Below are 62,117 nucleotides of genomic sequence, written 5' to 3' on the forward strand. Positions count from 1 at the left end.
CGGCCAGTCCCGTGGCATATGGAGGTTCCAGGCTAGGGGTCGAATCAGAACTGCAGCCACTGGCCAGGGCCACAGCAACTCGGGATCCGAGCCACGTCCTCAACCTACACCACAGCTCCCGGCAATGCCGGATCCTTAACCCACTGAGCAAGGCCAGGGATCAAACCCGCACCCTCATGGTTCCTAGTCGGAATCGTTAACCACTGCACCACGACGGGAACTCCCTGTTATCTTGTTAATAATCACTCAACTATGAGTTCCTGCTGTGGCACAGTGGGTTAAGGATCCAGCATTGTCTCTGTGGCAGCACAAGTTCCACCCCCAACCTGGCACAGTGAATTAAGGATCAAGCATTGCTGCAGCGGTGGCACAGGTTGCAGTTGCAGCTCAGAGTCAATCCCTGGCCCAGGAAGTTCCATGTGCTGCGGGTGTGGCCAAAAAAAAAAAAAAAAAATCACTCAACTAGATGAAATGAAGGGTACAAATAGAAACCCATAAAAAGCAAAATGTCAACGAATGCCAAACATGTGATATCGGCAGCAAATGCTATGAGAGATCAGGAGAGGGAGATAAACCGAAGGTAATTTCAAGTGTGGTGAGAAAAGAAGTCAATGCCAAAAGGGATAGGAAAAATATTCAAAAATATGAGGTTTCCTATTCACTTCTACTGCTCAGGAGTTACTGACAATACTGGGCCTTGGTTTACATGGGACTCGTGACTGATCTGAAGACAGTCTAGTGGCCTCATTTTCCACGTTTCCCTTACTTAAAAGGAGACACGTTAGGAAAGTATGCAAAAGGCCTACATCCATATTTTTATAAACCTGCATTTTCCTCGGCTCAGACATCTTGGGTAAACTGAGAAAGTTACAGACCTGTCGGTATGTAAGTAAACCAGTGAATAAAAGCAGAAAATGTAATGACTGCTGTGTTCCCAAATACGTGCCTTTTGAGGTCTCCCAGGCACGGACTTTGCCGCATCATCAGCAGATTCATGGAATTAGTTCAGACGTCACTGACCCAAAACCCACAGCAGAAAACAAGTGCAAATGTTTCCTCTTCAAAGAACCCTAAGCTCCATTCCTTAAACTAAATTACTTCAAAAAACAGACAAAAAAAAAAAAAATCTCAGGTTTACCTACAAGACAGTCAAGTGACAGGAAAGTCTCTTGAACTCCCCAGGAGAAAAGGTTTTTGCACAAGGTTTTCGAGCAGAGGCAGTGTACCCCAAGGATTCAGAGCCTGGGCTCTGAAGCCACATTGCCAGGCTGAGCGCCTGGCTCTCCCACTCTCTAGCTCCACTGATGTTGGCTAAGTCACTGAATTGCTCTGGGCCTCAGTTTCCTCGTCTGTGAAATGGGGTTAATGGTAACTACCTCGGGAGTTGTTGAGAAGAGAAATAGAGCTGTTTCCGGCAACAGCACTTAGAAAAGTGCTGTAGTTTATGGCTTTTACCTCTAGCCTAATAATAACAGTAGTTGTTGTCACTATTGTTATTAATATTATTTAGCACTTGTGGAATGCTTACAATGTGGCAGGCTTTGGGCTAAATGTTTGTTCACGTATTAACTTCAGGTAACTCACACAGCAGCCCTAATGAAGGAGCTCCTGTTATCGCTGCTTTTTCCCCCTATTTTAAGCTTTCTTTTCCTTTTTATTATTGATTTGTAGGAGTTCTAATTCTGGATCCAAAGTCTTTGCCAGAGATATTTATTGAGAATATTTTTTCCCCGTCTGAGGCTTTCCTTTTTATTTCTTCACTGTCTTTTGACAAGCAGAAAATTTTAATTCTGATAAAGTCCAATTTATCAAATTGTTTCCTTTTAAAGTTAGCCCTTTAGGGATCTCATGAAAGAAAAAGAGGGATCTCTTTGCCTGCCCCAAGGTTATGAAGACATTCTCTGATTTTTTTTTTTGTTTCTTCTAGAAGCTTTATCGTTTGAGCTTTCACATTTAGGTCCATGATCCATCGTGAATTATTTTGGGGTGTGAACGCAGCCATATGGGAGAGACGCGAAGGACCCGGTATGCGGGAAGGCCTGGGGAGCTCCCAGGCCCTCTCCCAGTGCACCACTTGCCCCATCTCTCCGTGTGTTCACCTTCCAGAAGATGCTCCTCCTTCTTTACAAATGAGAAAACTGAAACTCACAGAGAATGAGGAATTGGCTCCAAGTCCCACAGCTAGCAAGGAGAGACGCAGCCTTCAAGCCCAGGGCTAGGATGACTCAAAAGCATCAACTTTCATCACTGTTGATACTGCCTCCCAAGTCAGCAACTTAAAAATACACAGCATAGGGAGTTCTCTTGCGGCGCAGGGGGTTAAGGATCTTGGGTTATCATTGCAGCAGCTTGGGTTGCTGCTGGGGTGCAGGTTCAATCCCTGGCCTGGGAACTTCCACATGCCATGGGCATGGCCAAAAAATATCCACAACACAACACAGATCCTCTTTGTTGTGGTTGTTCATTCATTCGGTCATTCACTGAGAGCTTACGGTGTACCAGGCACTGTGCCTGGTGCCAGGCATCTAGATGTGATGGGACAGATGTGAACGAGGCAGACCAGAAGGGAACTGTCTTCATGAAGCCACCATGCTGATAAGGGAGACAGACAAGCAAACAAAAATAAATCCATCATGTAATAATCAGACGGTGGTCAGGGCCCTAAAGAAAACAAGCAAGAGTCAGAGGATAGAGAAGGTTAGGGTTGAGGCGGGAGGCTACTTTAGGTAGAGGAGTCAGGGAGTATCTCTCTGAGAAGGTGAGATAAATTCAGGGAGGGGTGATCTAGACAGGGTCTGGGGAAGGAAGGCAAACAGCGTGAACTTGAAGTGCACATGTCTTGAGGCCAGACAAGAGTGACCAACACCAATGATCTCAAACCTGGCCACATGCTAGAATGACCTGGGGAGCTCGTTAGAAACACACAGGCCTCCAGCCCCCAAAGATTCTGACTCAATTGGTTGGGAAGCAGTGAAGTAGTGCCTGGGCTTTTTCAAAAGTTTCCCCATATGTTTAGAGTACAGCCAGGGTTGGGACTGGTTGATCTGAGTGAGGCAGCCTTCAAGAGTGAGGACAGAAGTGGGGTGAAGAGGGTGGAAGTAAGGAGTTCCTGTCATGGCACAGCAGAAACGAATCTGACTAGGAACCAAGAGGTTGCAGGTTCGATCCCTGGCCTTGCTCAGTGGGTTAAGGATCCAGCATTGCCATGAGCTATGGTGTAGGTCGCAGATACGGCTCGGATCCTGCATTGCTGTGGCTGTGGTATAGGCCAGCAGCTATAGCTCCTATTCGCCCCCTAGCCTGGAAACCTCCATATGCCGAAGGTAGGGCCCTAAAAAGCAAAAAAGAGAAAGAAAAAGAAAAAAAAAAAAGAGGGTAAAAGTGAGCCAGCCACCCTCAAAGCTTCTTAGGATGAGAAGTGACCACGGGCTGGTGGATGACTAGGGCACGGGGTTTCTGGAGATGGCCTGTCCTTCAGAGCTGGTGCAGAAGGTTCAGGAAACAGCCATGACCTGGGAGTGGCCAGGAGGAACACAGCAGACACCCACCCCGTCATCAGTCCCTGCAGCACTTGAGGGGTGTCTCCATGTCCCCAGGATCATTCAGAGCAAAAAAGTGAGGGACACATTCAGAGGAGAGGCTGAGGACACAGGGGAGGGCTTGGGGGTCAGGAGACTGGGAGATAAAGTTAATTAAGGGGGTGTACAAAGGTGTGTGGGGAAAGGGGCCTGGGAGTCTTCCACTGAGGTAACGAATCACAAGGGAAGGCTTGATGGACCTGTACGAAGGCCTTTCAGGGGAAGATGGATAATCCATTCAAATTTGAGCCCCTCTTTTGCATTTTCTTTAGACTTTTAGGCAGTGTATCAGTTTCCCACAGCTGCTGTAACAAGTTGCTACAAACTTGGTGGCTTAAAACAACAGGAATTGATTTTCTCATAGTTCTGGAGGCTGCAAGTCTGAAATCAAGTTGTGGGTAGGGCCATGCTCCCTCTGAAGGCCCTGGAGGAGAATCCTTCTTGCCTCTTCCTAGCTTCTGATGGTCCCCAGCGATGGTGGGCATTCCTTGGCTTGCAGCTGCATCACTCTAATTGCTGACCCCATCTTTATACGGCTGTCTTTCCTCTGTGTGTGTCAGACTCCCTCTACATCTAAGGATTCCAGTCATTGGATTAGGACCCACTCTAATCCAAAATGACCTCATCCTAACTTAATGACAACTATGAAGACTCTGCTTCCAAACAAGGTCACATTCACAGGTACTGAGGTCTAGGATTTCAACATATCTTATGGAGGGAGGAGAGGGACACCATTCAACCCACAACAGGCAATTAATGGAGGTGATGGGACAGCCGGGAAGAGTGTTCTTATCGAAAGAACACAGGCTCCTTGGGCCTCTATTAAATCTGCTGCTCACCTCTCACTGCAGAAGAGCTCCAGCTATAGGCCTTCTTTATAGACCTCAGTATCCAGGCAGGGGGAAAGGCAGCCTCACGAGGCACACACACAGCTCTGTGAACCATTCTCAAGCCTGCCTGAGTGAGAAAACAAAGCTGAATCAGGGAAAATCCATCTTCATAGTGGATAAACATAGTGGATAAACACAAACTGTGTTCATGGCGGGTGAGCGTATCTTTGAATACACATAGAGCACATATTGGATGAGAAGCTACAAACTGACAAGATAATGAAAGCCTCAAAGCTTTCCTGCTATCTCACCATTAGCAACAAGGAGTGAAGGAGAGGTAAAAGCAAAGAAAATAACCCGTGCTGTGGGAAGAACCCAAGTTTAGTTGGAAAAGTAAGGTACTCCATCAGTCCATTATCAAGGGCTAAGTGCCTATTATTGTAACATTAACACAAGAAAAATAAAATGCACAGCATTGTCCTGCGAAGAACGTGTCTATCCACCAGCTGGGGAGATGAAGAAACTAGAGCCACATATTAAAGACAACGTATAGGGAGTTCCCATCGTGGCTCAGTGGTTAACGCATCCAACGAGGAACCATGAGGTTTTGGGTTCAATCCCTGCCCTTGCTCAGTGGGTTAAGGATCCGGCATTGATATGAGCTGCGGTGTAGGTCGCAGACGTGGATGGAATCTGGCACTGCTGTGCCTGTGGCGTAGGCAGGCGGCTACAGCTCCGATTAGACCCCTAGCCTGGGAGGCTCCATATGCCACAAGTGCAGCCCCAGAAAAGACAATAAATAAATAAATAAATAAATAAATAAATAAATAAATAAATAAAGACAACGTATAGTTAACTGTTAAATTGTATGGTGTGGATAGACTCACTAATACAGAAATTCCAAAATAGGAGAGATGAATGACTCCAAGATCCCTTGAATGGGGCTTCCTGGAGTTGGGCAAGTATTTCTTTGGAGGCCGTTCTGTGTACCCCAGATACCAGCAAGACCTTAAGCACTCAACCCTCACTCCATGAGACTATCAATATCTCTGTTTCACAAACAGAGAAACCAAGGTTCATTGACAAAAAGTGACTTGCCCAAGGTCAGAGAGCTTGTAAGTTTCCAAGTAAGTTGAACCTGGGTCTTTTATCCTCAAGTCCATGATTTTTCTACAATGTACTGCAGAACGACTAGGGTTTGAATAGGTAAGGAAAAAAAGAGGAGCGTGTTTGATGTGTGGGAAATAGGATTAATATTTTATTATTACATTTAGCTAATTGGCTCCTGAGAGCCGGCCTCTATCCCCAGATGAGAAGCTGCTGTCAATCCTCCAGCTCTTAAAATATCTGGGTCAGTGAAAAGAGGATCACAAGGTCTCCTTGTGCTTATTTTTAAGTTAAAAATATAACCTTTTAAAAAAAAAGAAGAGGATAAAAATGAAAAATATATATATATATCAGAAATGGTACAAGCTCAAGTCAAAAGGGAACTATTCAATAGGAACAGCCAGGTTATTTTCCCTTGGAAGCTGCAGGGAAGGGTCCCTGGTGGGTCACAGTGGTTCCCGGCTCCATCAGAACTGAGAAGGGTGGCCTGGAATCGACATCAGGAAGTGGCCCTGAGACTTGAGTAGCAACTGACACCAGGAGACCATATGTATAGGTGCCACTTTCCCACACCTGCCCCCCAAAAGGCCCGGCCCTTGATCCTTTCTTCAGAGAAGAAAGGGAGAAAGAAATTCGGTGGACCTGTTCCAGCTTCTACCACTGGCTTTTGCACTTTCAGAACAAAAGGAAGAGAAGGAGACGCTTTTAAGCCATTGCCCTCTGTTACATCAAAGTGGCATCAATTGACATGTGAATGCTGTCCTTTTGAGAAGGATATTCTGAGGGCTGCTTTGTGTTTTTTGAGGCAAATCAACAGTAATATAAACCCCCTGCACAGCTGTCCCATCAACTCAAAGATACCGGGAATGAGGAAGCTCTAAGTGCCAGAAACTATGTCTCCTGGGACCTCAGAGTGAGAGATTTCTGCAAAGCATCCCACTGCATCATGCGTCAAAAGCAGCACATGAGAACAGGCAGTTTCCCTTAGGTCCTGTGACAAGATGGGCACTTGCCAGCCCTGGGTCCCATGCAGGGGGAAAAGTATCAGAAATAGGTCTTGAGTCTAAGGAGTTTTTATCCTGGTTATGTCTCTAGCCCAGAGTCCTGGTCATAGCAAATGTTCATTAATTGCTGAACACCATTGAAGGTTAAGACTATAGGAGTTCCCTGGTGGCCTAGTGGTTAAGGACTCAATGCTGTCACTGCTGTGGCTCAGGTTACTGTTATGGCTCAGGTTCAAGTCCTGGCCCAGGGAACTTCTGCATGCTATAGGCATGGCCAAATAATAACAACAACAACAACAACAATAATAAATTTTAAAAACTCTATATACGATGTAACAAGACAACCCTGCAATTCCCTGGCTACCTGAAGGCTGAATTGTGTGCTATAAGAGCAAGATCAATACAAGCTGCTTTCACTGAGCAAACGAGACCTCACCTGAGCTCAGAATGGACACAATTGGCACGAAAAGGGAATGACAGATTCTTGGAGTGAAGAGCTTTGTTTCTTCAAGCACTGTGTGTGTGTCACAACCACAGCAGTGAGCAAAGCACACCCTGGTCCCCGCTTTCGCTGATCATTTTCCTTAGAGGGTACTGGTGGATCGTGACAAAAGCTGACATTGATTTATGGGTTGTGATGTGCCAGGCCCTATGCTAAGTGCTTCACAAGTGTGATCTCACGTGCTCCTCACTGCAATTCAAGGATAAGGGTGATCCTATTATCACCACTTTATGGATTGGCGAGTGAGCCCACTCAGCTAATTAGTGTGTGAAGCCAAAATTCAAATCCAGGGCTGCCTGGCCCATGAGCCATTCCCTTTCCACTATATCTCGTGGAAATGGGGTTAGGGAGGATGGTGGGGTGCTTGGAAGCCTGGTGAAGCAGTCCATATTTGCTACCGAGGAAATAAGTTATTTGTTATTAGTTTTGTCTTCCTACCTGCTCTGCCCAAGTCAGATTCCCATCAGACATACACGAAATCCAGGCGACCCTCTGGGCAAGACACACTCTCTTCCTCCAAATCTCCATCAGATTTCCTGCCTAACGAACTGCACTGGCCGTCTTGAAAGGAAATTTCAGAGTCCTATTTTTTCTTTTTTTTTCTCCCTTAAATCCTTAACCTATGAGAAGTCATAAGAAACCAGTCCCTGTTGTTTTTATCGTCTAGCCCCTATGTTGGCCCTTTTAGGCTTTCCTAAGATTAATAAGTACACTCGAAGTTACCCAGAGACTAGAACTGTAGTTTTTTAGATGCCATGTACCACAGCAAAACATCTAAAGGAGAAGACAGATGCTTGCAAATTTCTCCTTAGCTTTACCTCTCCATCTTCACAGGGAGGGAAAGGGGATGAGGGAAGAGGTACCTGCACTCTCTCTCCATCTCCCAAGAGGATGAGGGACTCTTCCCTCCCCTCAGTCCCCGAGGAGCCAGGATCAGGAAGGGTCAGGTGAAGGTCAACCCACTTGGAGGACACAGAACTGGAAATGCTACAATAAAAGTGGAAATTCTTAGGCTCATGAAGATAAGGTCTGCTTACCAATTACAAAGCCCTTCCAGAAACAGGCCTTCATTTGAATCTCTCACAACAGTTAGGCAGATTTTAATGTTGATATTAAAACATTAAATCTTTTTTTTTTTTTTTTTACAGGTAAGCAAACTGAGTATAACAAAAGGAGTCCCTAATGTCGGAGAGGAAGGACTTGCAGCCACGCCCTCTGAGCTCAAATCCTCTCCTCTGTCCTCTCTGGCACCTCCATCCACTCAGGAATCCTGATTTGGACACAGAAGCCAGATAGGGACAGCAAAGGCTAATGCTCCATCTCCATGGTGTCATCCTCCAAGATTAGGGAGATTTACCCAAACAGTTGTAATTTTGCTTTGCACAGGATTCTGTCCTCCAACAATATATCTTGCTCTTGTGACAGCTGGTTTGGTCCTAGCCAACTTTCAGAGTAGTAAGTTTCATATGCTTACTATTCCAGTGGAAAGAAATGCTATTTTTACTTTGCCCTAAAACTATTTCCTTAAAGTGATAAAGTTGTCCCTAGTTCTTGTGCTCTGGGATTTAATAAGTTCATATTTTTATCCTATGATTTTTATTAAATTTCAATCATATTCCCCTCTCAGCCCAGGTCTTTCCAGAATGAAAAGCCCTAATTCTTTTATCATCCCTCACAAAGACCACTCCTGACCCTCTGGATCAATCCAGGTGTCCTTCCCAAGACCTTGTCTGCCTCTGTACATTCTTTGACGTGTATCAGATCATCAGGCCCCCACCACTTTATCCCTTATTTTCTATAAAAGAGCACAATGGCTTCAGCTAAAATCAAATGCAGAAATAATTGAGAGACACTTTTAAAAATCAAGCCATTCTTTTTCCTCAAGTCAGTCCAGCATCTGCTGAAAAAAATATACCTTCTGCTTCAACTCTGAAATGAATCTGACCACACTGCTACCAGCCTACCTTGTAATCTAGTTTGAAAATGACAATTTGCAAAATATTTTCACATACATTATCTCACTTGGCCCTCACGCAAATCATACGTGGTAGAAATTTTTTTTAAAAAAAAACATATCATTATCCTCATTTTTCAGGAGAAAAAAGTAACTTGATGGGTCTAGACCCCTGATCAAAAAGTTGGAAGTGGAGCCCCAGTCACTGGACTTCTTGAGAGAGAATGGTGTTTTATCCAACGTGCAAAATAGCCTTCCTTATAAACATGTGTGATTTACATTAAGCACCAAACTATCTCTAAGTCTACTTCAGTGGCCACAACACAGTCACCAAATATTTTATAGTTCTATTGAATGAAAAGTTGTTTAAGACTAGTCTAAACCCTCCTCCCTGCACTCTAATGCTCTCCAGAAGCCATCTAAAGCCACACCACAGGCGTCGTTGTCGCCTCCATGCAAATGACCCCCAAAGCTACATCTCTGGACCACACCTCCCCTCTGAGCACCAGAAAGGGATAAAACAGCACCGACATCTCTTGGCTGTCTCAGTATGTATAAAACTTCCTCTTCTGCCCCGATCATACCCCCTTCCCCGCCAAAACCCCATTCTCTTCTGATGGTGATGCTAACATCTCTGGATGTTCCCCCTCCTCTCACACACCTAATCCAGGAACCTATGAGTCATCTCGGCATTTCTCCCTCCCTCCCCTTAACCCTCCTCCTGCATCCAGTCCACCACCAAGTCCTTTCACCTCTACCTCCTGCATAGCTCTGTTTCTCTCCTTTCCCATCGTCAGCATCTTAATCCAAGATACAATCATCTCTCATTTGGACTTTCACAGATTCTCCAGTCCTTCCTCCCCATGATAGATGATGCCGTTCTGGTCATGCTGCCCCTATCCCACCCCTCTTAGAACACCTGAAGAGCATCCATTGCTCACAGGGTAATGGCAAAGCTCCAGGAACTGGCCCATCAGCCCTGCCGAACCTGGTCCCGCCTCCAGCCTCATCTCACAACACCTGCCTTCATTTCTCAGGCTCCAGCCCCACGAGTCTTGGCTCAGCCCCTCTTACTCACCATGCTTTCATTTGCCGCAGGGTCCTAGCATATTCATCCTTGTCTTCCTTGATTATTTAAGTTCGTAGAATTAGATTCCAAGAAGCCTTCAACTTCATAGAGAGGTTTCACAGGTCTTTCTTCGGGAAATCCTATCTTGATCTCCCTGAGGCATATTCTCTACCAGGCTTTACACAGCACTGCTTGGGCATGGTTTTAATTAATATCTGTCTCCCTCACCAGATTTGCAAACTTTTCTCACCACCAAATTCCCCATGCTGTGCTGATCTTGGAACACAGAAGCACAACAATAAATGTTTGGTAAATAAATGAATAAGCCCACTAATAAGAAAATGGTTATATCTGGAGTTCCCGTCGTGGCGCAGTGGTTAACGAATCCGACTAGGAACCATGAGGTTGCAGGTTCGATCCCTGCCCTTGCTCAGTGGGTTAACGATCCGGCGCTACCGTGAGCTGTGGTGTAGGTTGCAGACGCGGCTCGGATCCCGCGTTGCTGTGACTCTGGCGTAGGCAGGTGGCTACAGCTCCGATTTGACCCCTAGCCTGGGAACCTCCATATGCCGCGGGAGCAGCCCAAGAAATAGCAACATCAACAACAACAACAAAAAAGACAAAAGACAAAAAAAATAAATAAAATAGAAAATGGTTATATCTGATGTACACGTTCACTGTGGAATACTAAGCAGTTGTTTAAAAGAAAGAAATACATCCTATATGTTCGAATATGGAATGATGTCCATGACATATTATTAAGAATAGTACATCACACTGCTGTATAGCACAGGGAACTATATCTAGCCACTTATGATGGAACATGATGGAGGAGAATGTGAGAAAAAGAATGTGTATATATATACATACACTGAAAGCCAACTATAATGGAAAAAATCATTTTTAAAAATAAACAAATAATAGTACATTACAGAACAGTATGCAAACTATGATCAGTTGTTTTTCAAACCCTTATGTTTTTGTTTTAAAAGAACACCCCCTGTGTACACACACGTGTGTGTTTTAAATGGTCTGCAATATACCTGAAACTAATATAATATTGCAAGTCGACCAAACTTCTATTAAATAAATAAATAAGAATAAAAAGGTCTGCAAGACTAACATCAAACTGCTTACAGCAGTTTCCTTGGAGAACGGGAATGAGACAGGATAGAGAAAAATAGGACAGCAACTTCTACTCAGAAACCTCGAGCTGGCTTGGCTTTTTTCAATGACCTGTGGTATTGTTGTAATTCTTTTAATAATACCATTTTTAAAATAATGATGCAAGTCACTAAAGTTCAGGAAACTGGTTATTCCTACTGGCAGCACAAAAGAAAAAAGTAACCATTTGGGGTATGATGCCCTAACAGTGATAAAGTTCCAGACATCAGCATCTTTCCAGCTCAGACCTTCCATCTAGCCACGAGCTGTGATAGTGAGGTGACACTGAAGAGAACAATTAGACAGGCCAGCCTGTGTTGGTTTAATGGGGTCTTCCCTCACAAGACCTGTATAAAACAATATATATTTTGAAATGTATTACTTCACTTGTACACTCTTTAATTCACGTATACAATCCTGGACGGGAAAATAAGAGAAAAAAACAATCATGTGAATTTTTCCCATTAAAAAAATTTTTGTTACTTAAATATGATTATGTGCAGATCCCTTGATTTTCCTTCACTTTCCCAAAGAACCCTTATTTTGTTGTCTTTACCACAACTCCCACAGAAAAGACAGCGGTCCACGGCCAAGGGATTGCAGAGGAAGGAGCAGGGACCAATATACTGGTGATGTGCCGGCAGGATTGTTGGCACGAAACCTCACTTCGGATGTCGAGAGAAGTGTGTGCAGGTGGGCAGGTCCACAGTTAGCAAAAGAAGAGGTAGCTGTGTGGGAGTGATTTCTCCAGCAGCCAGCCTACAAGGGAGAGCTGGGGAAAGTCTGTGAATATAGAATAAACGCTGTCACTTGGAGCTGCACTGAGTCTTTTTTCAGACTAAATAATGGCTCAGATGGTGGAACAACCAAACGATGACTAAAATGTGAGTCAAAGGCTTTCAAATCAAATCATTCCAGTGAAGCCGGAACACAAGCAAGCAGGTCATGAGGGGTTCTAACCAATACTTGGGAAACCTGAAAAAACTCACTGTCCTTAATGACTGCCTCTTTCCATCGAAGTCATTTTGACGTTAGTGAGCTGGGGACAAGCGACCCTTATGACTCAGGACACCTACTGATCCGCTCAGGAAGGTGGGAAAGGTAGCTCCTGGGGAGGGGGGTTGTGCACTTTTCTCAGTCCTGATTTGTCTTTCTTCTCTCCTGGGGTCTAGCCAGCATGTCTTCCATTATCCCAAAGGGTGGCAGGAAATTCTAAAATTAGCCTCGGAGTTGGTATCTTGCTATTTTTGAAAACCAGCTTTCATTTAAAAACAAAAATAGCTCACATTGAGGAGAGGTAAGGCGCTGGCTTCAGCCGCACGTGTACTAAAAGCGAAGGACACAGAGATTAGCCCCACCCCTTTGCAAGGATGACACGCAAATTCATGGAGCATTCCATATTTTTGATAGATAGATACATAAGACTATACATAAAATAAACAACAAGGGTTTGCTGTATAGCACCGGGAACCATATTCAATATCTTGTAATAACCTATAATGGAAAAGAATCTAGGAGTTCCCGTCGTGGCGCAGTGGTTAATGAATCAGACTAGGAACCATGAGGTTGTGGGTTTGATCCCTGGCCTTGCTCAGTGGCTTGAGGATCTGGCATTGCCGTGAGCTGTGGTGTAGGTTGCAGACATGGCTTAGATCCCACGTTGCTGTTGCTGTGGCTCTGGCGTAGGCTGGTGGCTACAGCTCCGATTTGACCCCTAGCCTGGGAACCTCCATATGCCGCAGGAAGCGGCCCTAGGAAAAAAGGCAAAAAGACAGGAAAAAAAAAAATCTGGGAGTTCCCGTCGTGGCGCAGTGGTTAACGAATCCGACTAGGAACCATGAGGTTGCGGGTTCGGTCCCTGCCCTTGCTCAGTGGGTTAACGATCCGGCGTTGCCGTGAGCTGTGGTGTAGGTTGCAGACGCGGCTCGGATCCCGCGTTGCTGTGGCTCTGGCATAGGCCAGCGGCTACAGCTCTGATTCAACCCCTAGCCTGGGAACCTCCATATGCCGCGGGAGCGGCCCAAGAAATAGCAACAGCAACAACAACAAAAAGACAAAAAAGACAAAAAAAAAATCTGAAGCTATATACCTGAGACTACCACAATAATGTAAGCCAACTATAGTTTAAGAAATTAAAATTTGTATTTAAACAAAAGTATCAAAGGCACAAAACGAAAAAAGAAGTACATCGGGGGCACAGAAGGTGAAGAGAGGCTTATCATTAAACGGGACCTGCCGCCCCCAGAAGGCTAAAATGTGCAGCCAAATCTGGAAGAGGCTGCAGCCCACACTCAGGCCCCCATGGAAACACCACACGGGCCCACGTGGGTGGTTTCCCTGATTCCGTCTCTCTCCCCCTTCCTTCTGCTAATTTCCCGATTTTAAATTCTTTCCCTAAATGTTCACTTTCTATTGTGCAATTCAATTTTTCCAAAAGCTTTCCGGTGTGGAAACCCTGAGAACATGGGTGTTTTTGAATAGCCTGGGTACTTCTCGGAGAACAAAGCCTCTTACCGTGTTTGCTGGAACAGGACCTCAATCAAGGACAAGTTGGAGTCCCCTGGTGTCTCAGAGGGTGAAGGATCCGGCCTTGTCACCACCGTGGCTCTGGGTATAGCTGTGGCATGGGTTTGATCGCTGGCCCAGGAACTTCGACATGCTGAGGGTGCGGTCAAACCAAAACCAAAAGCAAAAAAGAACAAGTGGAAGTCCCCCCACCCCTGGGGTATCAGGCGTGTGTTTTTATCCTCACTCTACCCCCCCTCTTCTGAGGAATCCCCACTCATGCAGCGGGAGGGCTAGGGAACACCGTTTATAACCAAGCAGAGGGAAGAACCTCTCCTCACAGACCAGGACTCGAGCAGAGACTGGGGACTTCGTCGGGCTAAGCGAGGTACTCTCCTCCCACTCTCTGTTCTCTTCGCGGAATGAATTCACTTAGATGGGAGGGTAATATATTCTTTTATTTTTGTATTTTTTAGATCAGTAAAATATACATAACATGAAATTTACCATTTTAACCATTTTCCAAGTGATTGGGTCCACGGCGTTCAGCACATTAACAGTGTCATGCCACTGTCACCACCATCCATGTCGAGAAATTTTTCATCTTCCTGAGGGGGAGCTTTGGACCCATAACTCCCCATTTCCTCCTCTCCCCAGGTGCTGGCAACCACAAGTCTACTTTCTGTTTCTATGACTTTAACGATCACAGGTGCTTATACAATATTTGTCCTTTAGTGACTGACCAGCTTAGCACACTTGGCATAATGTCCTCAAGGTCCATCCATGTTGTAGGAGGTGTCAAAATTTCCTTCTGTTTTAAGGCTGAATGATATTCCAGCGTATGTATACAGCAATTTTGTTTTTGTTTATCCATTTGTCTGTGATGAACATTTGCTTCCAGGGTAATATATTTTTAACTTGATCCCATAATCTAAGACTTGCAATGATTCAAATTCAGCTCAGTTCCATGGAAACTCACTGCGCTAGGTGAGTGGTACAGGTGTGTGGTACAGGTGAATCAGACCTGCTTTCAAGGAACTTAAGTAACCTTGGGAAAGGAGGAGAGGAAGAAATAACAGTGACCAGCACATGCTAACCACCTACCCCAAGGCAGGTGCCTTGCCCCACCACAGCTTGTATTGCTCACATGAACCTTGTGAGCTGGAGATTGTAATACCCACTTTACAGGGAGCGAAACAAAAGCTTGGAGACCTTCAGTAACCACCTCCAAAGTGCTGAGACTGGGATTCAAACCCACCTCTGGGATTTAGACTCCTATGTTCACGGCACTAGACATGCTGCTCCTGCTGGTGCAAGGCAGAGTGTGACACATCCTGGGGGAGAAGCTACAGGAAGGGAAGAGGGGAAGAGAAGAGATGACCACCCTCCAGAGGGGAAAAGCTCAAGGCCGAAGTAGGTCTTGGAGGTGAGGAAGGCTTATGTCTAACAGAGGTAAGAGCATAGAGGAAACTGCTTGAGCAAAGTGGGGGAGGCGAGAAATCTGAAAGTACTGAGGGAGCAGTGGAGCTGTCCAACACAAGGCTGGAAAGCAGACAGGGGCAAAATCCTGGTCATCATGAAGTGCCAGCTCGAGGAGTCTGAAAGCCACCCTGTAGACGATGGTGAGCCATTTAGGGTTCAGAGACAATACCGTCATGGCTGTGCTTTGGGAAGGTTGCCATGGCAGTATTTAGTAACAAGGAAGGAGGAAGGTAGTTTAAAGGTAGGAAAGTCAGTTAGGGGGTGACTGGAATTAGCATATGTGACATCATTAGACTGGAAAAGAGGCTATGGAGGCGAGAGATGGGGATGACAGAACCTGACCACTGATGCATTACAAACAGGCTTGCCTGGGACACCTGTTTCCCTGGTGCAGTTCCTAAGAGCATCCTTTCACTCACAAATGGGTCCAAGTTTGGACAAGCAAGTATATGATCACACTAATTGTGAGGAATCAGAAAACAGAATCAAAGGTTAATTGAAAAGATTTTGAAACTGGATTAATAAGGAAGGTGGTAAGACCTTTCGAAACATAAGGGAAATCAGGTTTTTTGGAAGGAGGATGAGTTTTGGATTTAGACATGCTGAGTTTGTAAGGGTTCATTTAAGGGAGAGAAGCACCTTGCCCGTGGAGGTGCGATTTATGACATGAAGGAAGGCATCATTGACCTAAAAAAAATAAAAATTAAAAAAAATATGGTCAGACTTGCACATGTGTATATTTCAACCAACCATTTGTTGCTGGTTCAATTCTTAACTAACGTATTAAGATGTGTCTTCAATAAAATGTATATAGCTAACTATGCAATATTAACGAAATAACTGATCACCCCAAAACTCAAAAGTAAACAATAAGAATAACCTAACTTCAACTTTGCTCTGTCTAAACTACAATTTTTAATGTTGTCAGATAAATGACAGCAGGTAAAAAGTCCTCAGGCCTGCCCATACTTTATTGTAATATTTCTGTGTATTGTAATATTTCTGTGTGTTCTAGCTTTTGAAAGAATAGAGCCACACTGCCAGAAGAATCAATAATTTAGTTATAATTTTTACCTTTTATTAAAATTGCCCTTCTTCTGCATAACTGAAATTGCAATCTATCTCAAATCCTTTTCCAGAAGTACAAGGTTATAAAACATAAATTAAAAAGCAGCCACAGTTAATCAAGACAGTATGATACTGGTGTAAGAATAAACAAACAGATCAATGAAACAGATTAGAGAGCCCAAAAACAGACCCACCCAGACAGAGTCAACTGGTCTTTGACAAAAGAGAGAAGGTAATTCAATGGAAAAAGGATACTCTTTTTAAGAAATGATTCTAGAACAACTGGACATCCACATACAAAGAAAAAATAGAATCAAGACACTGTCCTTAATATCTTTCACAAGTAACTCAAAATAGATCTTGTACATAAATGTAAAAGGCAAGACTACAAAACTTCCAGAAGAAAACAGGATGAAATCTAAGGCACCTTGGGTTTGGCAATGAGTTTTTCAGATGCAACACCAAAGCACAATCCACGAAAGAAAAAATTAGCAAACTGGATATCATTAAAATTAAAAGCTTCTGTTCTGAAAAAGACACTGAAAAGAAAACATATATAAGCCACAACCTGGGAGAAAAGTATTTGTAAAATACATATCTGGTAAAGAACTTGTATCTAAAATATGCAAAGAATTCTTAAAATTCAACAATAAGAAAACAAGTAGCTTCATTTGAGAATGTGCAAAAGCTCTGAGCAGACACTTTACTAAAAGAGATACACAGATGGCAAATAAGCATATGAAAAGATGCTCATCAATATCATATGTCACCAGAGAATTGCAAATTAAAACAACAGTGAGATACTACCACACACCTATTGGAATGGCTAAAATCCAGACCCTAACACCACCAAATGCTGATGAGGACGTGGAGCAATGGGAATTCTGATTTATTGCTGGTGGGAATGCAAAATCATACCACCACTTTGGAAGGCAGTTTGGCAGTTTCTTATAAAACTAAACACAATTGTACCATATGATCCAGCAATCATGTTCCTAAGTATTTACCCAAATTAGTTGAAAACTTACATCTACACAAAAACCTACACAAGAGTGTTTATAGCAGCTGTGTTCATATTGGCCAAAACCTGGGAGCAACCAAGATGTCCTTCTGTAGGTGAATGCAGTACATCCACACAATTTATTCAATGATAAAAAAAGAAACGAGTTATCACACCATGAAAAGACATAGAGGAAACTTATAAGATACAAGATCAACTTACAAAAATTACTGCTATTTCTCTATATCAGAATTAATCAGCTGGGAAATATAACAGAAATAAAATATCGTTCTCAAAGGCAACAAAAAGAGTAAAGTACTTGTAATTAATGTAATTCAGAATAATCCACCAGACTTTAAAGAGAAAAGCCTTAAACTCTATTCAAAAACATGGGAGTTCCTGTGGTGGCTCAGTGGTAATGAACCTGACTAGTATCCATAAGGATGTGGGTTCGAACCCTGGCTTTGCTCAGTGGGTTAAGGATCTGGTGTTGCCATGAGTTGTGGTGTAGGTCACAGATGTGCCTCAGATCTGGTGTTGCTGTGTTGTGGCATAGGCCAGCAGCTACAGCTCCAATTCAACCCCAAGTCTGAAAACTTCCTTATGCCAGCGGTACAGCCCTAAAAAGATGATCATTAATCAATCAATAAAAATTTTTTAAAATTAAAACATGAAAGATCTGAATAAATAGCAATATATCCCCATTCACAAATGAAACAACTTAAAATTGTAAAAAATGCCAATATTTCCCCAAATTAATCTCTAAAGTCTACACAATTCCATTCAAAATTTCAACCAGATTTTTTGAGATACTAAACAAATTTATTCTAAGATTTATCTAAGAGGATAGGGAGTCACAAATAGCTAGGCCACAACTGGAGTTCCCATTATGGCTCAGCAAATTAAGAACCTGACATAGGGTCTGTGAGGATGCGAGCTTGATCCCTAGCCTTGCTCAGTGGGTTAAGGATCCAGCATTGCTGTAAGCTGCAACATAGGTCAGAGATGCAGCTCGGATCCCACATTGCTGCGGTTGTTGTATAGGCTGGCAGCTGCAGCTCCAGCTCAGCTCCCAGCCTGGGAACCTCCCTATGCTGCAGGTGTGGCCTTAAAATGAACAACAACAATGATGACAACAAAATAGCTAGGTCACAACTGAAAAAGAACACAGGTGGAAGAGTTACTCTTCCAGATATTAAAAACATACTTCAAAGCTATAAACATAAAGCAGCATAATACTATTATAGGAACAGATATGTGAACCAAGGGAATAGAACGGAAAGTAGAGAGCAGACACTTACATGTATTATCTAAGAACTTGAAATAAGACAAAGACAGCACCACGAGTCAATGAAGAGACAATGAACTACTGGATCTGAGAGACAATGAACTACCGGATCTGAGCTTTTTCTCAGATCCAGGAGTAAATTGGTTATCTAATTTATACCCTACACAAAAATGACTTCAGATGGATTGAAATGAAATGGATTGAAATGAAAGTACAAAGTGAGTAAAGAAAACAGAAAAGAATTACTGTGACCTGGGGATGACAGAGGACTTATTAAACAGGTCCCCAAACAGCATTAACCAAAAGGCAAAAATACCGATGTATTCGATTACATTAAATCTAAACAAAGGTGACAAACCCATGACAAATTTGGAAGGACAGACTTTTGTAATGCCTCCAACTAGCATTTAGAACCTTTTTAATCATAGGGTGGTTCAGAACCGCAGGCTTCTGCATCATCTGGGAGCTTATTAGAAATGTGCAGCCTAAATCGTACTCTTATTAAACCATAATCTGCATCCTATCGTGATTCAGGTGCACATTAAGTTTGAGAGCCACAGGTTATAGAAGGAACTTTTGCAAATTAGTGAGAAAGAGACAGAAAGCCCCACAGAAAACTGCACAAAGGGCTTAGATGGCAGGCAATCAAGTCAATTTTATCAGGAGTTCCCACTGTGGCTCAGCAGGTTAAGAACCCAACAAGTATCCATGAGGATGCGGGTTCGATCCCTGGCCCCGCTTAGTAGGTTAAGGCATTGCTGCAAGCTGCAGCACAGGTCACAGATGCAGCTTGGATATGGCATTGCTGTGGCTGTGGTGTAGGCCAGTTCCAATTCAACCCCTAGCCTAGGAACTTCCATATGCTGCAAGTGCAGCCCTAAAAGAAAAAGACAAAAAAGAGTATATCAAATCGAGTTTATCTTCAGGGAATAGATCTATAATCTACAGTAGATGCACACTACTGATTACTATGCAGCAGCGAGAAGTAATAAACTGGATATAGGACCAGCAATGCAGGTGGATCTTAAAAAGACAGCATGGCATGAAAAAATAAAAAACAGAATAAGACCAACAGCACATTTATGTCACTTGAAAATAAATTAGCACACAAAATGATTCTGTATGTTTTATGAGGAAATATAAATCCAAATAAAATCAGTCTTTATAGAGACTGATTTTGAGAGGAGGAAAGGAGAATAAAGGGAATAGGTACAGAGACAGCCATAAATATGCAAACGTAAAAGCCAAAAATGGACCTTGTGTAGTCCAACAAGAAAAATGTGCTACGAAAAACAATTATGATTAACAAACCCTTTCCACCTAAAATCCTCCTCCGAAAGCATAAGAAAAATAAATAAATAAAAATTAGAAGAGAACTCAATCGCAGCAATCTCCCTGCAGCATGAAATCCCCAGTCTCAAAAACACCTGTTTTTCCTCCATGCAAAAACTAATAAACTGATAAACAAATTCAGCAAGGTAGCAGGATACAAGATTAACCTACAGAAACTGGTTGCATTTCTTTTTTTACTTATTTAATGATTTTTATTTTTTATCCATTATAGCTGGTTTACAGTGTTCTGTCAATTTTCTACTGTACAGCAAGGTGACCCAGTCACAATACACATATACATTCCTTTTTCTCACATTATCATGGCCCATCATAAGTGACCAGATATAGTTCCCAGTGCTATATAGCAGGAATTCATTGCTAATCCATTCCAAAGGCAATAGTTTGCATCTATGAACCCAAAATTCCCAGCCCATCTCACTCCCTCCCCCTCCCCCTTGGCAACCACAAGCCTGTTCTCCACGTCCATGATTTTCTTTTCCATGGAAAGGTTCATTTGTGCCCTATATTAGATTCCAGATATAAGTGATATCATATGGTATTTCTCTTTCTGACTTATTTAACCTAACAATGAAATATCAGAAAGGGGATATAAACAAATAATCCCCTTTAAAACAGTATCCCAAAAATAAAATATTTAGGAATAAACCTCACCAAGGAGGTAAAGGACTTACATGCTGAGAACTACAAAACATTAATAAAGGAAACTGAAGATGATTCAAAGAAACAGAAAGATATCTTGTGCTCTAGTATTGGAAGAATTAATATTGCTAACATGGACATACTACCCAAAAGCAATATACAGTTTTAATGCCATCCCTGTCAAATAACCCGTGACATTTTTCACAGAACTAGAACAAATAATCCTAAAATTTATATGGAACTAAAAAAAGACCCAGAATGGCCAAAGCAATCCTGAGGAAAAAGAACAAAGCAAAAGGCATAACCCTCCAAGACTTTAGATAATACTACAAAGCCACAGTAATCAAAAAAGCATGGTACTGGCACAAAAACAGACATATGGATCAATGGAACTGCATAGGGACCCCAGAAATAAACCCACATATCTATGGTCAGTTAATCTTCGACAAAGGAGGCAAGAATATACAATGGGGAAAAGACAGTCTCTTCAAGAAGTGGTTAAGCTGGATAACTGCATGTGAGTCAACGAAGCTAGAACACACCTCACACCATGCACAAAACTAAACTCAAGTCTTTCAAGACTTTTATTTGTCTTAAAGACTTAAATATAAGACACAATACCATGAAACTCCTAGAAGAGAATGTAGGCAAAACATTCTTTGACATAAATCATACCTATGTTTTCTTAGGGCAGTCTCTCAAGGCAATGGAAATAAAAGCAAAAAAAAAAAAAAGAACAAAAACAAAAAAACAAATGGGACCTAATCAAATTTATAAGCTGTTGTACAGCAAAGGAAACCATAAACAAAGTGAAAGACAACCTACAGACTAAGAGAAAATATTTGCAAACAATGCAACCAACAAGGGCTTTATTTCCAAAACATACAAATGGCTCATACAACTCAGTAACCAAACAAACAAAAAAACGAAAAATGGGCGGAAGACCTAAATAGATATTTCTCCAAAGATGACATACAGGAGTTCCAGTCGCGGTGCAGTGGTTAACGAATCTGACTAGGAACCATGAGGTTGCGGGTTCGGTCCCTGCCCTTGCTCAGTGGGTTAACGATCCGGCATTGCTGTGAGCTGTGGTGTAGGTTGCAGACACAGCTCGGATCCCGCGTTGCTGTGGCTCTGGCGTAGGCTGGTGGCTACAGCTCTGATTCGACCCCTAGCCTGGGAACCTCCATATGCCGCGGGAGAGGCCCAAAGAAATAGCAAAAAGACAAAAAAAAAAAAAGACGACATACAGACGGCCAATATGCACGTGAAAAGATGCTTATCATCACTAATTATTAGAGAAATGCAAATCAAAAAACTACATGAGGTACCACCTCACACCAGTCAGAATGGCCATCACTAAAAAGTCTACAAATAATAAATGCTGGAGAGGGTGTGGAGGAAAGGGAACCTTCCCTTCACTGTTGGTGGGAAAGTAAACTGGTGCAGCCCTATGGAAAACAGTATGGAGGTTCCTCAAAAAACTACACATAGAATTACCAAATGATCTAGAAATCCCACTCCTGGGCATATACCCAGATAAAACTATGATTCAAAAGATACATGCACTCCTATGTTCACAGCAGCACTAGTCACAATAGCCAAGGCATGGAAACCACCTAAATGTCTCTCCATAGAAGAATGAATAAAGAAGATGTAGTGTGTGTATGTATATGTGCTTGTGTGTGTGTGTGTGTATGTGTTCATATATATATAAATATATATATATATATATATATATGAAATAATGCCATCTGCAGCATCATGGACAAACTGAGAGATTATCATATTAAACAAAGTAAGTCAGAAAGAGAAAGACAAATATCATGAATATCATGTGATATCACTTATATGTGGGATCTAAAATATGGCACAAATGAACACATCTCTGAAACAGAAACACTCAAACTCATAGACATAGAGATTTGTGACCACAGAATCACAGATTTGTGATTGCCAAGGGGGAGGGGTTGTGGGGGAGAGAAGGATGAGAAGTCTGGGATTAGCAGATACAAGTTAGTACATAGAGGATGGATGAACATCAAGGTCTTCCTGGGTAGTACAGGGAACTACATTCAAAATCCTGTGATGAACCGTCATGGAAAAGAATATGAAAAAGAATATGTATGTATATAACCGAATCACTTTACTGTATAGCAGAAATTAACACAACACTGTAAATCAACTCTACCTGAATAAAATTTTTAAAATTTTTTTAAATTAAAAAATAAAAAAAGAACATCTGTCTTTCAAGGCTTTGCACCTTACAGAGACCTTTCCAATCTATGCAAATTTAGATGCACTCAGAGGAGGGAGAAGAGGTCTAAGACATGTTTGAAACTCTCATCTCCACCCTGTTGATCTCTCAAAGGTACATCTCCAGGTGACTCACGGCTGCCTCACTCTCCCTATCAGTTGGAAGTGCTCGCTCCCAGAGATCTGTCATAACCTAACAACAGAAAATACTTGGGAAAACAAGCATAATTGAGAGAGTGATATTTCTTTTCACCTGGCATCCTAGAGAAATGAGAAATCTCCCGCAAATAAACGTCAACATAAAAAGAAAGTTGCCCCTTCAAATGCTTAAGCTTATTTTTAATCATTCGTCATTAATCTTTATTAAAATGTAGCACATCTTTACCTGACTTCTTTAAAAGATAATATTGGAGCGGGGGAAACATAACCTTTTTGTTCCATGACTTGGGAACCTCCTAGTTTTGAACATCCATTCTTTTGCCTTCTCTTTTTCAGATGTTCTGTTAATTCTATGTCCAGCTGCCTCTTCAGTTCCGATAGCTACTTCTAAAAATAACCTAGCTCTGTCCCTTTCTGCCCTGTGGCTTCTATCTGGACTGGGAATATAGACAACAGATGTTTAATAAAAGTGATAAAGCTCTGAGTGAGAGACTAAGAAGCAAAGTACACAGCTTTGGATGGGAGTCTCTTGATAGATATTTCAGATGCCTGGGGACACTTTCCCCTTTCTGTGTTCCATAGGCTGTGTCACAGAGAGGGAGGCTGCTCCATACTGATGCCTAGATGGATCCACAGGCTGTTCCCAGAATCTCGGTTCTCTGCCCTGCAGCAGATGAAGCCATAATTAAATTTGTCTCTGGAGATATGTAACCTGGAATTTGGGGGCAGGGTGAGGATATTGTTTTTGTTTTAGGTTCTGCTGTTGGAATTTTTAATTAGCTCATCAAATAGGGATAGCTAGGGTAACCTACGGTTCCCTAAATACATTATGCTGATTCATGCTTTCTATTAGAAACCAACTCTTCCTCCTATCAGCACTGTCCTGAGACTCTTCCAACTAAAAAATAAATTCCTTAAGCCTCACTTTTTATTGATTGGCATACAGAATATACCCAGTGGAGGTCTGAAGAATAAACTCATGAATGAATGAATACATGGGGGACTGAGCAGGGTTGTTTTTAAAAGGTAAAAACGTTTAGTTGGTGATATACTGTCATAGTTACAGTCATCAGATCATTGCTCTGATACAAGTTAATCTGAATCTTCTTTTATTTTTTTTTAATTTTTTTCTAATTTTCCCACTGTACAGCAAGGGGGTCAGGTTATCCTTACATGTATACATTACAATTACATTTTTCCCCCAGCCTTTCTTCTGTTGCAACATGAGTATCTAGACAAAGTTCTCAATGCTATTCAGCAGGATCTCCTTGTAAATCTATTCTAAGTTGTGTCTGATAACCCCAAGCTCCTGATCCCTCCCACTCCATCCCCCTCCCATCAGGCAGCCACAAGTCTATTCTCCAAGTCCATGATTTTCTTTTCTGAGGAGATGTTCATTTGTGCTGGATATTAGATTCCAGTTATAAGTGATATCATATGGTATTTGTCTTTTTCTGGCTCATTTCACTCAGTATGAGATTCTCTAGTTCCATCCATGTTGCTGCAAATGGCATCATGTCATTATTTTTTATGGCTGAGTAGTATTCCATTGTGTATACATACCACCTCTTCTGAATCCAATCATCTGTTGATGGACATTTGGGTTGTTTCCATGTCCTGGCTATTGTGAATAGTGCTGCAATGAACATGCGGGTGCACGTGTCTCTTTTAAGTAGAGTTTTGTCCGGATAGATGCCCAAGAGTGGGATTGCGGGGTCATATGGAAGTTCTATGTATAGATTTCTAAGGTATCTCCAAACTGTTCTCCATAGTGGCTGTACCAGTTTCCATTCCCACCAACAGTGCAGGAGGGTTCCCTTTTCTCCACAACCTCTCCAGCACTTGTTATTTGTGGATTTATTAATGATGGCCATTCTCACTAGTGTGAGGTGATATCTCATGGTAGTTTTGACTTGCATTTCTCTTATAATCAGCGATGTTGAGCATTTTTTCATGTGTTTGTTGGCCATCTGTATATCTTCTTTGGAGAAATGTCTATTCAGGTCTTTTGCCCATTTTTCCATTGATTGATTGGCTTTTTTGCTGTTGGGTTGTACAAGTTGTTTATATATTCTAGAGATTAAGCCCTTGTCGGTTGCATCATTTGAAACTATTTTCTCCCATTCTGTAAGTTCTCTTTTTGTTTTCTTTTGGGTTTCCTTTGCTGTGCAAAAGCTTTTCAGTTTGATGAGGTCCCATGGGTTTATTTTTGCTCTAATTTCTATTGCTTTGGGAGACTGACCTGAGAAAATATTCATGATGTTGATGTCAGAGAGTGTTTTGCCTATGTTTTCTTCTAGGAGTTTGATGGTGTCCTGTGTTACATTTAAGTCTTTCAGCCATTTGGAGTTTATTTTTTTGCATGGTGTGAGGGTGTGTTCTAGTTTCATTGCTTTGCATGCAGCTGTCCAGGTTTCCCAGCAATGCTTGCTGAATAGACTTTCTTTTTCCCATTTGATGTTCTTGCCTCCCTTGTCAAAGATTAATTGACCATAGGTGTCAGGGTTTATTTCCGGATTCTCTATTCTGTTCCATTGTCTGTCTGCCTGTTTTGATACCAGTACCACACTGTTTTGATGACTGTGGCTTTGTAGTATTTCTTGAAGTCTGGGAGAGTTATGCCTCCTGCTTGGTTTTTGTTTCTCAGGATTGCTTTGGTGATTCTGGGTCTTTTGTGTTTCCATATAAATGTTTGGATTGTTTGTTCTAGTTCTGTGAAAAATGTCATGGGTAATTTGATAGGGATTGCATTGACTCTGTAGATTGCTTTGGGTAGTATGGCCATTTTTACAATATTGATTTTCCCAATCCAGGAACATGGAATATCTTTCCATTTCTTTACGTCTTCTTTGATTTCTTTGATTAAAGTTTTATAGTTCTCGGCATATAGGTCCTTTACCTCCTTGGTCAGGTGTATTCCGAGGTATTGGATTTTGTGAGGTGCAATTTTAAAAGGTATTATATTTTTGTATTCCTTTTCTAATATTTCATTGCTGGTATACAGAAATGCAACTGACTTCTGAATGTTAATCTTATATCCTGCTACTTTGCTGAATTTATTAATCAGTTCAAGTAGTTTTGGGGTTGAGTCCTTTGGGTTTTCTATGTATAGTATCATGTCATCTGCATACAGTGACAGTTTTATCTCTTCTCTTCCTATATGGATGCCTTTGATTTCTTTTGTTTGTCTAATTGCTGTGGCTAGGACTTCCAAAACTATGTTGAAGAGCAGTGGTGAGAGTGGGCATCCCTGTCTTGTTCCAGATTTGAGTGAGAAGGCTTTCAGTTTTTCCCCATTGAGTATTATATTTGCTGTGGGTTTCTCATAAATGGCTTTGATTATATTCGGGAATGTTCCCTCTATACCCACTTTGGCGAGGGTCTTGATCATGAATGGATGTTGGACTTTGTCAAATGCTTTTTCTGCGTCTATTGAGATGATCATATGATTTTTGACTTTTTTTTTTTTTGTTAATGTGGTGTATGATGCTGATTGATTTGCGTATATTGAACCATCCTTGTGAACCTGGGATGAACCCAACCTGGTCATGGTGTATAATTTTTTGGTATGTTGTTGGATTCGGTTGGCTAAGATTTTGTTGAGAATTTTTGCATCTATATTCATCAATGATATTGGGTGATAGTTTTCTTTTTTGGTGGTATCTCTGTCTGGTTTTGGAATGAGGGTGATGGTGGCATCATAGAATGTCTTTGGGAGTATTCCTTCTTCTTCAGCCTTTTGAAAGAGTTTAAGGAGGATGGGCACCAATTCCTCTTTATATGTTTGATAAAATTCACCTGTGAAGCCATCTGGTCCTGGACTTTTATTTGTAGGGAGTGATTTTATGACCTCTTCAATTTCATTTCTAGTGATCGGTCTGTTCAGTTGGTCTGTTTCTACTTGATTCAGTTTTGGCAGGCTGTAAGATTCTAGAAAATTGTCCATTTCTTCCAGATTGTCAAACTTGTTGCCATATAGTTGTTCATAGTATTCTCTTATGTTTTCTTGTATTTCTGCTGTATCCATTGTGATTTCTCCTTTTTCATTTCTAATTTTGGTTATTTGGGTTCTTTCTCTCCTCTTTTTAGTGAGTCTGGCCAGGGGTTTGTCAATTTTGTTCACCTTTTCAAATAACCAGCTCTTGGTTTTACTAATTTTCTCTATTTTTTGAGTCTCTATTTTATTGATTTCTTCTTTGATCTTTATAATTTCCTTCCTTCTGCTGACTTTAGGACTTTTTTGTTCTTCTTTTTCTAATTCATTTAGGTGGAGGGTTAAGTTGTCCATTTGGGATCTTTCTTCTTTTTTGAGAAAGGCCCGTATTGCTATAAATTTCCCTCTGAGCACTGCTTTCGCAGCATCCCATAAATTTTGAGCGGTTGTGTCTTCATTATCATTTGTTTCAAGGTAGTTTTTAATTTCCTTCTTGATTTCCTCATTGACCCATTGGTTTTTTAGTAGCATGTTGTTTAGTCTCCATGTGGTAGGTTTTTTCTCTTTCCTTTTCCCATGGTTGGTTTCTAATTTCATGACATTGTGGTCAGAGAAGATACTTGAGATAATTTCTATGCTCCTAAATTTATTGAGATTAGCTTTGTGTCCCAAGATGTGGTCAATTCTTGAGAATGTTCCATGAGCATTTGAAAAGAATGTGTATTCTGCTTTTTTTGGATGTAGTGTCCTGAAGATATCAATTAAGTCTAACTTTTCTATTGTTTCCTTTAGGATCTCTGTTGCTTTATTGGTTTTCTGTCTAGAGGATCTGTCCATTGATGTGAGGGGGTATTAAGGTCTCCTACTATGATTGTATTCTCATCAATATCTCCCTTTATGTCTGTTAATATTTGTTGTATGTATCTGGGTGCTCCTGTATTTGGGGCATATATGTTGACGATAGTAACATCCTCTCCTTGGATGGATCCCTTAATCATTAAGTAGTGTCCTTCTTTGTCTTTCTTTATGTCTTTTGTTTTAAAGTCTATTTTGTCTGATATGAGTGCTGCAACTCCTGCTTTTCTGTCTTGTCTATTGGCGTGAAATATTTTTCCCCACCCTTTCACTTTCAATCTATATGTATCTTTTGTCCTAAGGTGAGTTTCTTGTAGGCAGCATATTGAAGGTTTTTGCCTTTTTATCCACTCAGCCACTCTGTGTCTTTTGATTGGGGCATTCGGTCCATTGACATTTAAGGTGATAATTGATAGATGATTATTTATTGCCATTTGAACCTCGTGTTCCAGTTGATTCTATGGTTCTCCATTCTTCCTTTCTTCTTTTTTTTTTTTTTTTGGTTGGATGGTCTCCTGTTATTATCTGCTTGAGTGTACTTTTTTTTTTCATTTTTGCAAATGCAATATTTGGTTTTGGCTTGTGGTTGCCCTGTTTTTTAAGTATGCTAACCCCTTCCCATAATTGTGTGTTTTAGCCTGATGGTCCTGTAAGTTCAAACACTTCATTACTATATTAAAATTAAGAAGAGAAACATACAAACAAAAAGGGTTATTTACTTCCTAACATCCCTTGCCCACATTTTATGGTTTTGATGACTCTTTTTTATTTTTTTCTTTTTAATTTTATTTTGTTTGAGGCCTGTTCATGATTAAATCTGTATGCTGGCTTATATGAGTGACTGCTCTCTGATTGCGGTTTCCTCAGTCCTAGTCCTTCCTCTTCTTCTTTTTTTTTTCTTTTCTTCTTTCTTCCCTTTCCTTTCTTTCTTTTTGGTTTAGAGAAGCCCTTTCAATATTTCCTTTAACCTGGGTTTTGTGTTGCAGTATTCTTTAAGTTTTTGTTTGTTGGAAAAAATTTTTATTTCCCCTTCTATTTTAAATGATATTCTTGCTGGATAGAGTATTCTAGGTTGCATATTTTTTCCTTTTAGCACTTTAAATATCTCTTGCCATTCCCTCCTGGCCTGTAGTGTTTCTGTAGAGAAATCAGCTGATATTCTTATGGGGGTTCCCTTGTAGGTAACATTGTTTTTCTCTTGCTGCCTTTAGGATCCTCTCTTTATCACTAACTTTGGCCATTTTTATTATGATGTGTCTTGGTGTGGGTCTGTTTGGGTTCAGTTTGTTTGGGGCCCTCTGTGCTTCTTGTATCTTGAACCCAGTATCCTTTAGATTTGGGAACTTTCCAGCGATAATTTCTTCAAATATATTTTCCATCCCCTTATCTTTTTCTACTCCTTCTGGAATTCCTATTATGCGTAGATTGGCCCGCTTTATATTATCCCATAGGTCTCTTATATTGCTTTCCAGTTTTTTGATTCAGTTTTCTGTCTGTTGACTGGATTGAGTGATTTCCATTATTCTATCTTCCATATCACTGATTCGTTCTTCTGCATTATTCATTCTGGTTTTTACTGCCCTTAGTTCAGTTTGCATCTCTGCAAATGAATGTTCTAGTTTTTCTTGGCTCCTCCTCATATTTTCTAGTTCCTTTCTGAGGGTATCTGCATTACTGTTAATATCTTCTCTTAATTCCTTCAGTATTTTCCCTATTTCTCTTTTGAACTCCAGGTCTGTCAGACTGCAGAGATGTTTCATTGTTGACTGTTTTAGGTGAGTTCTCCTGTTGGTTTGACTGGGGGTGGTTTCTCAGCTTCTTCATCTTGCTTGTTGTTTTCTTTCTCCTGAGGGAGTTGTACTCTCCGTGATCGGGCAGTGTTTGCCTTGTCACTGCCGTGGAATATTTCCTGAGGGCTGGCGTTGTTGGTCAATCTTTTTTGAGGCAGTGTGGCTTTTCTGGAGTGTTGATGGGACTAACAGTGTTTCTTTGAAGCAAAGGAGGACTTCCTGAGGGCAGACAGGACTGGGAGGTCCACACCACGATGGTAGCAGATTTCACTTGGTCATGCAGAGCTTGCTCTGGTGTTTTTAGGCTGTGGAGTTCTTGCAGGGGGTTGGCAGTGTTGGGCAGCTGTTCCTCAGGAGTGCAGCACCCCCTGGGGGCTGGAGCAGCTATCTGGGTCACTGAGAACCTAAGAGGCTCCTCCCTAGGGCAGCCCAACTCAGAAGGACGGCCTGAGAATGTAGGCGGATCTTTTCACAGTCTGGCCAAGCTTGTTGCAGCTTTTCTGGGCTGCAGGGGGTCCTACCTGGTGCTGGCAGTCCTATGCAGCTGGTCCACTAGGTCTTGGCACCCCCTGGGGGCTTGGGCGGGTAGCAGGGCCGTTGGAGACCCAAGAGGCTCCTCCCCAGGGCAGCCTGACTCAGAAAAACTGTCTGAGATCTTTTCCTGACTCGGCCAGGCTTGTTGCAGCTTTTCTGGGCTGTAGGGGGTCCTGCCTGGAGCTGGCAGTCCTATGCAGCTGGTCCACTAGGTCTTGGCACCCCCTCAGGGCTTGGGCGGGTAGCAGGGCCGTTGGAAATCCAAGAGGCTCCTCCCTGGGGCAGCCCAACTCAGAAAAACCGTCTGAGAATTAGGCAGATCTATTCACGGCCTGGCTAGGCTTGTTCTAGCTTTTCTGGGCTGCAGGCCTTTTCTCGGGGGCTGGTGGTGTTTGGTGCTACTCTGCGGAAGTGTAGCCCCTCCAAAGGGCAAGCAGGCCTGTGCAGGGACAGCCCCTGCGGTGGTAGGCTTCAGGCAATTGTTGAGGCCAGCCCTCCTGGATGGCAGGCAGCCCCAGGTTCGGCGAGAGCGCAGCGGGTGGCGGGGGTGGGGGGAGGGGATGCACTGGGAAGCACAGCTTTCAGCTAGCTAGCGGGCCTGTAAGCTTGCTGTGGCGTGGGGGGTATTCTATGGGGACCCACCCCTTCTTCTCTCCCCTCCCCAGCACGGGCACAGACCAGGCTCTTCTCCCAGGTTCCCTCTGATGCGGCTTTCCACTTCCCCGCCCCTAGAGTATTGCTCCCTTCCTCTGCGACAGCTTTGTTTTCTAGTCTCCCAGGCAGTCTCTGCCCCTTCAAATGGTTTCTAGACCTCCCAAGCAGTTTCCGCTCCACCCCGCCCCCACCGGCCCGTTCTCGCGGACTAACCTCTGGAGCCGAGGACTCGGTGCCCAGCCCCCACCCAGGCATCTCAATTTTTGGTGACTGTGCCCGTAGTTCAGATGGTCTGTTCGGTTCTTGATCGGCTTCTCCGTACTCCAACTTACTGCTACACTCTTCTCTGCATCTGGAGATTCCTCCGGTTCGTTTGATCTTTCCCCCGTGTAGGTGACTTTCCAGGGTGCGGGATCCCTTTCTCCTCCGCAGTTCCCTCTCGGGAGTGCCCATCCCGCTCAGATTCACCTTCTCTCACTCTCCTCTTTTCTCCCGTTCTGCCCAGTAATGTCACGAACTTCTTGCCGTTATTGGAGTTTAGGTTCCTCTGCCAGCGATTGGTTGCTGTTCTGTGCAAGTCACTTATTCTGTAGATGTGCTTTTTTTGTTGTGTTTGTGGGAGAGGGCAAGCGTGTCCCCCTACTCCTCCGCCATCTTGTCCTCTCTGAATCTCTTAAAAGTCAGTCAATGCCTTTCACCAGAAAAGATACAGCTGGTAAGCAAGCATATGATAAGATATTCAAGATCATTATTATTCATTAGAGAAATGCAAATTAAACCCACAATCAGATACCACGCTGCACCTACTGGAACAGCTAAAATTAAAGAAAACAACTGATAATACTAAGCTTCAGCAGATGCAAAGCAACTAAAACACTTACACATTGTTGGTGGAAATGCAAAATAATACAACCACTTTGATAAACAGTTCGGACGTCATAAAAGGTAGATATGTAGCGGCAAATCTGTACAAACAAAATCTGAAATGTTCAAACAGTGTATGTTGGAGTACCAGTTTCTAATTCAGAATATAATAAAAAGAAAGAAAGGAAGGCACAGAGGGAGGGAAGAAACCCATGTACTAGAGGCTCTGATAGGAATGCAATAACCATGGCCTTGTCTTCAAAATCATGGGCTGTAAAGACTGCAACAGAATTGCTTCTCAGTAACTATGCCATAGAGAGCAAGCTGCTGATTTACCCAGCTTGCCCCTTCTTGAGAAGCATCAATATACATTATTTGTAGGAGTCGACATAGGAGACATTCTTATCTAATAATGTTCTCTAGTCACCATTGGAGACTGGGGGGGGGGGGGCTACCTTCTGCTCTGTAAGTAAAGTAGTTTAATGTCTGCGTAAATTTAAAAAAAAAAGTTTAAACACACACTTAGCACATGACCCAGAAATCCCAGTCCTAAAGTAAATAAAAACTTATGCCTATACTAAACTTATACATGACAGTTTACAGAAGATTTCTTCACCATCGACAAAAATTGAAAATAATCTTCTATTAACTGGTGAGGGAAAAAACAAGTTGCATACATCAATGCAATGAGATACTGTTTGGCAATAAAAAGAACAAACTACTGGGAGTTCCCCAGTGGCCTAGTGGGTAAGGATCCAGCATTGTCACTGCTGTGGTGCAAATTCAGTCCCTCACCCAGGAACTTTCATATGGGTGCAGCCAAAAAAGGAAAAAAAAAAAAGACGAACAAATCATTGACTTGTGCAAAAAACATGGAAGAACCTCAGAAGCACCACGCAAAACTGAAAAAATCAGACCCAAAAGGCTACATGCTGTATGATTCCATTAGTCTGACATTCTGCAAAAGACAACACTATGGGGAAAGAAAACAGATCAGTGGTTGCCAGGGGTTGTGGGGGTAGGAAAAGGGGACTGCTGACAAAGGGGCACAAGGTAACTTTGAGGAATGCTAGAAATGGTCTATATCCTAACTGCAAGGGGATTATATATGTTTTGCAAATTTAGAGTGAATTTTACTGCATGTAAATCATACCTCAATAAAACTGACTTTTAAAAAAGTCAGTTCAATCCCTGGCCTCGCTCAGTGGGTTAAGGATCCGGTGTTGCCATGAGCTGTGGTGTGGGTCACAGACAGCGGCTCGGATCCCGTGTTGCTGTGGCTCTGGTGTAGGACCCCTAGCCTGGGAACCTCCATATGCCGCAGGTGCAGCCCTTAAAAAAAAAAAAAAAAAAGACAAAAAATACAAATAAATACATAAATAAAAACAAAGTCAAGCCATGTATTATTAAGCACAAAAATAAATACATTTTCAAAATTAAGTGTCAGCCTGGGTTCCTTAGAAAATAAAGCCTGATCATAACACATGCTCTAATGCCACATTGCGATCCCACAGAAGCAGGTGTGGGGAAAGGGAGTGGGATCAGGAGGAGGAAGAGGAACCACAAGGTGTGTGTTACTGACCCTGACCTGGTCACGGCTGCAGGGGGACACACAGCTGGTTGTGGTTCACATGGGGGAGTCTCCAAAGAGGCCGTGTGGACCCAGGGCACATTGAAGCAGCCCATCAGGAAAGGAAAGGCAAGAGATTTATCTCCTGCCTCTCACTTGTCCAACCCTGCACATGGGGGAGCATCCTCACTCTTCCTGCATATAGTTTCCTGCATATAGTGTTTCCTGCATATAGTTTCTGGGGAAGCCATAACTCCGGCAGACCCTTCAGATGAGACCTCTGCACCAGAGCTGCAGCAGCTCTCACCCTGATGAGCAAGTCAGAAGCTCTGCCAAAGATCAGCCCTACCCTTGGGGAAAGCGTGAGACAATCACCAGTGTCAGGAGATGGATCCTGGACAAAGGACCTGGGCTTCAGGGATGGGAGAAGTGTGACAGCAGCCAAGGCCTGGGGCAGGGAGGACCAGTCAATATGGAGAGGCCCATAAACTGCGTCTAGAGCAATGGGCTAAGACTAATATGTCACCTAAACCAAAAGAGTAATTTAATTTTTAAGATTATGCCACATGGGAGTTCCCTGGTGGCACAGCGGATTAAGGAGCTAGCACTGTCACTGCAGTGATTTGGGTTGCTGCTGCAGTGTGGGTTCTATCTCTGCCCTGGGAACTTCTAAATACTGCAGGTGTGGCCAAAAAAAAAAAAAAGAAGAAAAAGAAGAAGAATATGCCACAGATACACTCAGGAAACCTCAAACAAACATTTTCTATCTCTTAAATCTGTTCACGTGGTGATCTCACCCATCCTTCACTTCATAAACAAGTTCAGATCTGTGAGATTTAAGTACTGTGTCAGGTCGAAATGTGTGGGCAGCTCCCTACAGAAAACAAACTCGGTACATCTAAATAACACCATGGGGCTGATCATGGGCCTAGTCACGAGCCACCCGTCATGGCAGAGATATAACCCTTCAGAAAACAAGAAATTCCAGTTAAAATTCAAAATCTGAAGACTGGTCTCTAATCTTACCCTCTAAAATGTCAACGTGGCATTCTCGTCTTGGTGCAGCGGAAACAAATCTGATTAGGAACCATGAGGTTGCAGGTTCGATCCTTGGCCTCGCTCAGTGGGTTAAGGATCCAATGTTGCCATGAGCTGTGGTGTCGGTCACAGATGCGGCTCGGATCTGTCATGGCTGTGGCTGTGGTGTAGGCCAGCAGCAACAGCTCTGATTGGACCCCTAGCCTGGGAACCTCCATTTGCCGCAGGTGCTGCCCTAAAAAGACAAAAAAGACCAAAAAAATAAAAAATAAAAACAAAAAATAAAACAAAACGTCAATGCAAAAGTGTTACAGTTCAGGGAACTGAAAAGGCTCAAGTCTGTATTTTATAATGACGACGCATTTCGCTTTAAAAAATATACTGTTGGGGAGTTCCCATCGTGGCGCAGTGGTTAACGAATCCGACTAGGAACCATGAGGTTGCGGGTTCAATCCCTGCCCTTGCTCAGTGGGTTTACGATCCGGCGTTGCTGAGAGCTGTGGTGTAGGTTGCAGAGGCGGCTTGCAGCTCAGATCCCACATTGCTGTGACTCTGGCGTAGGCCGGAGGCTACAGCTCTGATTTGACCCCTAGCCTGGGAACCTCCATATGCCGCGGGAGCGGCCCAAGAAATAGCAAAAAGACAAAAAATAAAATAAAATAAAATAAAAATATAGTGTTTACTGTGTGCTTTTCTAGTGTTGTCTTATTTCATCCTCATAACCACCTAGGAGGGAGGGTATATTACTGCCCTCACTACAGATGGGGAAACAAAGTCACAAAGAGGTAGTCGTTTGCCCATAACCAGATGAGTGACAGCACCAGGGTCTGAACTCTGGTGGCCTGACCCTAGAGCCCTACACTCTCAATCATTCATCCAATAAATATGTGAGGACCTGCCAGCATCTGGAGATGAGAAGTGCAAACAGCACATGGACCCTGCCTGCGTGGAGTTTATGGTCTGAGGGAATGACAGGCATCAAACAGGTAATTACAAGTCAATGAAGGAAAAGCAGAGAATGCTCTGGAAGTTCACACCCTATATCTGCTAAACAGGCTTTGGTCCAAAGTAGGTCATATTAATATCAACCATCAAGGTCAAATCCATAAGCCTACTAATTCAGGAGAATATGTAAGCTAGAAAGCACCAGAATGTCTAGCACTATACAAATAGAAGTACAGCAGTCATTTTCCAAGCCAAAGCAGGTTCTAATAAATAATTGTTTCCAATATGTTAACTGATTCACGAAGGAAAACCACCCAGGCTTTACAGTTCAGTGAAATTATCATTTCATTTAATCATCTTCATTTTAAAAGGACAAAATATGGAGTTCCCATTGTGGCTCAGCGGGTTAAGAATCCGACTAGTATCCCTGAGGACATGGTTCAATCCCTGGCTTCGCTCAGTGGGTTAAGAATCTGGCATTGCCGCAGCTGGGGCATAGGCCGGCAGCTGCAGCTCCAATTCTACCCCTAGCCTGGAAACTTCCATATGTCGCACATGCAGCCCTTAAAAGCAATAAAAAATAAAATGACAAGAGTTTCCATCATGGCTCAGTAGAAACAAATCTGACCAGGAAGCAGGAGGTTGCAGGTTCGACCCCTGGCCTTGCTCAGTGGGTTAAGTATCCGGCGTTGTCGTGAGCTGTGGTGTAGGTGGCAGACGCGGCTCGGATCTGGCATTGCTGTGGCTATGGTGTAGGCTGGCAGCTACGCTCCGATTAGACCCCTAGCCTGAGAACCTCCATATGCCAAGAGTGTGGCCCTAAAAAGCAAAATAATGAGGAAGAAAGTAAATCATATTTGAGAAGAATGTGCCTCATCATAGGAAAAGACAGAAATAGAAGGCTGGAGAACAATGAAGCCTGGCACTGACAGCGTGGGGGCCCACGGATCTGCATATGAACAAAACATCGCCTCCATCAATAGCTGACTGGAGTTACCAAAACAGTTTTTTGAACATTAAAACAAATTTAGGACCCCCAACAAACCCATCACAGTGAATGCCTAACAGATTCGCATTTACAACAATACTGCATATGCATGCACACAATTACACTTTGGAGGAAGTTTAAGCCACATTATGGGGACTGTGAGGGAATGAAAAAAGGGCTTGAACAGCCAACAAAATTAACTACAGTGACGAATGGATGAATTATAGTCATATGCTAACCGAGCATGATTTGGTGTTCTGTTCAGAGCACTCCAGTTTAAATCATCTGGTTGTACTTTAAAGAGTCCATATTCTAAAATCAAAGGTCAAGTTAAGTGCTTCCTTTATGTTGCAGAGTTCAGAGTTCAGATCAACACGGGTAAATTATTTTCTAAAGCACTATCACATCCCTTTGTTTAAGACACCAGTGATGGAGACAGAGCCCTCCAATTCCAGCTTCCCCACGGCCCTCACAGTTTCAGTCTCTCCATGGCTTGCTAGCCCTGTCCGTACAGCCATACAACCCAAAAGGCAAGGAGAAATCCTACGAATCCTGCAGCCTTCTGCTTTGTGTTTTTTTACCCTTTAATTCCATAAACGGAGGACTTGGAGTATCCAGAGAGAAACCACCCAGTAGTGTGACACAGATTATTTCCTGGCATAATCTACGTCATATCCCTTAAGAGTATCTCACCTCCTCCAGCTTAAAAACTGCTCCAATGTATGGATGGATGCGCCCTTCAAGGCAGTACTGAATTGCTGAGGACAGGGCCCTGGAGAAGACGGGAAAGTTCTGGCCCTGGTATCGGATCCCGAATATCCCCATGGCAGAGATATTCTTCAGGAGCAGAAGATTGGCCGACACAGAAGCAATGGTTCCTCCAGCAAATCCCACTACCACAATCCTGCCCTCCCATGCTAGGCTGAGGGAGAAAAGGAGAAGAAAAAAAAAATTGTTAAAAGCAAAACACATTCACAGCCATGAGGATGGCTACTATTAAAAAGGAAACAAAATGGAAAATAAGTGTGGGCAAGGATTTAGAGAAATGGAACCCTCATGGACCGTTGGTAGGACTGTAAAATGGTGCAACTGCTATGGAAAACAGTACGGAGATGCCTCAAAAAAATTGCAAATAGAACTACCATATGATCCAGCAATCCCACTTCTGAGTCTACACCCCAAAAAACTGGAAGGAGGGCCATGAAGAGATACTCATACATCCAGGTTGACAGCAGTGCTATCTACAACAGCCAAGAGGTAGAAATGTCCAAATGTCCACCAAGTGATGAATGGATAAATAAAATGTGCTATATACATAAAATAGAGTATTATCCAGCCTTAAAAAGGAAGGAAATCCCATCACATGCTAAGACATGAATAAAGCTTGAGGACATTATGCTAAGTGAAATGAGCCATTTACAAAAAGACAAATACTGTATTATTCTATTTGTACGAAGTATCAAAAGTAGTCAAATTCATAGAAATAGAAAGTGGGATAGTCATTACCAAGGGCTAGGGAGTAGTGGGCAAAGAGGAGTTGTTGGTTAATAGGATTTATAATTTCAGATTTGCAAGATGAAAAAGTTATGGAAATCTATTTCACCATGTAAATATACTAAACACTACTGAGCTATACACTTTAATACAGCAAATCTTTTGTTATGTACTTTTTACCACAATAAAAAAAAAAAACGCAGGATAAGGTGGCGGGGGGAGCAATGTACATTAATTCATAGAGACAGAAAGCAGAATAGAGATGACAGGGGGCAGGGGAGTTATTGTTTAAGGGGTATGGCGTTTTTGGTTGGGGATGGTTATATAACATTGCGAGCATGTTTACCCATATACTTACAGAAGGTTAAATGTTAAATATTAGGTTTTGTATATTTTACCACAAGGAACAAAAAAAGCAACATACATTAAACTGCCAGCTGGGAATTCCTTTGACCCTGTAAACTGGCAGGGGTGAAACATTCTGCAACACTGTGGATCCCCCAGTAGGAAAGTATTTAAAAAGCCATAAGCAAGATAGTAGGGGGGCCAGAGGAACTAGCCAGTTTTGCAAGGGGACCCACTTTTTTTTTTTTTTTTGTCTTTTTAGGGCCACACCCACAGCATATGGAGGTTCCCAGGCTAGGGGTCGAAGCAGAGCTATAGCAGCCAACCTACACCACAGCTCACGGCAACGCCGGATCCTTAACCCACTGAGCGAGGCCACTGAGCAACCTCATGGTTCCCAGTCAGATTCGTTTCCGCTGCACCACAATGGGAACTCCGGGATCCACTTTAGAATCAAGGCTGTCTATTTAATTACTCAACTACTTCATGGACAGGTGTAAATAGATGTCATTCCACATGCTGCACTTCAAGACCACTCACTTTGAAGATTTTGAACTAAGGAAGCAAGAATAAGAATTCAGACACTTTACTGAAGCATCGTTTGCTTTATACTAAGGTTTACTCTAGGACTCCCTTAAGCTTTACTTTACTAGAGAATTGTGAATAATCTCCAAAAATCACACAAGTTTTCTGCAACCCACTGTGGGAAGTACCATACAGTGCATGCTAAGGAATGAGTCATAAAATCAATGCTGTGACCACCTTTGATATAAAATACATGTATGTTTGTTTGGTGTTTGCTTTTTTGCTTTTCTTCTTTAGAGGCTGTTGCCAAAATACTGTTGTGCAGAGGGCAAGAGAAGGCTGTGTATTAGCAGCTCTCTGTCCTGGCTCTTCATTTAGTCAACGCACACTTTCCTTTGCCTCCTGTCTAAGCACAGTAGTGGGTGCAACATGCAGGGATGCACGGGGCCACAAATGACACAGATGCCTTCTATGGGCAAGCTGCTCTACTTCTGTTTCTTTTACTTTAAACTGGGATAAACCACAAAACTGTTCTTGTCAGGAAGACACAAGAATTAAAGCTAATATTATCAGAGAACTTCAGAGTCCCTGGTTCACAGAGAATGAGAATTGGTATGGAGGAGTTTCCATCGTGGCTCAGGGAGCCCCTGAGGATGGGGATTCGATCCTTGGCCTCGCTCAGTGGGTCAGGGATCCTGTGTTGCTGTGGCTGTGGTGTAGGCCAGCAGCAACACAGCTCCGATTCGACCCCTAGCTTGGGAACCTCCACGGCAGGTGCAGCACCCACCCATCCCACCCCCAAAAAAAGAGAGAGAGAGAGAGAGAGAATTGGTATGGAGACAACAGTTTCATTAAATCTCTGGTGATTTTTTTTTTTTTTAACTAAAATGAGTCAAAGAGACCTCTATACTAGTGGCTGCTTCAGAAATCAGTAAGATCAAAACAGTCTGTACTTCAGTGCACAGTGAGCTGAGGGTCCACCACCCCTAGGAATTTTAACATCTGAAGAGTGATCGCCTGAAGAATTACCCACACCACATATATAAAGTAGTTAGTGGGGGCAGGCAGAGCTGAATTTAACACGCGTATAATTTCTAAAGCATTCGATATTGCCAACTAGAGAGTCGAGTCATTTTTTGGATATTTTCCAGTTGGAAATTTTGTTTCTGCTATATTTAAGCACTTCCTGATCTTCCCTCTGCTTCTGTTCCTTCTCGCCCACCCACTCAGCTGTTCTCGTCGACGCCGGTGCCTACAGGAAAAGTGAGCAGCAAAGACAAAAAAGAAACAAGGCCAGAAGGCAGGCAGAGGTCTGGAAAGGTTTCAGCAGAGCCCCGCCCTGGGGAAGACCCCCGCACGCACCTGCGGAGAGCCTCCAGGAAGACATCTCCTCCCACGGTGTCGATGGCCACGTCCACCCCTCTGCTGCCCACCAGCTTCCCCAGTGCCTCCTTCAGGCTGCCCTGACTGTAGTTCACACTGAACTGTGCGCCCTTCTGCATCGCCAGCTTGCACTTCTCCTCACTTCCAGCTGCCGCTATGACCTGCATAAAGAACACAATGCTGGAGTTCCCGTCGTGGCTCAGTGGTTAACAAATCCGACTAGGAGCCATGAGGTTGCAGGTTCAATCCCTGGCCTCATTCAGTGAGTTGAGGATGAGGCATTGCTGTGAGCTGTGGTGTAGGTTACAAACGCAGCTTGGATCCCGCATTGCTGTGGCTCTGGTGTAAGCCGGCAGCTACAGCTCCGATTAGACCCCTAGCCTGGGAACCTCCATATGCCGCAGGAGCGGCCCTAGAAAAGGCAAAAAGACCAAAAAAAAAAAAAAACACACAATGCTTCTGACGGTTCACAATATGTACCAAGAGGGGCTCCCCCCACCTACCCACCCTCCAACCAGCTACCCACCCTCCAACCACCGGGCACTCACCAAGGAAACCAATGTAACTTCACCATCTGAGCATCGGCCTCAATCCAATACATCAGGCCCATCACACAGCCCACCACACTGGTGCCCCATGCCCTCCCTGGCAAGGGGGTTCACATTTCCAGGAATGCTGGAACCCCAACAAGTCTAGCTAGGAGATGGTTCGGGAGACACTCACAGTCTTCTCCAAGTGCAACTTAAAACCACCATTCACTGAGTACCTACTATAAGTCAAGTAGTAAGGACACAAGCTGAATACCAAGCTGAGAGTCAAGAAAGCAGGATCCAGCAGTATGATGCGGAAGTACAGAGAGTTCCAGAAGTGCAAGCTAGAAGTAGCTGACCTAGATCTAGAAGATCAGGACAGGCTTCTCAGAGGGTAAAACATGATTCAATGGAAAGATCTTGAAGTCAGACAGACCAAAGTTCATATCCTGACTCTGCTACTAACTAGCTGTGTTACCTAGTAAGAACTAGCACTTACATAATGCTTACTATGTGACAGACACTATTTTAAATACTTTACATATATTAATAACTCATTCAATATTAATAGCCCAATAATATATACGCTATTATTATCCCCATTTTAGAGATGAAGAAACTGAGGCAAAACAAGTTAGGTATCTTGCTCAAGGTCACACAGCTGATAGGAGGAAAAACTGGGATCCAAACCCAGGTAATTCATTTCTTGAATTCATGCTTTTAGTCTCTATACTGCCAACCAACTTCCCTAAGCTTCAGTTACCTCATTCATAAAATAAGAAATATTTTTAAAGTTAAATGAAGAGTTCCCATTGTGGCATAGTGGAAATCCAATTGGTATCCGCGAGGATGCGGGTTCGATCCCTGGCCTCACTCAGTGGGTCGGGGATCCAGCACTGCCGTGAGCTGTGGTATAGGTCACAGACATGGCTAGGATCCTGCGTGGCTATGGCTATGGCTGTGGTGTAGCCTAGTGGCCACAGCTCTAATTTGATCCCTCCCTTGGGAACTTCTGTATGCCTTGGGTGTGGGCCTAAAAAGACAAATAAAATAAAATTTAAATTAAATTAAATTAAAATAAAAATAAAACAAAAGGTTAAATGATATATTGCATATAAAGCACTTAGAAAACAAAGTGTTAGATAAATGAATCTATTGTTACATACATGCAATCCTTTATTCTAGTTAAACTTCATAAGAACATTAGGGGGGCAAGGATAGTTACTCCCATTCCATAATCATAGACATAGACCCAGAGAGGTTACGTAAGCCAGGATCATCCAGGTAGCAGGTGGTAGAACAACTTCTCAAACCCAGTGCTGCTGACACCAGAGCCCATGCTTTTCCACTCCATCCCCCTGGGAGAAAGCCTTGTCTAAGGCCTGCCAAAGACGGCACACATGGCTGCGGGCCATACCATGAGGAGGTCTGGGGCTTGAGGTCTCCCGAAAAGCTTCAAACACTCAAGAACTGCCTAGAGGTGCCTTATCACTGGGGAGCACCTGCCCGCCCAAGCACTTTGGCCCCCAGGTAACATGCAGAACTTGCATGCAAACGCTTCAGAACACCCGTGCCTTGAAAAGATTTCAAACTGATCTCTAACTCTTTGAAAGCTACCCTCAAATACCCACCCTCTCCCCCGGCCGTGAAATCCCCCAAAAGCTGCATTTCACTGAGGGCTCCCAGCACACAGTGCCACAGAGGGCAGGCACCAGACTAGGCTCAGGCGCCCAATTCCAATCCCAGGATTCTCCCAGGATTCTAGCTCGGTCCCTGCGAGGCCTGCTGTGAATCATTTGCTCTCCTGGTGCCTCACTTTCTTCATCCGTGAAATAGGGATAATAAACACGTACATTCCCACCTCCCAGAGTCTCTGTGAGGACCACGGGTAAGATAATTGCTGTGGAGGCACTTTGAAAGCAACACGAAATGCAGTGAATGGAAGGTGTTATCAAAATGACCTGTTCTAGGGATGGTCAACAGGACCCGCTGTTGTATAGCACAGGGAAAACTACCCAATATTCTGTAACAACCTCTATGGGGAAAGAATCTGAAGAAGAATGGATGTGTGTATATGTAGAACTGAATCACTTCATTGCACAGCAGAAATTGTCGCAACTTTGTAAAGCCACTATAATTCAATAAAACTCTTTGAAAAATGACCTGTTCCAAGTCGATGGCATGAAGATCTTATTTTTGTTTGCTTTTGCTTAAAACTATTATTGCTGCTGGAGAAAATACAGCTTCATTTTAAGATCTGCACTGAAGCAAATTTTTCTGCTTAACTTCTCTAATCAACAGTACAATTTCATCTTCCCAGAAAGGTTCAGTAGTCAATGGTTCGAAACAATGAGACTAATTTTGGTCTCCCACGAAGAGAGGTGCTAAAAGCCATTACTTTTGAGTTGAAATGTGTTAATATTCCATGAGCAGCCTCCTGGTATCCAAGACGGCTTTTAGAACTCACATGTCCTTTTCAAAAGAAAGTCAGCGTGAGAAAAGAGATGCCCCTTGAAGACATTCCAGACCAGTCCAATTATCACCAACCCTGTACAGTATCCTAGCACCTCTGAATATGCCAACTGCAGGCTCCACAGGAACCTCACACTTCCTGTGTCCAAAACCGAACTCATCATTTCCTCCTGGGTTCTCAATCCCAATAAATGGCAAATCCCCAAGTGAACCTAGTTTGCACCTTCCCCCTCGATGTCTAATAAGAGGATCCCTTTCAAGGCATTCCCCCCCCGACACACCTTGCCCTACAGTGGGCACGCTGCTCGTGTGATCTCCATATTCCACAACCACTCTATGAGAAAAGCATTATTGTACAAATGAGGAGACTGAAGCTATTAAGCTAGAGAAGAGCTAGAATATGAGTCAAGGTCAGGCTAACTTCCAAGCCCTTGTTCTTTCAACTGTATTGGGATGCTCTCCAGTTACCAAATTCTCTTCTCCTTCGGTATCTCTCTGATCATCACCTCTGGTGTGAATTGCTCCAGGAGTCTGTCCTACTGTCTCCAGATCACCCCTGACCTTGCCCCCATCCCTCGTCCCCACTGCTACCAAAGTGAACTTGACAAAATGCAAAGATGATCATGTCACTTCTAGGCTTAAAGTCCTCAGCAGCTTCTGAGAGCTCCTAAGAAATGTTCAGATTCCTCAGGGCCTCATGATCTGATCTCTGCCCACCTCTGTGGAATCGTCTCCCACCATTACCCACCCCCACCCTTTGCTCCACAGATGCTATTTGCAAGCCCCTGAAGACATCATGCTTAGTACCAACGTCTCTGTCTCCTAATGTGTCCTCCCACCACTTAAATGGCCTTCACATCCCTTCTTCCTCGACTCAACTACTACCAATCCTGCAAAAGTCAGCTTAAATGTCCACCTGCTCCAAGAAATGCTTCTTCTCTGACACCCACAGCCTCAGAGAAAAGCCTCTGTAGGAGTTGAGTCTTTCATTCCTTCATTCATTCATTCAAGGAATAATTATGGGGAGTTCCCGTCGTGGCACAGTGGTTAACGAATCCGACTAGGAACCATGAGGTTGTGGGTTTGATCCGCGGCCTTGCTCAGTGGGTTAAGGATCCAGCATTGCCGTGAGCTGTGGTGTAGGTCGCAGACGTGGCTCGGATCCCTCGTTGCTGTGGCTCTGGGGTAGGCCATCAACTACAGCTCCAATTAGACCCCTAGCCTGGGAACCTCCATATGCAGAGGGAAGCAGCCCCAGAAAAAGACAAAAAATAAAAAAAGGAATAATTATGGAGTGACTACCAAGGTCTATGTACCATGCATGCTAGGCGCTGGGACTACAATAAGGAATCACACAGACACTACTCCTGCCTCCGTGGAGATTAGAGACCAGTGGGAGGGAGACACTGGGGCAAGAATGACACAAGTCGAGGATTAACACACACTAGGAGACACTGAGGATGCTGTGAGACCACACACAAACAGTCAGGGGTGGGGGGAACATCTCCTGAGGGACAAAGAATACTTCCTCAAAAAAGCAACATCTGATTTTAAATTTGAGGTCCAGGGGGAGACAGTTCAGAGCATTCTAGTGGAGGGAACAGAACGTGAAAGGGCTGTGAAGCGAGTTGAACCAGGTTCTCGTAGCTGGAAGGATAACCCGTCTATTCTTAAGTCCCCTCACTACACTGCAAGCAAACAGATGGCAAGGCCCTACTCCAGGTGGCTTGTGCAAGATTTTTAATAAAAAAATGAATATATTCCATGTTGGAAAACTACAGGTTGGTTTTTTTTTTCTTTTTTTCTTTTCTTTTTTTTTCTTTTTTTTTTTTTTTTTGTCTTTTTGTCTTTATAGGGCTTCACCCATGGCATATGGAGGTTCCCAGGCCAGGGGTCAAATTGGAGCTGTAGCTGCCAGTCTACACCAGAGCCCACAGCAACGCAGGATCAGAGCCGCATCTGCGACCTTCACCACAGCTCATGGCAGCGAGGCAAGGGATCAAACCCGAAACCTCATGGTTCCTAGTTGGATTCGTTTCTGCTGCGCCACAATGGGAACTCCCTGGAGGTATGATGCTTTTAATGGAGAATCAAACATGCGAATACCTTGGCCTGAAGAACATTTGTCGCCACATCTATCACAGCCAGGCCTGTGGCTCCAGCAGCTGCCGTCACTAAAACAGTTTCTCTGTGCCAGAGAAAGATGAGTGTTACTCAAGAAACCAAAAATCATCCAGCAGTAAGATTTCACAAACATTTTTTTTTTTCTTTTTATGGACAAACCCACAGTGGCATATGGAGGTTCCCAGGCTAGGGATCTAATCGGAGCTGTTGGCCTATACCACAGTCACAGCAATGCCAGATCCAAGTTGCATCTGTGACCTACACCACAGCTCACGGCAACGCCAAATTCTTAATCCACTGAGCAAAGCCGGGATCGAACCTGCAACCTCATGGTTCCCAGTCGGATCTGTCTCTACTGCATCACAACGGGAACTCCAGATTTCAGAAACCTGTTTTTTGTTTTTTTGTTGTTTTCTTTTTTTCGTCTTTTTGCCTTTTCTAGGGCCGCTTCCAGCGGCATATGGAGGTTCCCAGGCCAGGGATCCAATCGGAGCTGTAGCCACTGGCCTACGCCACAGCCACAGCAACACGATCCGAGCTGAGTCTGTGACCCACACCACAGCTCACAGCAATGCAGGATCCTCAACCCTCTGAGCAAGGCCAGAGATCGAACCCGCAACCTCATGGTTCCTAGTCGGATTCATTAACCACTGTGCCACAACGGGAACTCCCAGAAACATTTTTAAGGGAGGACATTTTAAACCAAGAAGAGAACTGAGAGTTCCTTGGTGGCCTAGGGGTTAAGAGTCGGGCCTTGTCACTGCAATGGTGTGGGTTCAATCTCTGGCCTGGGAACTTCCATATGTCACTGGTGCGGTCAAAAAAAGCAGAGAACTGAGAGGCCATTGAATTCAACATTTTGTGCACATGTACGGTATATACACGGTCTCTAGCCTCGAGAGTAGGACTATGTACATAAATCCATGTTCATGTGGTCTAGTCGTGAAGACTTTCCAGGTAAGTGTCCCTGATCTCTCTAGGTAGCCTCTTCCTCCTTCCAGTGACAGCCTCCTTTGCACGACTCCAATTTCTGCTTTGTATGTTCTCTCCTAAGACCATTCGTGTACTAAACACTGCAAAGTTTAGAAGGTGATGATCAATGCAGTAGCCATTGCTCAACTAAATCCATCTCTCTGGAGCAATTCTGAGGCCACCAAAAAGAGCAAGAAGCTGTAGGTACACTCCCGGTAAAAGGGGAACTTCGGCACCTCTGCATTTAAAATATCCCAGTTATAAACACCCAGCCAAGCCTCAGAGAAACACATACCACATGTCTCCACTAAAACCACCGTGGAGTTCCTTGATCCTAACCAACTAGGATCCATGAGGATGTAGGTTCTATACCTGGCCTCGCTCAGTGAGTTAAGGATCCTGCCCTGCCATGAGCTGTGGTGTAGGTCACAGACACAGCTTGGTTCTGGCATGGCTGTGGCTGTGGCTGGTAGCTGCAGCTCCGATTCGACCCCTAGCCTAGGAATCTTCGTATGTCGCAGGTATGGCTCTACAAAGCAAAAAACAAAGCAAAACAAAAAACCAACTCTCTAATAAATAAACCAACTCTCTAAAATGGAAAGTTTTCTAGGAGGTGATCTCCAGAGGGGTCAGATTTGAGAGAGAGATTTCTCCAAATTCATACTGACCAAGTTCACAGTCTACCACTTCCTCTCAGACAAAAGGATATCCCCACTGTCACCAGACTCCAATCAGGGGGCCCGCCCTTCCTTTGACCTTTCCTCAGACAGACGGAACACAAGGTAAAGGTCAGGGAAGGGGAAGGGAGGGGCAGGGTCTTGGTGGGCACTTCTGGTATCAGAGAAGGTAGCATCTAGCCCTCTGCTGTCTACTCTCTCCTCACCCAGGCTGGGTACCGGCCCGATGCTCCAGGGCCAAAATAGCAGTGCTATAAGATGCAGGCAGGACAGCAGCCTCTCGGAGGGAGATCCCTTCTGGAATCTGCCACAGTGCCTATAAAAGAGATTACAGTGATTTAGGGATTAAGCACCTGTCCCTGCTCAAACGGCTGCCCAATTCATAATGTGCTTTGACTCCAAAGGGCAACGTATGTCAGGAAATAAGCCCAGTGGCAGTCAAGACCGAGCGAGCTGTTGCACGCTATGGGTTGGGTGCACCAGTCTTCAAAAATCCTAAGGCTGGCATTTGGATCAGGAAGGAACCAGCTTACAGAAGACATAACACAGGCCACTGTAGTATAATGAGTGCACTGGATGGTAAAAAAAAAATGTATCTCCAATAAAGCTGGGGGGGGGGGGAAATGCACCATTTACCACTAGGGGGCACCGTTCACATCCTGCACAACCATTGCCCCACCCCCACCCCAAACCCCACACTGGCTGGCTGCGTTCCCAGGACTCTCTCTTTCACAAGCCTGGTGTTGGGGAGAAATCCATTGCATGTAGCTCAATGCCCCAAACCAGTTTTTCTACCAAAACCACCTATGGTCTAACAGGGCAGCCAGCCTGTTGCTCCAGGACTCTGAAAACAAAACCCTCTTCTTCATTCAAGCACTCAACACAAACAAAGCTCTGCGCAAGGGTTTGATCAAAAAAAAAAGAGGGTTAGCATTTGAAAGACAGAAGTGCTTGGCTGTGAAACAAGATGTAACCAAAAGCATACAAAGAAAGAGAGGGAAAGAAGGAGAAGGAATACGGGACAGATGGAAATTAAAGAAAAGAAGGAAGAAAATGTCATCTCCAAGCATTTATATTGGGAGGTAGGGCTACCTTGTGATCAATGATGCATTCTCCAGCCATACAATTAAGCCTCCTTAAGCCAATAACTCGATCTCCCTGCAAGGAAAACACCAGTAAGGGCACGTTTAGATGCACGCCCTTGCCACTCACGCCTTCCCAAATCAACCCTAAAAAAGAAAGAAAATTTTCCTTTCGGACCCAGTAAGACACAGGTTCCCTTAATTATCTATTCGATGTTGGAGTTTCTGTCATGGCGCAGCGGAAACAAATCCAACTAGGAACCGTGAGGTTGCAGGTTCGATCCCTGGCCTCGCTCAGTGGATTAAGGATCCTGTGTTGCTGTGGCTGCGGTGTAGGCTGGCAGCTACAGCTCCGAATTGACCCTTACCCTGGGAACCTCCATATGCTGTGGGTGCAGCCCTAAAAAAAAGAAAAAAATAATTATCTATTCGGTGTTAATGTTTAGCAAATGATTCGGCCATTTTGTCACTACCCCCATCATGTTGCCAAGCCAAACTGAGCATGTTTTGAAGACGGGCTGGAGTAAAGAAAAGGCTGATATGGAGTTCCTGCCATGGCTCAGCAGAAAACAAATCTGACTGGCATCTGTGAGGATGCAGGTTCAATCCCGGGCCTTGCTCAGTGGGTTAAGGATCCGGCGTTGCTGTGGTGTAGGCCGGCAGCCTGTAGCTCTAGCTCAACCCCTAGCCTGGACCTGCCACATACCGTGCGTGCAGCCCTAAAAAGACAAAAGAAAGAAAGAAGGAAGAAAAGGCTGATATAAATTAGAATCCCAGTGTTGGAGTTCACATTGTGGCTCAGTGGTAACGAACCCGACGAGTATCTATGAGGATGTGGGTTTGATCCCTGGTCTCCCTCAGTGGGTTAAGGATCCAGCATTATCGTGAGCTGCAGTGTAGGTCGCAGACACGGCTCGGATCTGGCGTTGTTGTGGCTGTGCTGTAGGCTGGCAGCCAGAGCTCCAATTTGATCCCTAGCCTGGGAACCTCCATATGCCACAGGTATGGCCCTAAAAAAGCAAAAAAAGAAAAAAGAAAAAAAGAAAAAGAAAAAAAAGAAAGAAAGAAAAGAGTCCCAGTATTAATTTTCTTCCCAAGAGGCTGAAATTTGGGGATTCTCTATCCTCGCACTAACTAAAAACCCAGGTGCTGCCTTTTATTAGTAATAAAAAGTTTATCGAAGCCGGGAACCTGCACGGGCTTCGTTCCCCCCATTCAGAATCAGTTTCTACCCCTTCCATCTCGTTTTCCTTTTGGTGTCTGTTGGCAAAGACCAGGAGAAGCAAGGCCCTTTGGCTACAAATGAAGTCAGCACATTTCTCATAGCGATTTTTCACATCAATTCCCAAGCTTTCAACTGATTTACCTCTTTCACCGAGTGGACGTCTCTGCCTGTCTCCAATACTATTCCAGAGAACTCCATTCCTAAAGCAATTTGTTTAAAGATCAGGTTATCTGTAAAGCCGAGCACCAGGGAGACAAGAAAACCCTAATCAACAGCCTGTCCCATGAGCTTTCTGGAGCCGAGAGGGTTCGTGTTCCTCCCACCCGGGAAGAAGGTAAGAGTGTGGTACCCAAAGCACGGGAACGAGAACTCAGATTTCATGATCATCATCTGAAAAGCTACAACAGTCCCCTTCTCACCGTGACACAAGTGAAACTTTCAAGAACGGGCAAGAGCACAGAGAATCACGGGTACACAAGCTCTTTTGACCCTGACCACTGGCGCCTTGGCCTCCTAAAGCATTCCAATGACAATATTCATCAGATGGTTGTTTTTGTTTGTTTGGGGTTTGGGTGTTTTCTTTCACAGCTGCACCCGCGGGCATATGGAAGTTCCCAGGCTAGGGGTCGAATCAGAGCTACAGCCACCGGTCTACACCACTGCCACAGCAACACCAGATCTGAGCCGCATCTGTGACCTACACTGCAGCTTGCGGCAACACTGGATCCTTAACCCACTGCATGAGGCCAGGGATCGAACCCACATCCTCATGGACACTATGTCAGGTTCCTTACCCACTGAGCCACAAGGGGAACTCCCATCATACAGTGTGTATCTGTATACCTGTCTCCTCTTCTGGACTGTGAGGCCCTCAAGGACATGAACTATAGTTTATCCTACGGTACTTGGCTCAACAAGATGAACCGGTGTTGTCTGCCCTTTCCTCTTCCACCTCCAAAATTTCTGAATTTAATGATCATCCATTTTCCACTTGAGCTGCCAGAAGAATAACTCAATTGAGTATGACATCTTCTCCCCTATCTGGCATGTAAGCAAATACAAACGGGGAAACAGTTCCAACTGCTGAGACCAAACCAAATACCCTATGGCCACAACACAGCAACTGTTTTGCAATCACTGTATGCTTAATGCTAGCTGTCTGTATAAAATATACCTGAACTATAGACACACTATATCTACATCTTTTAATAAATTTCAACAATAAAAATCAGTCACTGGTCCACACATTCAGGATCTAAATGTAATCGGATTGGGCATAAGGCAAATCTGAGCATGAGCTGCTAAGAAATGTACAAACTGTTTCTTCTTTCTGATCCCTTGGTATTCGGTTTCTTTGGGAATGTATTTGCGAGGACTGAGTTTTAGCTGCAACCACACGTTTATGATCTTTCAGTGAAAAACCAAAATCGAGGCACTGTCAAGGAATGAAAGGGAAGGACTAGGGCCAATGATGATGCTGATCAGAATTCTGGGGAACATAATGGCATGTAAATTTGTATGTGGTCATTTACGAATTTTTTAAGTATTTATGGAGGGGTGGGTGAAGTGGGTGAAGGAGATTAAGAGGTACAAACCTCTAGTTATAAAATAAATAAGTCACGAGAGATGTAATACCCAGCACAAGAAATATGATCAATAACACTACGATAACTCTGTACAAGGACACATGGTTTCTAGGCTTCTTGTGGTGACCCTTTCAGAATGTATGCAAATGTCACATCACTACAAACTACACCTGAAACTAACATAACGTCAATCGTATTTCAATCAGGGAGTTCCCGTCGTGGCGCAGTGGTTAACAAATCCGACGAGGAACCATGAGGTTGCGGGTTCGATCCCTGACCTTGCTCAGTGGGTTGAGGATCTGGCGTTGCCGTGAGTTGTGGTGTAGGTTGCAGACGCGGCTCGGATCCCGCGATGCTGTGGCTCTGGCATAGGCAGGTGGCTACAGCTCTGATTTGACCCCTAGCCTGGGAACCTCCATACACTGTGGGAGCGGCCCAAGAAATGGCAAAAAGACAAAAAAATATATATGTCTATCAATCAAACAATTATTTAATGAGCCAGATATAACAGGGCCAGTGGGCAGGGGGAGAGGAGGTAACACCAGCAAGACAGTCACATGAATGTGACTAGAATAATCACGGCCACAGCCCTTGTAATCTAGTGATTTTCATTAGCACTGAGACTGACAAATCTGCAACACCACTGACAGCAGGCAAGTACCACCACCATAGTACCTAAGATGAAGCACATGGTTCTGAAAGTTCTGTTATCTTCTTTACCTGAAGCAGGCACTTGGCCCCTTCCTACTCACCAGGTATGAAAGGAAGTCGGGGCCTTTCCTGATACTGACCACGACATACCAAAATATCAGCAAAGTTAACTCCAGAGAAATGGACATCAACTCTGACCTGCAAAGGAAATAGAGCACAAGGAAGAGCAGTACACATCCATGAAGACAAAGTTCATTCAATTATACCATAATACTTACTGAATGCGTACTATATGCCAGGTACTGAACTAAGTACCAGTGTACAATCATGAGACAAAATGGACAGGGTTCCTGCCCTCATGGAGCTAGCTAAAACTATGGTCAAGGAGACAGATATTAACCAAAGGATTATGAAGACTTATGTATTAAATTACAACTCCTGGGAGCACCTATTGTGGCTCAGCAGAAATGAATCTGACTAGCATCCATGAGGACGCAGGTTCGACCCCTGGCTTTGCTCAGTGGGTAAAGGACCTGGCATTGCCGTAAGCTGTGGCGTAGGTCACCAGACACAGCTTGGATCTGGCATTGCCGTAAACTGTGGCATAGGTCGCCAGACACAGCTTGGATCTGGCATTGCCATGGCTGTGGCGTAGGCCAGCAGCTATAGCTCTGATTTGACCCCTAGCCTGGGAACCTCCATATGCCATGGGTGTGGCCCTAAAAAGACAAAAAGAAAAATAATTTTTAAAAAATAAATTACAACTCCTACACAAAATGTTAAAGGTACGGTGCACAAATATAGGGTGCTATGAAAGCACACACTGGGGAGTTTTGACCTTTGGGGGAAATAAGGAGAATCCCCTGCAAAAGTAACACTTGAACTAAGAACAGCTAAGAGTTAACCATCCAAAAGGGTGGGAGCCTGGCGCAGACAAAAGCAATGACATGTGCAAAGGCCCAGGGGTGAGGACAAAAGAAAAAACAGTGAGTTTAGAGCACAAAGAAGAGAAAAAGAGGGGGCTGGAGGGCAAGCCCCACACCATCCAAGGGTTTGTAGGCTTCCTTGAAGATCTTGGTCTTCCTAGCAGGAACAATGTAAGCCATTTAAAGACTTTAATCAGAGGGTAACATGATCAGCTGTTTGGGGAGGCAGACATCGGAGAAGCTGGTCCTAGACTGCCTACCTTCTATGTTCCTTGAAGTAGCTAGAGGGGAGGCAAGCCTGCAGCAGTTTCTCTAGACTTTGTTAGGCAGTGGTTCTCCAAGTGTGGTTCCCCAGACCACCATCTTCGGTGTCCCCTGGCAGCTTATTGAAAGTTCAAAATCTCAGCCCCAACCTACTGAATCAGCAACCGTGGGGAAAGGGTGTTCCCTGGTAGCCTAGCAGTTAAGGATTTGGCATTATCACTGTTGTGGCTCAGGTTTGATCCCTGACCTAGGAACTTCCACAGGCAGTGGGCGTGGGGAAAAAAAAAAAAAAAAAAAAAAAAAAACTCTGGGGACAAAGCCCAGTGATCTTTACTGACAAGGGTGATTCTGATGCAGCCTGACGTTAGATCAATAAAAATCAACAGGGCTTGGAATCACAGAAGTAATCAATCCAACTCATCAGGGCTTGGAATCACAGGAGGAAATGCAGCCTCAGTGACATTCTTTCATTTGTTCATATTTCCAATTTCATACAGAGATGGCCGTATTGGTGAGGAGATATTTTATGGGCACAATGCCTTCATTCAACAATGTCTGAAGCATCTGCCACACACCAGGCACCATTCCCAACTCTGGGAACATAATGGTAGATAAAACCTGTAGAGTCCCCGCTCTCATGAGCTGATTCCTGACACAGAAGTGTCTGGACAAATAACAGAACAAAGGAGCCCTGCCCTCAAGCCTACGCACCCTGTGTGCATGACACAGGTGTTGGCGTGTATGGCACATATACATCCTCAAGCCACGCTCCACCTTGACTCAATGAGAACATCTTTCAGCATGTGAATCCCAGGAAGCAGACTGACTGCTATCCTGCACTCACCCAAATCATCCACTGAGTCACAGGGTCCATGTCAGGGATGCTTCGGGGCTGCAGCCACATTCCTGTCTCTCACCAGGGGCCCCCAACCCCGAGACTCACTGCCTGCTTCACCCTGTCCGAGGTTCTCGTTCTCCACAAGAGATGACAGTGTCACCAGGGTGGTCGACAGGCCAGGCCAACGTGACAATCATATTTCCCACCACCCTAATTGCGGGTACATGCCCACAATCCTTAACTAAGCCCCGTCACCCCAAATCACTGCAGTATACCAGAGGAGGGCTCAAGATGCAGCAGCTTGTAAATACAGGGCATTAGCGAGCTGGCTGGGGGGAGGAGGGAGGGCAATGTCACATGCTGACACTGAAGGAGAGGAAGCAAAGGATGGGATCCATTTTTCTGGGTTAATCAATAACTTTCAGGGGGTTCCCGTCGTGGCGCAGTGGTTAACAAATCTGACTAGGAACCATGAGGTTGTGGGTTCGGTCCCTGCCCTTGCTCAGTGGGTTAACGATCCAGCGTTGCCGTGAGCTGTGGTGTAGGTTGCAGACATGGCTCGGATCCCGCATTGCTGTGGCTCTGGCGTAGGCCGGTGGCTACAGCTCCGATTGGACCCCTAGCCTGGGAACCTCCATATGCCACAGGAGCGGCCCAAGAAATGGCAAAAAGACCAAAAAAAAAAAAAACTTTCAGTTGGTTATGCAAAGTCCTGTGTAAATCAGAATTCTCTGTTTCTAAGGCAACAGCTCTGGCTGTTTCAGGGAACAAAACTTTTTGCACTTTGCACTTCAGCTTTTTTTGTGACACCCCCCCCACCCCACCCCACAAAAAGGGCCTTTCTAGAAGCCCAGCTCAAAGTAACCCTTCAGTCCACTCAGGAATTGGGTAGGGACAGGAGCCCGCAGGATGTGGGTGGTGGCCCTGTGGAGAGAGTGAAAGTGATAGGGATAGAGCAGGATAATTAAATAAATCCCAGTAGGGGATTAAAAACAGGCAATTTTAAAGGAGTTGGGAGGCTCCTGTAAACTAATGACCACTGGGGGGAAAGAATCCAGTAAACTAGCAACGATCTACTCTACCTTGAAGGAAGATCAGGCACATTCAAGTGCCAGAAACACTCAAGCCACAAGTGCTGCTAGTTAAAACACAGGACAATAGAGCCTGAATCTTGTTACATGAAGTCAGAGTTAATAGTCCTTGAAGAGTAGCATTTCTGCCAAGACAGGAATGTAGGTGAGGTGCAAAGGGAAAGACACTAGGTGAAAGGGGATATTATACCAAAACCTGAAATGAATTACCAAATTTTAGTATGTTACCACCCTTTTGCTGATACACATATGATTTAAGTTTTATTGAAGTATAGTTAATTTATACATAGATTTAAATAGCACTATGACTGCTGGGTTAAGCTATGTGGGGTCAAAGAAGGAACTAATGATGTGGCCTTGACTTCTGCCAGAGATTGAGGAAGAAGGTGGTCTTCGCTTCCTACGTTTCTTTCGTTTATAAAAATTAATGTGTCCTCTCAGTCCTGGGACACAGCCTGCCTTCTCAGATCTCTCACAAACCTCCTGTGCTAATAAACTCACTCTGCCTGTCCCCTTGTCTGTCGGGGTGCAGAGCCGTCAGTAAGTCCCGACATTAGGTGGGCGGTTTTAATTAAAAACAAAAACAAAGTCCAGTGGGTTCAGTCCCCTCCAAGTCAGAGACAGTGGATACGAGCCCGAATCTGAGGTGCAGGTGGGTGTTAAGTCCCACCGAGGAGGACTGCAATTTCAAAAGGGGCGTGCAGGGGTCCGGAGCCAGGCGAGTCACCCTACCTCGTGGGGCCCAACAGGACGGGGGGCGACCTCCTCAATTGCCAGGGGCTGCTTCAACTCGGAGCACAGCACGGCCCGGTAGTGCCGGCTGCAGCCTGGCCAGGCCCTCCTGCAACGCAAGACAAAGCTTGGGTTACGGGGTTCGAACCCGGGGTTGCCTTTGGGGGCTCGGGGATGGGTCAGAGTCGCACCTGCAGAGCCACGACCGAGACAAGTACCGTGCCCACGCCGCCGTCTCCATGGCCCCGACCAAGTCTCCGTAGGGGGACAGTCCCAGCGCAGCAAGAAGAGCCGGGCACCGCCCACCCCATCCAGCCCCGCCCCGCCCACCCCATCCAGCCCCGCCCCTGCCCCGCCCCTGCGGGCGGACTGCAGACCGGAGCCTGGGACCCGCCCCAACGCGACCCGACCCCAGGCTGGAGGCGGCGGCCGGGCTTCTCAGTGCGCCCGTGCCCCCTCCCCCCGCCCACCCCGCCAGCTGGAGCCCGTTGAAGGGAATGGGGAGTCCAGTAAACAGAGATACCCCGAGATGAACTTTTGTTGGTATTTTTGGTAGCAAATTTGAAGTTTTTTTTTTAAATAATGATTTTTATTTTTTTCCATTACAGCTCGTTTACAGTGTTCATTGGAGCGATTTTTAAAACCACACGTGGAGGTTCTTGTACAGAGAACAAACCAGTGTTTCCCCAGGGGGGAGGGGCGGCTAGGGGCGCGCAAGATGGGGGAAGGGGCTTAAGAGGTACAAACTATTATGCATAAAATAAATAAGGTACAAAGACGTAATGTACAGCATAGGGAATATTACCAGTATTTTAAAATCTCTTTAAATGGAGTATAATCTAAAAAGATACTGGGAGTTCCCGTCGTGGCGCAGTGGTTAACGAATCCGACTAGGAACCATGAGGTTGCGGGTTAGGTCCCTGCCCTTGCTCAGTGGGTTAACGATCCGGCATTGCCGTGAGCTGTGGTGTAGGTCGCAGACACGGCTCGGATCCAGCGTTGCTGTGGCTCTGGCTTAGGCTGAGGGCTACAGCTCCGATTGGACCCCTAGCCTGGGAATCTCCATATGCCGTGGGAGCGGCCCAAAGAAATAGCAAAAAGACAAAAAAAATAAAAATAAAAAAAAATAAAAAGATACTGAATCACTATGTTGTACACCTGAAACTAATAACAGTATAAACCAGCTATAAGGTCAATAAAACAATGAATAAATAAGGGTGGGGGAGGGTCTTGTGCAAGTGTGACATCCTAAATGCATAAAGGCTTTAATTTCTGCCTTCAACGTCTTTTTAGGATTCAATACTTGTCATGCTTTTCTCACACAGGGCTGCTTACACTAAAACTGCACAGTTCCTAGTAATCCAATGTTAAATGATCCTACACAAATGCAAAGAATATTTTCAATTAAAGTCATCCCCAAACCTGGTAGTTTTCCTTTCCTGACACCTATGTTATGCCTGGCACATAGTAGATGCTCAGTAATTGATTCAATGATAGTATACCTCCTATGTGAACAGGTATGCTCTGGGAAAACTGAGTGACAATATAATCTGTAAAATATTACAAAACTAGGTAGATCTCTGTTGCAGTGGTAGCCAAATATTAATGTATTAGCAATATTAAAGAATGTTATCCTGGGAAGGATGTTTCATTGACAGATAGCTTTTAAAGAGAGTATGGCATTGGAGTTCCCTTGTGGTGCAGTGGGTTAAGGACCTAGCATTGTCACTGCAGTAGCCCAGGCTGTGGCATGATCCCTGGCCTGGGAACTTCCACATGCCATGGGCATGGGAAAAAAAAGAAAAAAAAGAAAGAAAAAGCATGATGTCTTTAAATAGACATCTGGTCAAAAAGTGTAGAGCCTCTGAGTTCAAGTCCAACTCTACCACTTATTTCTAAGGCTTTGGAGCTCCTCATGGCTGTGGAGCCTGGCTCCTCCCCCATAAAGTGAAAGCATTGGGCAGAATAATCCCTAAAATTATTCCATTTCCATTTTTTGATGAAAACAGGAGTCCAAGAGAGCATAGAATGATAGAACGAATCAGGAATGGAATAAAGAAACGAATAAAGGAACGATTAAGGAATGGAATAAAAAATCAGAAAGCAAAACTGAAGTAGGAATGAACTTCCGAGATTAGGCTTAAAGGCTTTGGTGGGAATGAAGTCAAGAGCCAGTTTCCACCACAGGTGCATAGTAGGGGGTCACTGTAATCTTAAGAACACTCATGGGTTATTTGAAGTAATTTTAGCCTTGCCTCCCTCAGGGAGAAATGCAGGGAAGAGGAACAAGGACCAGAAGGTGAGAAGATAGAAAAACTTAATTATTTCCAATGAGACCCTTTGTAAACTCCTAATCATTAGGCATATAAAATCAAACCAAGTATGGTGAAGAAATCTGAACTTTATCATCATCAAAATGAACATTCTGGTTGCCAAATAACAGTGAGCAAAAAGAGAACTCAAGTTTATAAAGTGTGAAACCAGGATTAATCTGGGGATGAAATGAACCATTACACGTGGAAAATGTCATGGAAAATATTAAGCATTTATACAAGACATAAAGCAAGCAATTTTTAAAATTGAAGTATGGGTGATTTACATAAAGCAAGCAATTTTTAGTTGAGCTCCTTGAAAGCAGCAGCCGTTTCTGAATCTCCTTTATGTTTGCAGCACTTTGCACTATGCAACACTTTGAGGCACTTAATACATGTTTATCAACTAAATTGTTGAATGAGCCCTCAGTTACCTAGTGTCAATTTTCCAGATAATTGAAAGTATCTTTAAGCATCAAATTTTAAACATTTTTGATTAAGTATTTTTATGGAAATGTTTTCTATTGTCATCTTCATAATATCCTTGTCAGTCTCAGGGAATATGAAAATCAGTGAGTTTGGAGAAATCCATCAATACTGTATTTTGCATTTGTAAGAGTATCTCTAGAAAACAGCAAAAGTCTCTTTAAGAAGAATCTTGGAAGGAAGATGAAAGCATCTTAGGTAATTGAGGTGATTTTAAGCACTTATACACAAAATAACTTTCACTTTTCCAAAGAGCTTCAAAGTTAAGTGATAAGGCATTTAGTAGTAGTTGCTATGGTAGCAAAAGAAATATTTAGCTTCTCCATCAATGTCCTGCCACCACATCACACCGACTAGTTTTGTTACTGTTTCTGGTTATTTTGTTCTATGGGGCGGGTGAGGTAGGAAAATGAACAAGAAGAATAAAATTTGAGTCCTGGGGGAGAATAAGACCAAGCAGCTAAATCTGAACTAATCAGTCCTCTGGGAAGAAGGAGAAGGGATCTATAACTGCCCTGCAAACCAGTTTGAGGGCTCATTAGGAAAAGAGTAACAGATGACTCTTCCTTCTGGTACAACTCACATGAAGAGATAATATTTAACATCCAGAAGCTGCTGGAGGGCTGAGGGTGAATATGCTAACAGCTATGTTTTTACAGAATAGACCAACAAGATACAAACAATATTAGCACCATACAGGACTATGCTGAAAATGTGAAAGTGGCCCCCATAGTTAAAGGTCTTTGGCAAATAGCTTGTCGGCTCCTTTAGAGCAGAGACTGTGGATCCTAGCAGCTCAGTTTATCACCACATCTAGCACAGAGCAGGCACTCTGTGTGCTAGGAAGGTAGGAAGCCAGGAACCCCACAAGCTGGGTGGGAGAGCACATTACTATGCAAAGCCAGATCCAAAAAATGTTAAGGGGTCTTGCACCCATCTTCCTGCCTACAGCTGCCTGGCATAACCTGATCTTTTTTCTGACTAGTTCAGTATTGCCATTATAGATATGTTATTATCTCCTACCAAAAAGATGCCCCCAAGATTCTTGCAGTGTGTTGTACTTTGCCTTTTCATTGAATTCCTCCAGATTACTCTTTCTGAGTGTGGCAGTTGGGTTTAGTTTTCATCAACCTCAGAGATGGACTTTGGGCATTGTTATATGTGACACACATTAGCTTTCTCGTCTATTCCAAGAACCATGTAAAATTTGCTACTTAATTTATTTGTTCCCACAGTCGTGGAATCAGAATTTCAGAGCTGAGGTGGAGCATCAAGATAATCCAATCAAACTCCTTCCTTTACAAGTGAGAAAGCAGAGGCTCAGACAGACTGGCCTCGAGATCACACTGTGGATTAGTGATTGAAGTAGCATCAGGATCTGCCCTTCCCGACTTCTTGGTCACTTCTCTGTCTATTGACCTCTTTAGATTTCACGGAACACCCTACATCATAATAATATTTCACATTGTCCAAGTACTTCGCAGATTTCAAATCACTGTCACCCAAACTACATTATCCTGCCAATGATGTGAGTGACAATGATTATTGCTAGAAATACAATAATCACTCACAATGGTCACTCACAACAAAACCATCACTAAGTGCTTTTGCATCATTTCATTAGTCCTCACGATCGTCCTATTACTAGGAAACTATTATTGTCACTCTTTTTAGATCAGGAATGCAGACAAGGAGGTTAAGTAACTTGCCCAAGGCCACACAGCTAGGAAATGAAGCCGTTTAGAAGCCTCCTAATTGCCTGATGCCAGAACCGGCCACCCACTGTGCCCCCCTCATAAACGCTCTCCTCAGCAGACAAAGAAGGTATTGTACCATACATTTTAAAGCCATGCTTTTTGCTTGTAGTTTTAAATTCAATTTTATAGGAATTTTACAGTATTCAAGCCTCGAAAATAGATGAATTCCCTGGAGGAGAGAATAGAAAGAAAGCAGCCCTCTCAGGGATGTCTGCAGAAAAAGGGACAAGAGCAGGAAGAGAAGTTAACACATAATTAGGAGTGCTACCCTATTCCTTACAGCTACAAGCCTGTAGTAGTGATTGTATTTAAATGTAAACTAGAGTGTGTAAGATTAAAACTGTGATTATGTAAAGTGGTTTTCACACTCACACACACACTCACATATACACACACGCAGATAGGGTTTTAATGAAACCATGTGCTGACTGGTTGCCTGGTTACCAGCCATCACTTAAGCAGGGACCAGCAGGCATTTGGGCTAAATTCCTGGCACTCAGATGGACGAATGTGGAAGCAGCGGTGACCTCGGCAATGGCTGCCATGGCCCCCAGAACTAACCACCGATGTTTGGGGCAGGGATCTATTTTCCATCTTAAATCATTCTTATGAAACTAGTTTACAAGTTCCCAAGCATTCTGGCAACTTTATGAAAACTTTCCAACCCCACTCACTTCCCCAGAGAGAACACATTCTTCCCTTCCACATGTCCCCCTGTCACCACCCCCCACCCCCCAACCCCCCCAGCTCCACCGCAAGAGCTTTGTATCAACCTGGATTAGCTCAATAATCTCATTGTTCAGGTGGTATTATTCATCTGTTTATCCCAAAAGCTGAGCTGTGAGCTGGTGAAGGTTCTGGCCACAATGTAGTGAAAAGGATTTAGGCCTTGGCATCAGATGTACCTATGTTGCATTCCTGGCTTAGCCCCTCGCTCATTGTGACCTTGGGAAAGTTATTTAACCTCTCTGAGCCTCCATTTTTTTTCAATAATAATACCCTCCTCAGGTAATAGTCGTGAGAATTAAACAAAATAAGCCAGTTCCCTTCATGACTCAGTGGTTAAAGAACCCAACTAGGATCCATGAGGATGTGGGTTTGGTCCCTGGCCTCACTCAGTGGGTTAAGGATCTGGCATTGCTGTGAGCTCTGTTGTCACAGACATGGCTTGCATCCCACGTTGCTGTGGCTGTGGTATAAGCCGGCAGTTGTAGCTCCAATTCGCCCCCTAGCCTGGGAGTTTCCATATGCTGTGGGGACAGCCTTAAAAAAGAAGACAGTACATAGCAGCCCTCAGCAAATGGCATCTCTTATTATGAAGACAGCTCCTGGAGTTCCCGTCGTGGCGCAGTGATTAACGAATCCGACTAGGAAGCATGAGGTTGCGGGTTAGGTCCCTGCCCTTGCTCAGTGGGTTAACGATCCGGCATTGCTGTGAGCTGTGGTGTAGTCTGCAGACGCGGCTCGGATCCTGCGTTGCTGTGGCTCTGGCTTAGGCTGGGGGCTACAGCTCCGATTGGACCCCTAGCCTGGGAACCTCCATATGCCGCGGGAGCGGCCCAAAAAAAATAGCAAAAAGACAAAAAAAAAAATGAAGACAGCTCCTGCCCTTGAACCTCTCACCATCAAGTGCAGGGAGGCACACATAAATAGGCCTCTAAAATGCTTGTGACATGTCCTGTGACAGAGGGCTGCAAAGAGGGCTGTAAGAGCCCCGAGAAGGTCGACCTACCAAAGAGCATCATTTCAAGAAAGCCTCCCAGAGGAAGGATGAGGAGCAAATAGCTAGACAGAGGGCATCACTAAATGTGTCCGAGGCAAAGGGTGCACGCAAGAAAAGCTGGCACGTTCAAGGAATTGCAGGTGGTCGGTTATGACTAAAGTTATGGTTTGAGTCAGAATAATGGGGACAAGTCTAGAAAAGCAGATGCGCACAGGTTTTGGAATCAGACAACTTGAGGAATTCCAGCTTCACCACTTTTCATCCATGTGACTTCTTTCTGAATCTCAGTTTCTCCATTTGTAAAATGACTGTGATTCCGCAAACTAATGGAAAGTGCCTAGCACAAAATATACAGGTTTGTTTGTTTGTTTGTTTGTTTTTTAGCGAAAGCAAGTATTATCTTCTTTTTGGCCATGCCCACAGCATGCCTAAGTTCGGGGGCCAGGGATTGAACCCATGCCACAGCAATGACAATGCCCAATCTTCTTCCTTTTTTTTTTTTTGTCTTTTTGCCATTTCTTGGGCTGCTCGCCCCCATGGCACATGGAGGTTCCCAAGCTAGGGGTCAAATCAGAGCTACAGATGCTGGCCTACACCACAGCCACAGCAACGCGGGATCCGAGCTGCATCTGCAACCTACGCCACAGCTCATGGTGACACCAGATCCTTAACCCACTGAGCAAGGCCAGGGATTGAACCCGCAAGCTCATGGTTCCTAGCCGGATTCGTTAACCACTGAGCCACAACAGGAACTCCGACAAGCCCAATCTTTTACCTGCTGTGCTGCAAAGG

General features: G+C 43.9%; 1 protein-coding gene across 4 annotated transcripts; it reads right to left on the reverse strand.

Moving 5' to 3' along the window:
* Positions 1-14,186: 14,186 nt before the first annotated feature.
* On the reverse strand, positions 14,187-55,343 carry LOC125111392 (quinone oxidoreductase-like protein 2). 4 transcript variants are annotated; one of them, XR_007130859.1, is made up of 11 exons: positions 55,239-55,343; positions 55,048-55,156; positions 51,298-51,394; positions 49,101-49,159; positions 47,745-47,810; positions 46,859-46,968; positions 44,986-45,067; positions 39,857-40,038; positions 36,824-37,052; positions 14,972-15,882; positions 14,187-14,761 (listed from the first exon to the last, which is right to left on the reverse strand). XR_007130859.1 is itself a non-coding variant. In XM_047753337.1 (10 exons), exons 1-10 carry the CDS (start codon positions 55,286-55,288, stop codon positions 15,814-15,816), a joined length of 1,053 nt encoding a protein of 350 aa, XP_047609293.1. In that variant the 5' UTR covers positions 55,289-55,343; the 3' UTR covers positions 14,187-15,813. The 4 variants fall into 4 exon arrangements, 3 of the variants coding, with proteins under 3 accessions (XP_047609293.1, XP_047609295.1, XP_047609294.1); XM_047753337.1 differs by having other exon boundaries at positions 14,187-15,882; XM_047753339.1 differs by lacking the exons at positions 14,187-14,761; positions 14,972-15,882 and adding an exon at positions 31,342-31,416.
* Positions 55,344-62,117: the final 6,774 nt, after the last annotated feature.

The sequence above is a fragment of the Phacochoerus africanus genome, chromosome 11, assembly GCF_016906955.1.
Source record: "Phacochoerus africanus isolate WHEZ1 chromosome 11, ROS_Pafr_v1, whole genome shotgun sequence".
Lineage (NCBI taxonomy): Eukaryota > Metazoa > Chordata > Mammalia > Artiodactyla > Suidae > Phacochoerus > Phacochoerus africanus.

Excerpts from the sequence above, each read along its gene's own strand:
- LOC125111392 (XM_047753337.1), bottom strand. The coding sequence starts at position 55,288 with ATGGAGACGGCGGCGTGGGCACGGTACTTGTCTCGGTCGTGGCTCTGC. Across the intron at positions 51,395-55,047 it reads GTCCTGTTGGGCCCCACGAG|GTCAGAGTTGATGTCCATTT; the intron begins GTAGGGTGACTC and ends TTTCCTTTGCAG. Across the intron at positions 45,068-46,858 it reads CGGGCCGGTACCCAGCCTGG|AGAAACTGTTTTAGTGACGG; the intron begins GTGAGGAGAGAG and ends TCTCTGGCACAG.